Below are 70731 nucleotides of genomic sequence, written 5' to 3' on the forward strand. Positions count from 1 at the left end.
TTTTTGTATTTTTAGTAGAGATGGGGTTTCACCATGTTGGCCAGGCTGACCTCAAACTCCTGACCTCAGGTGATCCACCCGCCTTGGCCTCCCAAAGTGCTGGGATTACAGGCGTGAGATACCACACCCGGCCAGCCTTGGCTCCTCATTTCAACTGCAGAAGTCCTGCTTATATGACTTGGCCTGACCCATGCAGGTGCTGCCACCCACTGCAGCAAGAGTAGGTCACTCCTTTCTAACATCCATCCTTTGAGATCATCCCAACCCTGACTCTGTGGTCAGTGCCCTCAGCAGCAGCATGGCCCCAACTGTACCTGGGGGCTCAGGAGACACTGGGTTGGAATTCCCATGGTGCATGCAAAGGACATCAACAGCTACTCAACACTTGCCAATGGGGACCAGGGAGTGGTGGTTCCTTAGAGCAGAGGGTATGGGTGGGTGCTATGGTCTGAATGTTTGTGTCCCCTCCAAAATGTATGTGTTGAAATCTAATCCCCAATGTGATGGTAGGAGGTGAAGCCTTTGGGAGGTGATTAGGTCATGGAGGTGGAGCCCTCATGAATGAGATTAGTGCCCTTATAACGGAGGCCTCAGAGAGCTGCTATGCCTCTTCCACCATGTGAGGACACAGCTAGAAGGCTCCATTTATGAACCAGAAATTGAGCCCTCACCAGACACTGGATCTGCCAACACCTTGACTTTGGACTTCCAGCCTCCAGAACTGTGAGAAATCAGTTTCTATTATGTATAAGCTACCCAGCTTATGGTGTTTTGTTATAGCAGCCTAAACTATGACAGTGGGGCAGACCCAGTGCTATTTGTGTCCACTCAGGAATGCAGACCAGTCCAAGGTGAGGTGTTCCAGAGCCTGTCTGTGCTGGGTGGACACATCAGAGGCATGAGACTCACCCATGCACACCCTTTTCCAGCATGCATGCCTGTGCTGCAGTGAATTTACTTTCCTTTATGAACCACCTACATTTGCAAAATCACTCCTTCCTAATGAGCCCACGTTTGCTTCCCTCTCATGCCAACCAGAAGCAGTCTAATCCCTTTTCTACACTCTCAGCATCCAAATATTTGAAGATATTCGTGTCCCTTATCCTCGAAGGGAGCCTCGTGCAGGTTAAAGATCCCCTGTTACTTCAATGGTAGCTCAGACATCAGCCTGAAAAGCAGCCCCTTGCTGTGGGCCCTGCACCATTTTCATCACGGAGGTGGCAAGAGATGAAATGACGATTTTGTCAGTGGGCGATTTTCAGACACAGACCCTTAGGAAAGCATGGCTATTATCACACCAGCTCCCAAGTGCCCACAACAGGCCCTCCTCTGTGCACTTCACACCCTTGTACCATCCTGCACCAGCCCCCACTCCCCTCTCCGATTGATTCCCAGTTCACACTAATTAGGCTTTGCTTGGACTGTAATAGGAACGAGAGCTTTGCCATTTTCTTTAAGGAAACCATGTGAAAGGCTGACCTGCTGGTGGTTGCCAGGCAACCTTGATGATCCTACAGGAGAGACAAACTCGAGAGCGACAGGGCAAGAAAGCCTAGTTAGCAGCTATTGAATATGATCTCTGCTGCACCAAGAGGTGCGAGAAAGCTCTAGTCAGATGTCTTTTTAAAGGGAGTGCGCGTGTGTGTGTGCATTCATGTGTGTGTGTGTGTGTGTGTGTTGGAGAGGCATAGTCAAAGGGAGCTGGGAAAGAATAAAGTAGTGTTATTATTTCAGGTAGAATAATAATAACATACTGTGGCAGGAAAATATATCGAAATATTATACTTTATCTGTTTGCCTTTAGTTTTCCCTCCTGCCCCCTCAATTCTAGTTGCCGGGCAGAACTTGCCCTTCCTCACTTTGGAACAAGACAGAAAGCAGAAGCAGACAGTAGGCAAGGCCCTTCCCCTCTTTTGTAAAATGTTAAGCCACAGAACAAGGAATTGTGTGAGGAGTCTTGGAAGGTGGAGCAAGAGAAGTGTGAAGTTGGAGAAGCAGGATTTTCTGGGGACAATAAGGAGACAGAGGTCTCTGAGTCTCCACTGCTCAAAGACCTGGACATGGCCAGGCACAGTGGCTTACACCTGTAATCCCAGCACTTTGGGAGGCCAAGGCGGGTGGATCACCTGAGGTCGGGAGTTCGAGACCAGCCTGACCAACATGGAGAAACCCCATCTCTACCAAAAATACAAAATTAGCCAGGCGTGGTGGTGCATGCATGTAATCCCAGCTACTCGGGAGGCTGAGGCAGGAGAATTGCTTGAACCCGGGAGGCAGGGATTGTGATGAGTCGAGATCATGCCATTGCACTCCAGCCTGGGCAACAGGAGCGAAACTCTGTCGCAAAAGAAAAAAGACCTGAACTGCCCAGCAGTGCTCCTAAGGGGATGGTGACATGTCAGATGGGTCTAAGCACCTAGGCTCCCAACCTCACCAAGTGTTCCTTAACCCACACACAACACAGTCCCCTGGTGAGAAGGAACTATGCAGAGGGCACAGTGCATAGTCCAGGGAAGTCTGTGGAGCTGGGGAGCTACAGAGGGGCCAGCCTGGTAGGTTGGCATCTGAAACAACCCAGAACATTTGCACAGCCCTGATGGCTGGGAGAGGAAACAATGACTTAGATTGCACTTCCTTCACATGGAGGCAAAACAGGGACACAGAATGGATTTCATGTAGAGCAACTCAAGCTTTTTAGGTGAACACTTTGCTAGTCTCTACCAAACTTTCAATGTCACCTCCCAATAATTTCATTTGTGTTAAGAGGTAACATTTATTGCACTTTTACCATATGCCAGCAGTGTTCTAAGAACTCCACTCTAACAACACAGGAGAGTATCTACTTCTCCTGCACGCTTACCATCACAGACTATTTTCAATCTTTAAAAATGTTGCCAATCCAACCATTGTGAAAAATGGCATCTTATTGTTCTTTTAATGTACATAGCACTGAGTAATAATTTTTCACTTGCATTTCTGTATCATTTGCATTTTAACAATGAGAATGAGTTCATGTATTAACTTGTATATAAAATTAAAGTATATCAAAATAATGGATCCATATGCACTTAAGAATACGGTCTTGAAATATGCGAAGCAAAAATCCATAGAAAAACAAAGTGAAATTAATAAATCCACAGTGGAAGATTTTTACCATATACATAAGATATCAATCAAGTAAGCAAAAATAAGTAAAGATTTGATAACACAATTAAACTTAATCATGTACAAAATATATTGCAATTGCATTATATATGTACATATACATATATGTATATGTATACACACACAACGTATACATATAGACACATACATATATACATATATATTGCTATAGTCTGAATGTTTGCATCATCCCCAAATTTACATGTTGAAACTCCAACCCCCAATGTGACGATATTAGGAGGTGAAGTCTTTTGGAAGGCAAAACACTCATTACTGGGACTGGTGTTCTTAAAAAGAGGCCCCAAAAAGCCCCCTTGCCCCTTCCACCATATGAGGACACAGTGAGAAGGCACCATCTATTCACTAGGAAGAGGGCCTTCACCAGACTCTGAATTTGTCAGCACCTTGATCTTGGACTTCCAGGCTCCAGAACTATGAGAAATAGATTTCTGTTGTTTTTAAACTACCTAGTTTATGGTATTTTTAATAATAGCAGCCTGAATGGGCCATGACATAGACACACAAAACCACGCGTAAATCCAATAAAACTACGTGTATACACACAAACAGTATACAGAGAGCACTCTCAAAAAGTTGATTGTACCATCTGCTACAAAGAAAAACTGGATAAATTATAAAAATCAAAAGTCATAAAGAGCTACAATCTCTGAACACAGTGAAATTTTTTTTTTTTTTTTGAGACAGAGTCTCTTCCGTCACCCAGGCTGGAGTGCAGTGGCACCATCTGGGCTCACCGCAACCTCCGCCTCCTGGGTCCAAGCGATTCTCCTGCCTCAGCCTCCCAAGTAGCTGGGACTACAGGCACCCGCCACCATGCCCGGCTAATTTTTTGTAGTTTTAGTAGAGACAGGATTTCACCATGTTAGCCAGGATGGTCTTGATCTCCTGACCTCATGATCTAACCGCCTTGGCCTCCCAAAGTGCTGGGATTACAGGTGTGAGCCACCGCACCCACCAGAAATAATATTTAAGATTAGTAATTGTTTTAAAAGGATAACCAAATTATCACCTGCTTAGAAAAATAAAATATTTTCCTAAATAACTATTAGGTTAAAAGAAAATTTAAAAATAAAATTACACTTTACTTAGAAATGAAAGACAGTCATCTTTTCTAGTTTTCTTAGAGGATAAAAGAAAGAAATGAAAGACAACCAATTGGTTTGAAGATGTAAGCGTAAACCAAAAACTAGGTAAATTATAGGTAGTTAAAAAAATAATCTTGGCACAGGAAAAGCCTTATTAAATATGACACAAACCTCAAAAATCCCAAACAACTGATACATTCAACCACCTAGGAATTTTTTCTTAATGTGGCAAAAACCACCATGGGTAAAGGCAAATGATAAACTAGGAAAAAATATTTACAACTTATATGACAGACAAAAGACTAATTTCCTAATATATAAAGATCTCCAGTAAATCAATAAGAATATAGACTACCAGCCCAAGAGAAAACATGGCCAAAGGATATGAATAGAGAGTTCACAGAAAAGAGAATTTAGGGAAATGGCTCTTGGCTGAGTGTGGTGGCTCATGCCTATAATCCCAGCACAGTGGGAGGCCAAGACGAGAGGATCCCTTGAGCTCAGGAGTTTGAGAACAACCTGGGCAATATGATGAGACCCCATCTCTGTAAAACAATAACAACAAAAACCATAGTGGCACATGCCTGGAGTCCCAACTACCCGGGAGGCTGAGGCAGGAGAATGTCTTGAACTCAGGAGTTTGAGGCTGCAGTGAGCTGTGATCTCACCACTGTACTCCAGCTTGGGAGACAAAGCGAGACCCTGTCTCTCAAAAAAGAAATGGCTCTTAAAACATATGATATGATATTCTATTGCACTCATAATAAAATTAATTGTAAAATAAAACTCACTGAGATAGTGAAAGAAGAGGACACATGGATGATTATATTCATATAAAGTTTGGAATTTTAGCCAAACTAATTGAAGGTGTTAAAGGTTAGATGAGTGGTTATCTTGAGGGCCAGGGAGTGGGAGGATAAGGGAAAACTTCTGGGTGCTGGTAAATTCTATTTTTTTCTTTCTTTTTTTTTTTTTTTTTTTGAGACGGAGCTTCACTCTTGTTGCCCAGGCTGGAGTGCAATGGCACGATCTCCGCTCACTGCAACCTCCGCCTCCCAGGTTCAAGTGATTCTCCTGCCTCAGCCTCCTGAGCAGCTGGGATTACAGGCGCCTGCCACCATGCCGGGCTAGGTAAATTCTATTTCTTGATTTGGGTGCTGTTATAGATTAATTTACTTTGTGAAAATGAATGGAGCTGTACACTTATTGGTCCATATTTCTTTCTTTCTTTTTTTTTTTTTTTTTTTTTTTTTGAGATGGAGTCTCGCTCTGTCACCCAGGCTGGAGTGCAGTGGCATGATTTTGGCTCACGGCTGCAAGCTCCACCTCCCCAGGTTCATGCCATTCTCCCGCCTCAGCCTCCCGAGTAGCTGGGACTACAGGTGCCCGCCACCATGCCCAGCTAATTTTTTGTGTTTTTAGTAGAGATGGGGTTTCACTGTGTTAGCCAGGATGGTCTTGATCTCCTGACCTCGTGATCCGCCCGCCTCAGCCTCCCAAAGTACTGGGATTATAGGCATGAGCCCCGTGCCCGGCTGGTCCATATTTCTTTATGCTACATGTCAATAAAAATTACTTTAATATACTGCATTGAGATATTATTTTTCACTGATTAGGTTGGCAAGGAGCAAATCATCTGGTGGTGCATTTTGTTAATAAGGGGAAAAGGCTTTCCTCATGTATTACTGATGAGAGTGCAGATTAATAAAGCTTCAATAAGGAGATGACATTAACATCTGTAGAAATTACTAATGCACATATCCTCTGGCTGCATTTCCATCTCCAGGAACTTACCCTACAATAATACTTGCACCTTTACAATGACATAATGCATGCCCACGTCATTGAGAGACAAAACAATGGAAAGCTAATTAAACATCCATCAACAGGGAACTAACTAAATAGTGACAGCAGTGGCTCATTCCTGTAATTAATCCCAGCAATTTAGGAGGCCAAGGTGGGAAGATCGCTTGAGCCCAGGAGTTCAAGACCAGACTCAGCAATATAGTGAGACCCCGTGTCTATTTCTGAAAAAAAAAAAAATTGACCTATGGTTTTGTATAGAGTTGGCATTAGAGGAAACTGAAAAACACACACATCAATTATCTCTACTATTCTTGCAACTTTCCATAACTCTAAAATTATTTAAGAATAAAAAGTGAAAGAGATTCGAAGCGGTGGCTCATGCCTGTAATCTCAGCACTTTGGCATGCCAAGGCGGGCAGATCACCTAAGGTCAGGAGTTCGAGACCAGCCTGGCCAACATGGTTAAACCCCGTTTATACTACAAATACAAAACATAGCCCAGCGCGGTGCCATGTGCCTGTAATCCCAGCGACTCGGGAGACTGAGACAGGAGAATCACTTGAACCCAGGAGGCGGAGGTTGCAGTGATCCAAGATCATGCCACTGCACTCCAGCCTGGGCAACAGAGCGAGACTTCATCTAAAAAAATTAAAATAAAATAAAGCAAAAGAAGAGTTAACAGAAGGAAGGTTGGTGACACATTAAAAAAAGAGAGAGAGAGGAAAAGAGTCAGAAAAGCAAAATTAAACAATGCCTTAGGTACCTGTGTCTGGTGAACAATGTCCTACCTCCAGGAAATGACAGCCTACTAGGAGTTTTATCCAATTGTGGAGATGAGTGTTCAGGCTTCTTAATATTGACTTCTTTATGGAAAGCTCCATGTCTTACACAAAATTTGCCAACCAACTATATAAACCATATACAGAGAGAAAATGTATTGAACTAAAAGATCTCTGTGCCTGGTCTCCTTGGAAGTTATATTTCTCATAAATCCATACATTTTCATCAGCTTCTAGGAGTTCAGCTAATGCGTGATCAAATCTGAGGTATGATCTGCTTGCCACCTGCCAAGAAATCAGGATTCTGAACCTACAATCGCTGCAGTAATGACTATGAGGCTCGGGAAGCCTTCGGAGAGTCCCTTGCCCCATTCTTTCAGTATCCGACAAACATTTATCAGTGCATCCTGTGTGCCAGGCATGACTATGTGCTGAGAATATGACATTGAAAAAACATAAAATCCCTGACGTCATGCTGGCTTCAGGCCAGCTAGGAACACAGACAAGTAAACAGGGAAATTAAGCACCATATGACCCATTTTGAGGAAAATCCCACAGTGCTGTAGAAATATATGACAGGAAAACTGAACTCAGACCTAGAGGTGAGGGAGGTCAAAACCATCCCCCACCAAAGGCCTTTCCATTTGAGCCGCAACAGTTCTCCATTCCAAGGGTGGGAAAAAGGAATGGAGCTTGGAACAGGAATAAAAAATCCCAGCCTTTGTGAGATGTAAGGCCCAAAGCACTTTCCTCTAGAGAGCTAGATCCAACAACATTTCTGGGGGAGACATGATGTCAGGGCAGACTGGTTGTCCACAGGCAGGTCCAATAGAGACTGTAATGGTGGGAGGCTTTAGGAGTAGAGAATATACAATTCACCTCTACCAAGAAGAAATTGAAGGGGACGGTGGATAACAGAGCATGTCCTGTGGCTTCCAGATTGATTACCATTTTCCTCCACTACACCTCTAAGCACCGTCCTCCACCACTTAACTGACCTGCTTTGGTCTTTCCAACCCTCGACAGCACCTACATATTAGTCCCAAAGCTTTTGGATGTAGCACTGCTCTCCATGAATATTCCACAGGCAGAAGTTCCCCTGAGCTTTTGCAGGCACAATCTTCAGCATGTTGCCTTGGCCTGGGTATGGACTTAAAACTCAGAAAATTCTTTTTTTTTTTTTTTTGAGGCGGAGTCTCGCTCTGTCGCCCAGGCTGGAGTGCAGTGGCGCGATCTGGGCTCACTGCAAGCTCTGCCTCCCGGGTTCATGCCATTCTCCTGCCTCAGCCTCCCGAGTGGCTGGGACTACAGGCGCCTGCCACCACGCCTGACTAATTTTTTGTGTTTTTAGTAGAGGTGGGGTTTCACCGTGTTAGCCAGGATGGTCTCCATCTCCTGACCTCAGGATCCTCCCGCCTCAGCCTCCCAAAGTGCTGGGATTACAGGCGTGAGCCACCACGCCTGGCCAAGACTCAGAAAATTCTGATTTGAATTGTCACTCTGCTGGTACCTAGCCTTGTGCTTTAGGCACACTTTCTTACCTCTCCAAGCCTCAGATGCTGGATCAGTAAAATTGGGGAAATAGTATGCACCTCATAGAGTGGTTGTGAGAATTCACTGGGATTTATTTAATAAACACTCATTAAACACCTATTATGACAATGTGCCAGGCACAGTAAATGCTCAATAAATGCTAGTTCCTTCCTAAGTTCAAAAGGACTTCCCATCCCTGTTAGGCTTCACTTTCTGGGCCCTACAGTCAGGGTTGGCTTCAAGGCATTTGACTTTTATAGACATACAGGGCCCATGCTTAGAAGGGCCCTACATTTGATTTAATTCTCTATTATTGCCATCTTGAAATTCTTAATATTTTTTAAACAAAGGGCCCCATTTTCATTTTGCACCAGGCCCCACAAATCATGTAGCCTGTTTTTCCCATAACCACTCTGATAGTGGGTTATAAAGTACTTTTATACAGTTATAAGGGACTATTACTATTAAACAAAGCTGGTAGCAATGATATTAGTCAAAATGAATTAAAAATAAATTAATAAAAAATTAATAGCCAAGATGGGGTCACTGAAGTGTCTACCAGACACTTAAGGAAGAAATTATATAAATTCTCTAAAATCTCTCTCAGAAAATACAATCAGCAGGAGTACTTCCTAACTCATCTTTTGAGGCCAACATTACTCTGATACCAAAACCAGACATTATAAGAAAGAAAACTACATACCAATATCTCTTATGAACATAGATGCAAAAATCTTCAACAAATTGTTAACAAACTGAATCCAGCAATATATAATAAGAATTATACACCAAGACCAAATGGGATTTATCTCAGTTATGTAAGGCTAGTTCAACATTCAAAAATCAATTAATATAATCCACTTAATCCACAGGCTAAAGAAGGAAAACCACACAACTTTATCAACAGACGTAGAAAACACATTTGGCAAAATCCAACACCTATTTACATTAGCACCCCCAAAATGAAATATTTTGGTAAAATACTTTGATAAAATCTTTGGTAAAAACTCTCAGAAAAGTAGGAATAGAGGAGAAACTACCTCTACTGGTAAAGAACTTCTACCAAAAAAACCTACAGCTGACATTCTACTTAATGAGAAGCAGAAACTTTCCCACTAACATTAGGAACAAGACAAGGATGTCAAGGATATGTAATCTATGTAAAGAAAACTGCAAAATGCTGAAAACATTAATTTTTAAAAAACTAAATTAATGGAGGCCAGGCACAGTGGTTCATGACTCTAATCCCATCACTTTGGTAGACCGAGATGGGCAGGCTTGAGCTCAGGAGTTCAAGAGCAGCCTGGGCAACATGGCAAAACCCCATCTCTACAAAAAATACAAAAATTAGCTGGGCGTGGTGGCATATGCCTATAGCCTCAGCTACTCGGGAGGCTGAGGTGGGAGGTTGGCTTGAGCCTGGGAGGGAGAGGTTACAGCGAGCCAAGATTGCAGCAGTGCACTGCAGCCTGGGTGACAGAGCCAGACCCTGGCTCAAAACAAACAAACAAAGCAAAACAAAACAACTAAATTGATGGAAAGATATTCCATGTTCATGGATAGGAAGACTCAATATTGCCAAGATTTTAATTCTTTCCAAGTAGATCTATAAATTCAATGCAATACCAATCAAAATCCCAGCAAGTTATTTTGTGCATATCAACAAACTAATTCTAAAATTTATATGAGGCCAGGTGCAGTGGCTCACACCTGTAATCCCAGCACTTTGGGAGGCCAAGGCAGGTGGATCATCTGAGGTCAGGAGTTCGAGACCAGCCTGGCCAACATGGCAAAACCTTGTCTCTACTGAAAATACAGAAATTAGCTGGGCTTGGTGGCAGGCACCTGTAATCCCAGCTACTCAAGAGGCTGAGGCAGGAGAATCGCTTCAACCCAGGAGGTGGAGGTTGCAGTGAGCTGAGATTATGCCATTGCACTCCAGCCTGGGCGACAAGAGCAAAACCCCATCTCAAAAAAATATTAAGTATTAAGTATTATAAGAAAAACTCCAAATCATATTTTTAAAAACCTTCCCCTGAACTGGTAGACAGCCAGGAGACCAAAGAATGGGTTGGAAAAGTCCAGCTTAGTGAGTAGAATGAGTTTATTAGGACTTACATGTGAGACATTCCTGGATGGCAGCAGGGCAGCTTCAGAGATTCATGCTGAATTCCCATCCCTAAGCTGCTTTTAAGCTAATTTTCTGGCTCTTTTCCTACTATGTGTGTGGGATGGGACTATTTTCCTTGGTAGGCTCTCAAACACTCTCCAAGATGTTTGGGTTCTCAGGCATACCTGCTCCTCAGCTGGGCACCATGGCCTTGGCTTATCACCTGGTCTTCAGGATTCAGGCAGCAGACATACACCCTTAAGTAACCTGGCCATAGTGGGGAAACTGTCACACTACATGGAGAAGCCAAAAACCCAGAATGACCAACAGAATCTCAAAGAAGAATAAAGTTGGAGGACTGATACTGCCCAACTTCAAGACTTACTCTAACCCTGCAATAGTCGAGACAGTGTGGTGTGAGAGAAAGAATAAACAAATAGAACAATGGAACAGCATAGAGAGCCCCAAAATAGACCCACATATATTTAGTCAGCTGACCTTTGACAAAGGGGCAAAGGCAATACAGTGGAACAAAGATAGGCTTTTTGACAAATGGTGATGGAAAAAATGGGCATCCACTGCAAAAAAAAAAAAAAAAGTGAATTTAGACACAGATCTTATACCCTTCACAAAAATTAACTCAAAATATATCACAGACCTAAATATAAAATGCAAAACTATAAAACTCCTAGAAGATAACATAGTAGAAAACCTTTATGACCTTGGACATGGTGAGGTCATGGTGATGACTTTTTAGATACAACACCAAAGGCACAATTCATAAAATAATTCACTGTGGCCGGGCACAGTGGCTCACACCTGTAATCCCAGAACTTTGGGAGGCCAGGGCAGGTGGATCACGAGGTCAGGGATTTGAGGCCAGCCCAGCCAACATGGTGAAACTCCGTCTCCACCAAAGATACAAAAAATTAGCTGAGCATGGTGGCGTGTGCCTATAATCCTGGCTACTCAGGAGGCTGAGGCAGAAGAATTGCTTGAACCCGGGAGGCGGAGGTTGCAGTGAGCTGAGATCGCACCATTGCACTCCAGCCTGGGCAACAGGGCGAGACTCCGTCTCAACAAAAAAAAAAAAAGAAAAAGGAAAAGAAATAATTGATAAGCCAGGCTTCATTAAAATTAGACATTTCTCCTCTGTCTAAAACACTGTTAGAAAATGGGAAGACAAGCCACAGGCTGGGAGAAAATATTTTTAAAAGACACATCTGATAATGGACTGTTATTCAAAATAGACCAAGAACTCTTAAAACTCAACAACAAGAAAGCAAACTGATTAAAAAATGGGCCGAAGATCTGAACAGACAATTCACCAAAGCAGACATACAGATGCCCAATACACACATGAAAAGATTCTCCATATCCTATGTCATTGGGAAAGTACCAGTTAACACAGCGAGATACCACTGCATGTCTACGAGAATGACCAAAATCCATAACATGGAAAAAACAAATGCTGGTGAGGACATGGAGCAACATGAACTCTCATTCATTACTGGTGGTAATACAAAATGGTACAGGCACTTTGGAAGATGGTTTGGCAGTTTCTTACAAAACTAAACATATTCTTACCATATATCCAGCAATCATTTTCCTTACTATTTACCCAAAGGAGTTGAAAACTGATGAACAGACAAAAACCGGCACTCAGATGTTTATAGCAGCTTTATTCATAATTGACAAAACTTGGAAGCAACCAAGATGTCCTTCAGTAGGTGAAAGGATAAATAAACTGTGGTAGATCCAGACAAGGGAATATTATTTTGTACCAAATAATCAGGTGCTAAGAGGTGAGATATCAAGCTATGAAAAGACACAGAGAAACTTTAAATGTGTTTTACTAAGTGAAAGAAGCCAATCTGGAAAGGCTGTAGCCTTTTTATGTAGCCTATTGTAAGATTCCAACTGTATGACATTCTAGAAAAAGCAAAAATAGGAAGACAGCAAAAAGATCAGTGGTTGCCAGGAGTTAGGAAGGGAGGGGGGATGAATAGGTGGAGTACAGATTTTTAAGGCCAAGAAACTACTCTGTAGGGTACTATGATGGTGGATATATGCCACTATACATTTGTCCAAATCCATAAAATGTATAACATCGAGAGTGAACCCTAATGCAAACTGTGGACTTTGGGTGATAATGATGTGTCCATGTAGGTTCATCAATGTAACAAATGTATCACTCTGGTGTAGGATGTTGACAATGGGGGAAGGCTGTGCATGTGTTGGAGTAGGGAGTGTAATGGAAACTCTACTTTCTGCTCAAGTTTGCTGTGAACCTAAAACTGTTCTAAGAAAAAAATAAAGTCTATTTAAAAGGAAAAAAACAAATTTACTGTACATCTACTGCTAATTCTGAATTGTTGAATGGGGGCACTGTCAGGATAGTCACAGCAGGAGTCATCATCTCATCTTCTAAGACAGTAATATAGGAAAAAAGAGGAAGCAGAAGGGACAGATCCAACTGTGTGTCCCTGTGTGCATATTTGACATAAATTGCAAACCTCCAGTTCACCCCTTGGCCTCCTGCAGTCAAAAACTCATGAGGGTCACTCAGCCCCAGAGCCTGGAGCAACAAGACATTTTTTACAGAGAGCAAATGTTATTTTAGAATGAAATCCTAGCCAAGGCTGCTGGGGGCTGTAAAAACAAACCCATAAAACCAAGGGTCCTTGGAGCACTTAACAAGATTTCCACCTGATGATAGGAAAACAATTTTATTGAGACTTCCCCCAGGAAATTGGTTTCTCCCAGTCAAGTTGAAAGGCTGAGATCATCTTAGTAATGACAGTGAGGACTAGAAGCAGTCCATCTTCTTTTGACAGTGCTGCATCTCCTGTGCATATTAATTAACTCATCAATTACCTTACCCAGGGTAGGAGAAGCTGAGCCGCTCACAGGCGAGTCTCACAGGGCAGGTCTTCTTGTCCCAGGAATGTCAAGAGCTCGTCTTTATCTTCTCTCAAATGATGTGCTTCAGTGACTAACTGATGACTCCTACAAGCTGTTTTCAGTTGCTGCCTCTGGCATTTTCCTCTGAAAGGCTAGTCTGATGGATAGTATGGTAGACTGCCAAAACAGTGATTTATGTTCATGGTGAAACCAGGACCTTCTTGCTCCCCCTTCCTGGGCAAGTGGCCTTTATCTACATGGTTTAGAACACCCTGGGGAAATATGAAGAGGAAATTGAGTACCTTTTCTTTATCTATAACCTAATTCAAAATTAGTGTGAGCTGTAGTTGTAAATCTCAGATTGATCTGTCCTTAGCTTATTATTTCTTTTTTTTGCCATTTCATTTTACATGATAACAAAAGTATCATGCATTAAGAAGAATTTATAGTTTGCAAAGTGCTCTCTTGTGTATGAGTATATTTGATTCTCACCAAAACCCTATCAGATAGAAAAAGAAGGGTCACCATTCCCCTTTGAGTAAGGAGAACCTACGCGACAGAGGTTAAAGGACTCCCCAGTATCAAACATCAATTTCTACTGTCAAACAAAACAAAGATTGTATTTACTTTTTAGAATAAATTATTAAATATTTCAAAGATATATAAAATACAGAAAATATGAAAAGAGAGCCACATGTCTACTTCTCAGTTTTAACAACTATTAATGTATTTGCTTCAGATGCTTTTTAGCAAAAGATAAAACAATACAAATACAGTTGTCAGTCCAGGCGCAGTAGTTCACATCTGTAATCCCAGCCCTTTGGAGGCTGAGGTGGGCGGATCACTTGAAGTCAGGAATTCGAGACCAGCCTGGCCAACATGAGGAAACCCTGTCGCTACTAAAAATACAAAAATTAGCCGGGTGTTGTGGTGCATGCCTGTAATCCCAGCTATTCAGGAGGCTGAAGCAGGAGAATCGCTTGAATCCAGGAGGCAGAGATTGCAGTGACCTGAGATCGTGCCACTGCACTCCAGCCTGGGTGACAGAGTGAGACTCCATCTCAAAATAAATAAATAAATATAAAAAAATAAAAAATAAAACAATACAAATACAGTTGTCGCCATCCCATTTCTTCCCTTCCCTGCCAGAGGTGATTACTTTCCTGAAGTTGATACATATCCTTCAATCCATGTTATTAAACATTTATTTCAGGCTGGGTGAAGTGGCTCACGTCTATAATCCTACGACTTTGGGAGGCTGAGGGAGGAGGATTGCTTGAGCCCCGCAGTTCCAGACCAGCCTGGGCAACATAGCAAGACCTTGTCTCTACAAAAAAATTAAAAAATTGAGGTGGAGGATCGCTTGATCCTAGGAGGTTGAGGCTGCAATGAGCCATTATCGAGTCACTGCACTCCCTCCTGGATGACAGAGAGACTCTGCCTCAAAACAACAACCACAACAACAAAAAGCCAAACAAAAATAACAACAAATTTACTTCATCTGTATTTACCTATAACAATCTGTATTAGTATCATGCTTTACTTTGTTTTACTTTTGTGTATTCACATGATAGTTTGTGAATCTTTTTATAACTTTTTTTTTCTCACCAAACATAAGTTTCTAGATGTCCAACTGGATACATGTAGAGCTGCAAGTTAATTGATCAATATATTTTTTTCACTGAATTATAGTATGTTATTACATAAATAGACCACAGTTTATTTATCCATTTTCTTATCAATGGATATTTAAGCTGTTTCTACGTCTTACTATTTCCAAGTAGTGCTGCAGTGAACATTCTTGTTCATGGCAAATTATTCGTGGTGACAATGTCTAAAAACTTCTTTAGGGTATGTACCTAGAAAAAGAGTTGTTGGGTCGGTTGAAGGGTATGCACACCTTGAAATTTATTAGATATTGCCAAATTATTCTCCAAAGTGATGGTAGCAATTTATACTTCCAATAGGGATGTCTAAGAATTCCTGTTTCCTCACGTTTTTACTAACAATTGGTGAAAATTCAACACTTGGTGAATTATTAGTCCTGTTAATTTTCCCAACTTGATGGGTGTGATTGGTTGTTATAATTGTTATAATTTGCATTGCTCAGAATGGCCATAATTAAAAAATAAAAAAACAGAAGATGTTGGTGTGGATGTAGTGATCAGGGAATACTTCTACACTGCTGGTGGGAATGTAAATTAGTACAGTCACTATGGAAACCGTGTGGAGATTCCTTAAAGAACTAAAAGTAGAACTACCATTTGATCCAGCAATCCCACTGCTGGGTATCTACCCAGAGGAAAAGAAGTCATTATACAAAAAAGATACTTGCACACGCATGTTTATAGCAGCACAATTCACAATTGCATAATCATGGAACCAACCCAAATGCCCATCAATCAACAAATGGATAAAGAAACTGTGAGATTTATATAAATATATATATATATATATATATATATATATATATATAATGGAATACTACTCAGCCATAAAAAGGAATGAATTAACAGCATTTGCAGTGACCTGGATGAGATTGGAAACTATTATTCTAAGTGAAGTCACTCAGGAATGGAAAACCAAACATCGTATATTCTCACTGATACGTGAGAGCTTAGCTATGAGGATGCAAAGGCATAAGGATACAATGGACTATGGGGACTTGTGGGGGAAGGGTGGGAAGGGGCAAGGGATAAAAGACTACAAATAGGGGGCCAGGTGTGGTGGCTCACGCCTGTAATCCCAACACTTTGGGAGGCCAAGGCAGGAGGATCACCTGAGGTTGGGAGTTCAAGACCAGCCTGACCAACATAGAGAAACCCCATCCCTACTAAAAATACAAAATTAGCCAGGTGTGTTAGAACATGCCTATAATCCCAGCTACTCAGGAGGCTGAGGCAGGAGAATCGCTTGAACCCGGGAGGCAGATGTTGCGGTGAGCCGAGAAGGAGCCGTTGCACTCCAGCCTGGGCAACGAGCAAAACTCTGTCTCAAAAAAAAAAAAAATAGGGTGCAGTGTATACTGATTGGGTGATGGGTGCACCAAAATCTCACAAATCACCACTAAAGAACTTACTCGTGTAACCAAACACCACCTATACTCCAATAACCTATGAAAAAAAGGTTAAAAATAATAATAATTTGCATTGTCCTCATGATTAGTCAAATTGCGCTTCAATCACTAGTTTATTGGCCGCTTGAGTGTCCTTTTCTGTGGATTTCTTGGTCACAACCTTTCAATTTTCAATATTTTTTGTCTTTTTCTTATTAATTTATATAAGTGCTTTAAGTATTCTAGATATTAATTCTTCATTGATCATATGCTTGTAAATATCTTTTCCATCCTAAACTTGATTTTACTTAATTTATGTCTTTTGCCTCTGCTTAAATTTTTAAGTTTAATGTTAATTAAATTTATCTTTTTATTTGTGCTTTTTGTGTCTTGTTTAAGAAATAATTCATTGTCCTGAGGTCATAAAAATATTCTCCTATATATTTTCCTGTTCTAAAAGTTTTTTACATTTTGTCTTTACTCCAAAATGTGAATTTATTTTGGGGTATGGTATGAGGTTAGAAACTTACTTTATTTTCCATGTAAATGTTTCAATTGCCAAACGTCCATAGACCAGTTTTCCACCAGACATGGGTCTGTTTCTGGGCTTTTCATTGTACTGTGTTAGTCTATTTTACTATCTCTATGGCTATTCTACACAGTATTAATTGCTATAGTTTTATGATAAACCTTGTTATTTGGTAGGGAGATCTCTCTACTTCCTTCTCGTGATTCTCTTGGCTATTCTTAGCTGTTTGTCCTCATATAATGTTTAAAATCAATTTGTCAAGTTCACATACACAATAAAAGCCCTGGCTTTCTATTAGAATTGCAATAAATTTATAAATTCATTTAGGACAATTAACATTGTAATGTAATTGCCATCATCCACAAATATGCAATTCCTCTCCATTTATGTAGATCTTCTTTTACGGCCTTCAATAAAATTTTAGAATCTCCTCAATCAGTAGCAAATCATTGTTAGATTTATTCCTAGTTACCTAAGAGTTCTTTTCTTTTTTTTTCTTTTTTTTTTTTTTTTGTGACAGAGCCTCACTCTGTCGCCCAGGCTGGAGTGCAGCTGTGCCACCTCAACCTCCCAAGTAACTGGAACCAAAGGCATTCATCACCATGCCCGGCTAATTTTTTTGTTTGTTTGTTCGTGGTTTTTTTCTTTTTTTTTTTTTCCATGGAAACGGGGTCCCACCATGTTGCCCAGGCTAATCATAAACTCCTGAGCTCAAGCAATCTTCCTGCCTCGGCCTCCTAAACAGCTGGGATTATAGGCATGAGCCACTACCCTCAGCCTTTTTCTTGATATTGTAAGTTAATTTATTAAGTTATCTTTTTAATTAGGTGTTGCTCAGGAACGCTATTGATTTTTTCAAATTGAGAAATAATTCACATAGTATAAAATTCACCTTTTTAAATTATACAGTTTAGTGGTTTTAATATATTCACAAGGTTGGCCAAACACCACTGCTAATTCCAGTACATTTTTATCATCCCGAAAAGAAATCCTGTAACCCGGAGCTGTCACTGCCCGTGTCCTCTTCATCCTAGTCCCTGAAAACCACTTATCTTCTTCCTATAGATTTGACTATTCTGAGAAATAATTTCACATAAATGAAACCATACAGTATGTGGCCTTTTGCATCTGGCTTCTTTCTCTTAGTATAATACTTTCAGATTTCATCCATGTTGCAGCATGTATCAGAACTTCATTCCTTTTCATGGCTGAGTAATATTTCATTATCAGGATAAATATTTGCTTGTCCATGTATTAGCTGAGGGACATTTGAATTGTTTCCACTTTGGGCTATTATAAATAATGTTGCTATGAACATTTGTGTGCAAATTTTTGTATAATATATATTTTCAGTTATCTTGGGTGTGTACCTAAGGGTGGAATAGTTGGGTCATATGGCAACTCTAGTTAACATTTCCAAAGTGGCTACACCATTTTACATTCTCACCAAGCAATAACTGAGGGTTCTAGTTTCTCCACGACTTCACCCACACTTGTTATTGTCCTTTTTAAAAAACTATAGCCATTCCAGTGGGTTTATCTCATTGTGGATTTGATTTGCATTCCCTAATTAATAGTGATGTTGACCATCTTTTCATGTACTTGTTGGCCATTTGTGTATCTTATTTGGAGAACTGTATATTCAAATCCTTTGCACATTTTAATTGGATTGTCTTTGTGTTATTGAGTTGTAAGAGTTCTTTTTTAGTCCTGGATCCTAGACCCTCATCAGATATACGATTTTCAAATATTTTTTCCCATTCTGTAAGTTATCTATTCATTTTTCTTGGTAGTGTCCTCAAAACACGAAAGTTTTTAATTTTTATTAATTCCAATATTTTCTTTGGTTGCTTGAGCTTTAAAAGTTATGTTTAAGAAACCATTGCATAACCCAAGTTTACAAGGACTTACACCTATGTTTTTTTCTAAGAGTTCTGTGATTTTAGCTCTTATATTTAGGTCTTTGATCCATTTTGAGTAAATTTGTGTATATGTGTGAACTACAGGTCCAAGTTTATTCTTTTGCATATGAATATCCAGTTGTCCAGCACTATTTATTGAAGAGACTCTTCTTCTCCCACCAGATTGAATTGGTATCCTTGTTGAAAATCAATTAACTATAGATGTATGAGTTTATCTCAGGACCCTCAATTTTATTCTGTTGATCTATATGTTTACCCTCCTGCCAGTACCACACAGTCTTGATTACTCTAGTTTTGCATTAAGTTTTGAAATTATGAAGTTTGAGTCCTTCAACTTTATTTTTCATTTTAGATAGTGTTTTGGCTACTCTGGGTCTCTTGCATTTCTATATGAATTTTAGGACCAGCATGTCAATTTGTGCAACAACAAAACAAGAAGCAGCAGGAATTTTGATATTGTGTTGGGATTTAGGATTGTATCCACTCTACATGTCAATCTAGGGAGTATTGTCATCTTAACAATAAGTTTGCCAGTACATGAACATGGGATATGTTTCCATTTATTTAGATCTTTTGCTGAGACACTAATGACATCTAAAAGGAAGAAAGAATTTATTTCAGCAATGCTTTGTAGTTTTCAATGTACAAGTCTTGCATGCGCTGCTTTCATTAAATTTATTCCTAAGTATTTTATTCTTTTGATGCTATTACAAATGGAATTGTTTTCTTGATTTCACTTTCAGATTATCCATTGCTAGTGTATAGAACTAGAACTGATTTGTATATTTTGTATGTCCTGCAAACTTGATGAATTTATTAGCTCTAATAGTTTCTTTTGTGGATTCCTTAGTATTTTCTATATACAAAACCATGTCATCTGCAAACAGAGAAATTTTACTTTTTCCTTTCAAATCCTTTTCTTTCTTTTCCTTGACTAACAACCCTGGACAGAACCTCCACTACAATATTGAATAGAAGTGATGAGAATGTACATTCTCTTCTTGTTCCTGATCTAAGGGGAAACTTTTCCTTTCACCATTTGAAATATGTTGTTAGTTATGGATTTTTTGTAGATGCCTTATATCAGGTTTAGGAAGTGCCTTTCTATTCCTACATTGTTGAGGGTTTTTTTTTCTTTTTCTTTTCTTTCTTTTTTCTCAAGACAAGGTCTGACTCTGTCACCCAGGCTGGAGTGCAGTGGTGTGAGCATGGTTCATTGCAGCCTGGACCTCCTGGGTTCAAAAAATCCTCCTGCCTCAGCTTCCAGAGTTGCTGGAACTACAGGCATGTGCCACCACACATGGCTAATTTTTAAAATTTTTTACAGAGGCAGGATCTCGTCATGTTTCCCAGTCTGGTCTTTAACTCCTGGGCTCAAGCAATACTCCCACCTCACCCTCCCAAAGTGCTAGGTTTACAGGTGTGAGTCACCACTTCCTGCCTATTGAGTGTTTTTATCATGAAAATGTGTTAGATTTTGTCAAAAGCTGTTTCTTGTCTGGATTGAGTTGATTGTCTGGATTTTGTCATTTATTCTATTAATACAAAGTGTTATTTTGATTGATTTCCAGATTTTAAAACAACCTTTCATTCCTGGGATAAATCGCTTTTGATCATGATGTATAATCCTTTTGATATATTTATGGATTTAGTTTTCTAATATTTCAGCAAGGACTTTTTCATTTATATTCATAAAGGCTGTTGGTCTGTAGTATTCTCCTCTTGTGATATCTTTGTCTGGTTTTGATATCAGGGTAATACTCAACTCAGAGAAAGAGTTTGGAAATGTTTCCTACTGTTTTATTTTTTGGAAGAGTTCATGAAAGATTGGTGTTAATTCTTTTTGAAATGTTTGGTACAATGCAACAGCGAAAACATCTGGCCTTGTGCGTTTCTTTGTGGGAAGTTTTTTGATTACTGATTCAATCTCTTTACTTGTTATGATCTGTTCAGATTTTCTATTTCTTCTTGAGTCAGTTTCAGTAATTTTTGTGTTTCTAGGAATCTGCCAATTGCATGTAAGTTATCTGTCAGTGTTCGATTATTCATATTCATATTCTCCTATAATGTTATTTACTTTGTAAGATTGGTAGTAATGTTTCCTCTTTCACTCCTGATTCTTAAGTCATTTGAATCTTCTGTTTTTTTCTTCATCAATCTAACTAGAAGGCTTAATTTCAGTGTCATTGATTTTCTCAATTGTGCTATTGATTTTTGAACACTGATACTGTCAAAAAAACTTATTACCTTATAGCATTTATCTGTAGGTTTTCTTACATTTTCTAGTAAAAGCACATTATCTGAAATGACAACTTGGTATCTTCATAGTCACATCCAGTAGCATGTTGATTACAGTTACATTCCTGACTTCAAAGAGAATGTTTCTCATATTCCAATGTTAAGTGTGATACTAACTGTGAATAGATATCTTTTATTAAGGAGAGGCAATTTCCTTTCATTCCAGATTGGCCAAAGGTTTTATCTTAATTCAATATTGAATCTTAGCAAATGCTTTCTAGATTTATTTAGTGCTTTTATTTTTTCTTTTAATCTATTAAAGTCAAGCTAATTTACATGAATAGATTTCTTTCTTTTTTCTCTTTTTCTTTTTCTTTCTTTCTTTTTTTTTTTTTTTTTTTTTTTGAGATGGAGTTTCGCTCTTGTTGACCAGGCTGGAGTGCAATGGCATGATCTCGGCTCACCGCAACCTCCGCCTCCCGGGTTCAAGCAATTCTCCTGCCTCAGCCTCCGAGTACCTGGGATTACAGGTGCCTGCCACCACGCCTGGCTAGTTTTTGGTTTTTAGTAGAGATGGGGTTTCTCCATATTGGTCAGGCTGGTCTCGAACTCCTGACCTCAGGTGATCCACCTGCCTCGACCTCCCAAAGCTGGGATTACAGGCGTGAGCCACCATGCCCGGCCGAATAGATTACTAAATGTTAAAAAGTCTTAGAATCCTGGCCGGGTGCGGTGGCTCACCCCTGTAATCCCAGCACTTTGGGAGGCCAAGGCAGGTGGATCACAAGGTCAGGAGATCGAGACCATCCTGGCTAACGCGGTGAAACCCCATTTCTACTAAAAATACAAAAAAATTAGCCGGGTGTGGTGGCTGGCGCCTGTAGTCCCAGCTACTCTGGAGGCTGAGGCAGGAGAATGGCGTGAACCCAGGAGGCAGAGCTTGCAGTGAGCCGAGATCGCGCCACTGCACTCCAGCCTGGGCGACAGAGCAAGACTCCATCTCAAAAAAAAAAAAAAATTCTTAGAATCCTAGGATAAGACTTATTTGCTTATTATGTGAATTTAGCTTACTAAAAATTTATTTAGGATGATTTACATTTATATTTATAAATAGATTGGCCTATACATTTCTTTCCAATATTTGTTGTGGTTTGTTGTTACTGTTTCTTTCTTTTTTCTTTTTCTTTTTCTTTCTTTTTTTTTTTTTTTTTGCATTGTAACATAAAGATAATCTGTTCCTCAAAGTTATGGTAGAATTTGTGTATAAAACAATCTGAAACGACGATTTGTGTATTTTAGGACAGAGGGTGCTACACTTTTATTAAGATTTACCAATTTAATTGTTATAGGTCTATTAAGCTTGTCTATATCTGCCAGGTGCAGTGGCTCACGCTTATAATTCCAACCCTTTGGGAAGTCGAGGCGGGCAGATTGCTTGAGCCCAGCAGTTCAAGACAAGCCTTGACAACATGGGGAAACTCCATCTCTACTAAACATTAGCCTGGTGTGGTGGCCTGCACCTGCAGTCCCAGCTACTCAGGAGGCTAAGGTGGAAAGATTGCTTGAACCCGGGAGGCAGAGGTTGCAGTGAGCTGAGATAGTGCAACTCTTTCTTTCTTTCTCCCTTCCCTTCCCTTCCCTTCCTTTCCCTTCCCTTTCCTTCCGTTCCCTTCCCTTCCCTTCCCCCTCCCCTCCCCTCCCCTCCCCCCCCTCCCCTCCTCTTCCCTTCCCTCCTTCCCTCCCTCCTCCCTTCCTTCCTTCCTTTCAGAGATTGGGTGGGGGGGGGGGTGGTTCTCACTATGTTCCCCAGGCTGGTCTTGAACTCCTGGCCTCAAGCAGTCCTCCCTTCTAGGCCTCCCAAAGTGCTGGGATTACAGGTGTGAGCCACTGTGCCTCTGGCCTTTGTTGGCTCTTTGTTTTCTATTTTGTTAATCTTTATTGCTAACATTATTATATCTTCTTTTCTACTTTCTTGGAGTTTATGTTGTCTTTTTAGAAATTAACTGAATGATTAGCTTTGTACTTACTTAAAATCTTTCTTTTCTAATATATACATTTAACACTACAAATTTATCTCAAAGTACTATTTTTGCTGTATTCTGCAAGTTTGGGTAAATAGTGTTTTCATTGTTTTTTAGTTTGAACTATTTTTACATTTCCATTTTTAATTTTGTTTTATTCTTAAGTATTTAGAAAGGTGGGGTTTTATTTTGTTTGTTAGTTTTTCCTTAGTCATTTCTTTGTTTTATTTGTGGTTTGTATTTTAGCTTTCAAATATATGGGTTCCTTTGGTTATTTTTTAATTTAATTTTTATTTTTTTTGTTTCCTACACAACACTGATGTACCTTTGCTTATATTTTCAGTGTTGAGTTCTGCTTTTAATATTGATTTCTCATTTTATCTAAATGATATTGATTCTTCAGTATTTTTTGAGATTTTCTTTATGAGGTAGTATTTAACAATTTTTATAAATATTCCACGTGTGCCTGAAAAGGATATGCATTCTTTATTTGTTGAGTGCAGATGCACACACATACACACACAAATAGAGGGATGGGGAATCAATTTACTGATTGTATAGTTAAAATTGTCTGTATTCGTACAGATACTCAAAATATCTTAATGTTTCATCCGTCAGTTTCTGATACAGGTGTACTAAAATATCTCAATATAATTAATTGTAGGTAGTTTTGGTTTATTTCTCTATACAAACCTGCCTTTTTTTCTTTTTCTTTCTTTCTGTCTTTCTTTTTTTTTTTTTTTTTTTTTTGGTAGAGATGGGGTCTCACTATGTTGCCCAGGCTGATTTTGAACTCCTGGTCTCAAGCAATCCTCCCACCTCAACCTTCCAAAGTGTAGGAATTATGGGTACAAGGCATTGCACCCAGCCTTGTTTTTTATATTTTGATGCTGTGTTGTTCAATGTATTCAGGCTCAGAATTGTTATACCTTCCTGGCCAATTACTCTCTTTATCATTAATATCATTATAACATGTTCCTATTTAATGCTTTTCACTTCAAATTCTACATTAACTATTATACAAGGTTGGTTTGGGGTAGTATTGTCTAGAATATTTTTTCTTAACTCTTGATGTTCAAGGTCTGTGTCCATTTGATTATGTATATCTTTCACAATTGGGGTATAGCTGAATTTTTAAATGTCCAAAAATCTCTGTCTTTTGACTGAAACATAGTACATTTAAATTTATTATGATTAGTAATATTAAAATTATTTCTGCCATTGCATTTGTTTTCTATTTACCTTGGGCTTTTTCTTCTCCTTTTCTTTTTCCTTTCCAAACTTCTACTTGATTAATCTCATTTTCTTCATTCTTTTTCTCTACTAATTTGGAAGTTAAACTTATAATTTTTATCATTTTAGCTGTTTTCTTAGCATATTAACATGTACACCTCATTAAGCACAATATAGTTAATATTTGTAAAACATACTGGAATAAAACAAAGAAAATTTAGAACTGAAGCTCTACAAGCCATTTTTAATGTGGTCTATACAATATTGGTTCACCAAAATGTATTGATACTTATTGTCTCATTTTTGACTCCACCTTCCAAATTAGACATCAGTATTATTGTATTTTATAGTCGGTGCTCTTGGGATTTATCAACATATTTTCCCATTTCTATTCTCACTGTTGCTCCTTTTATCTCATTATTTCCTTTTGAGTTCAATTTCATTGCTATCAAAGCCCATCCTTTTGTGTCTTACAATGAAAAAGAGTGTTGAACTTTCTATAGTTTTAGGTCATTTAAAATAGTCTATATTTCAAATTCACTCTGAAGAGTAGTTTAATTAGGTACGGAGTTCTGTGTTGACATTTCACAGCAGCATTTTGAAGATGTCGTCTTGATCTTAATTTTAGCTAGTGAAAACCAATAACAATTCATCTATTGTTTCTTATTAGGAAATATTAAATGAGATACTCGATATCTCATAAGACTGGAATCATACGGCATTTGTCTTTTTGTGACTGGCTTATTTCACTTAGCATAATGTCCACAATGTTCATTCTTATTTTTGCCTGTGTCAGAATTTCCTTCCTTTATAAGGCTGAGTAATATTCCATTATATATGCCTACCACATTTTGCTTATTCATTCAGCCATCAGTAGACACTTGAGCTGCTGCCCTCTTTTTTCTTTCTCTCTTTCTTTCCTTCCTTCCTTTCTTCCTTCCTTCCTTCCTTTCTTCCCTTCTTTCTTTCTATTTATTTATTTATTTATTTATTTATATATTTTATTTATTTATATTTTGTCAGGGTCTCACTCTGTTGCCCAGGCTGGAGCACAGTGACATCATCTTGGCTCACTGCAACCTCTGCCTCCTAGATTCAAGTGATCCTCCCACCTCAGCCTCCTAAGTAGCTGGGACTACAGGCACATCTCTCCACGCCCAGCTAATTTTTATATTTTTTTGGTAGAGGCAGGGTTCCTCCATGTTGCCCAGGCTGGTCTCAAACTCCTGGGCTCAAGCAATCTGCCTGCCTGGGCCTCCCAAAGTGCTGAGATTAGAGGTGTGAGCTGTCGTGCCTGGCCTCCATCTTTTGGCTATTGTGAATGGTGGTATATAAACATGGGTCTACAAATATAGAATCACCTCCTTTCTAACTTTAAAGGCCAGGCGCGGTGGCTCACGCCTGTAATACCAGCACTGTGGGAGGCCAAGGTCGGGGGATCACGAGGTCAGGAGACCAAGACCATCCTGGCTAACATGGTGAAACCCCATCTCCACTAAAAATACAAAAAATTAGCTGGGCGTGGTGGCACGTGCCTGTAGTCCCAGCTACTCAGGAGGCTGAGGCAGGAGAATCGCTTGAACCCAGGAGGTAGAGGTTGCAGCGAGCCGAGATCTCGCCACTGCACTCCAGCCTGGGCAACAGGGCAAGACTCCTCCATCTCACACACATACAAAAAATCCCCTAGGCTGGGTACAGCGGCTCACCACCTGTAATTCCAGCACTTTGGGAGGTTGAGACAGGAGGGTCACTTGAGCCCAAGAGTTCAAGACCAGCCTAGGCAACATACGGAGACTGCCCCTTCCTCTCTGCAAAAAAATTAAAAATGAGCCAGGCATAGAGGCACAGGCCTGTGGTCCCAGCTATGCTGGAGGCTGAGGTGGGAGGATAACTTGAGCCCTGGAGGTTGAAACTGCAGTGGGCAGTGATTGTTCCACTGCATTCCAGCCTGGGTGACAGAGTGAGACTCTGTCTCAGGGAAAAAAAAAAAAAAAAAAAAGAGTCTCCTTATCAGGTGCCAAGCACAGTGGTGTGTGCCTGTAATCCCAGCTACTTGGGAGGCTCAGGCAGAAGGATCACTTGAGCCCAGGAGTTCTGGACTGTAGTACACTATGATCACACCTGTGAATAGGCACTGCACTCCAGCCTGGGCAATGTAGCAAGACCCTCCCCCCATCCCACCCCAGAAAATAAAATCTCCTGATCACTTAGAAGGGGAAGTCTCTACTTTCAATGGAAAATTTTAAGAGAGACTTTAAAATATCTCCTGATCACCTAATGTGCACAGTTTTTCACAGGTGGAGCAAATTATGAATTTATCATTTCTTAAGATGATTATATTATTTAAGAATAGCTCGGCCAGAGGCGGTGGCTCACGCCTGTAATCCCAGCACTTTGGGAGGCCGAGGCAGGCGGATCACGAGGGCAGGAGATCAAGACCATCCTGGCTAACATGGTGAAACCCCGTTACTAAAAATACAAAAAAAAATTAGCCGGGCATGGTGGCGGGCGCCTGTAGTCCCAGCTATTCGGGAGGCTGAGGCAGGAGAATGGCATGAACCCGGGAGGCGGAGCTGGCAGTGAGCCGAGATCGTGCCACTGCACTCCAGCCTGGAGGACAGAGCGAGACTCTGTCTCAAAAAAAAAAAAAAAAAAAAAAAAAAAAAAAAAGAATAGCTCTGTGTAACTTATAGAATTGCCCTGGTTACTTTGGCCATTAAAAGCATCACAGGAACCAAGATATTTATGATTCTCTATTATTGGATTTTAATTTCCTAGAGGTAAGTAGAGTCAAAATTCTAAAAGAACTTCTTTCTGAACTAGTGTCACTATATATTCACTATTGCCAAAATCATGTTTTCTTTTTCAAGAACAGCCTTCTCTGGTCTTCAGACATGACAAAATCCATCAGGTGCTTGGTTGGTCCTTGAAATTAAATTTTAAAGCTCTCTTGGTAATCTGGCAAAGGTTTAGAAATATTTGCTGCACAATTGGGATGAAAGATGAGAGATCCAAAGTTTCTTAGAATGCCCGACATGTGTGGGAAGTGAGTGTGATGACTTCATTCAGTACACTGTTCTCTAATTCCACATTTGAGGTGTGTGGTTGTTGGCACAAGACAGGTGCCTCCTTAGCCATCCATAGCAAGCAAGTCTTTTAGCACCTGTAATCCAGTCTCCTTTCCAGAAAAGCTTCATTCTAAAATGTCAACCCATCTAGAAACTCAGTAATGTCTCCAAGATGCCTGACCCTCACAGAATCTTTTGACCTCTGGTCCATGGTTTGTCAATTCCAAGAAATGAATGCATGAGAATATTGAGGAAACTGGCAGTGTCCAGGTTTATCTTTATTTGGCTAATGGCGATGACAGTAAGGTCAGCTGAGCTGCCAATCTGTCCTCCAATTAAGTTCTAATCTGAAGAAGATTTGTTATCCATGATTAAACTCCCACTGTCCTATGAAAAGGGAGTGTCTAGAAGTCAAATTCAAGATGGATCCACCACTTATCAGCTGTGTGGCTTCTGGCACAGCACCTAAAGAATAAACAAACCTGGAGAAAATGACACCTATCTCACAGAGCTGTGATAATTAAATTTAAGGGGGGTTTTTTGGTAGTAGTTGCTATAAAGTTATGTAAAACATTGTGTTGGAGAGCATTGAAAAATGTGAAGTACTATTAAAAATGTAAAAGAAATATTATTATTGGTTTTATTATTATTTGAGGTGTGGAAGGAAGTGGCCAGAAAGTAGATACCAGGAACAGAAGCAAGCTTATTGAGGAGGAGGACAAGGGCAGCTGGGCTGATGATGTATCTGAGTTGAGTAAAAACCACATGCCACTTATCAGCTCTTTACAGATAAGGTCATACTCTCTCATGGTCACCTAATACCCCAGGCAAGATCTGCAGCAACCTGCACAGGTCTGAGACCCAGGCTCCACACCTGCTCTGATTATGCCCATCTGGAACAGTGCCAGATAACGAATAGATGCCTAATAAATACCATCTACTCCCATATTTGTATCATACTATATTTTAATTATAGAAACTACCTAATCGTGTTTCAGAAAATTTGGAAAACATGATAAAAAGAAAACATTTAAAAGCCACCTGTGATCTCTTTAACAGAAACTTTATCATACTTTGATGTACTTCTGTTCTATTTTTTCTGTATGTGTGCTTTCTAAAGCCCTTACTTTAGTGATATCTGTAAAGACAGTTCTATGTTCTGCTAATTTCCTTCCTTAACATTATGAGTATTTTCTTGGCTCATGTTTCAGCAAAAACATTAATTTTAGAGTTGGTAGAATATTCTATCCATTCAACAGATGATGTGCCAGTCTCCTATTGTTGGATATTATGTTGCTTCCATTTTAAAAAATATTAAACAATGTGACAACGGACACCTTTATGTATCTAGCATTTTCTGTATTGAATATTATTTTATTTATTTGAGACAGAGTTTCCCTCTTGTTGCCCAGGCTGGAGTACAATGGTGCCATCTTGGCTCACTGCAACCTCTGCCTCTCGGGTTCAAGTGATTCTCCTGCCTCAGCCTCCCAAGTAGCTGGGATTACAGGCACGTGCCACCACGCCCTGCTAATTTTGTATTTTTAGTAGAGACGGGGTTTCTCCATGTTGGTCAGGCTGGTCTTGAACTCCCGACCTCAGGTGATCCATCTGTCTCGGCCTTCCAAAGTGCTGTGATTACAGGCATGAGCCACTGCACCAGCCCAAGATTATTTTATTAAGATATCCCAAAGAAAAACTGGTCCAAAGGGTGTGAACGTATTTGTGTTTATGACTTTTTTTTTTTTTTTTGTAGAGACAGGGTCCTGCTGTATTGCCCAGGCTGGTCACTATGACCCTTGATACAACTTGCAAAATTGCTTTCCAGTGAATTTAAGCAACTTGCAACCTCCACAGGTGTGAGCACTTATTTCACCATACCCTCTCCAACACTGGGAAGTAGGTTTTTAAATTTTTTGTTAATTCAGTATGTGGAAAATGGTACTCCACATTTTATAATTTACATTTCTATTTTAAATAAAGCAGAAAAATTCCAATTGTTTGTTTAACTTTGTTAAATTTTCTGTTTAACTGTTCATTTATTTTTTGTTTTTGGGGTGCATGTGTGTGTGTGTGTGTGTGTGAAGAGATAAGTTCTTTGTTGCCCAGGCTGGAGTGCAGTGGCACAATCATAGCTCACTACAGCCTTCAACTCCTTGGCCCAAGTGATCCTCCCACCTCAGCCTTCTGAGTAGCTGGGACTACAGGTGCATACCACCATACCCAGCTAACTCTCTTAACTATTTACTAAATAATTTTGATGACTCATATAAGGGAGACAGTGGGTCTTTCCAGCAGAATGAGCACTGGGAACTCAAGGTGAATTAAACAGTCTGAGCTCTGCTTCTTTATCTATAAAATGGTCAGCTTCTAGAATCAAGTGAGATACATCATGTAAAATACTCAGTGAAAAATTAGAAGTGCTTTATAAAGATAATGAATGGAGCATTAATAGTATTACTTACACTCCCTCTAGGGCCTAGAGCTCTAAGATTCACAAATGGAACGGCTGCAAGAAAAATGTCCTGTGTTAAGGAGACAGTCAGGCCAAAGACCAAACAGATTTTCACCAAGAGATAAATGCAGAATCTTTTCTCTGCCCTAATTTTTCTGAATAGGCTAAAAACAATCCATGTTGGCCAAGATTTGGAGTTGATCTAGTACAAAGTTATCTTGGCTTTCAACCAAAATTTTTCAGACACTTGGCTAAGAGAGCAAGTGCATATAAATAAGAACCTGTTTTTCCTTAGGGGGAAATCTACTGCTAATGGAAAAAGAAAATACCCCACTTCTGGCCGTGCGCAGTGGCTCATGCCTGTAATCCCAGCACTTTTGGGAGGCCGAAGCAGGCGGATCACAAAGTCAGGAGATCAAGACCATCCTGGCTAACACAGTGAAGCCCTATCTATACTAAAAATACAAAAAATTAGCCGGGCGTGGTGGCGGGCGCCTGTAGTCCCAGCTACTCTGGAGGCTGAGGCAGGAGAATCTCGTGAACCCGGGAGGCGGAGCTTGCAATGAGCCGAGATCGCACCACCGCACTCCAGCCTGGGCGACAGAGTGAGACTCCGTCTCAAAAAAAAAAAAAAAAAAAAAAGGATAACCCCGCCTTCCATATTTTTGCATGTACAATATTCAAAATGCACATTTAATGAATGAACTGGTAAATGTGACTGTGTGAGAGAGTATGCTAAGACTCAACTATATGTCCCTGTTAGTGGTGCTTTTTACTTGTATGTTGGTTGGCTCATTGCATTCACAAGAATGTATTTTACAGCTGTATTCAGACTGCCAACCAGAAAATGCAAAACAGTGTTATGTTTACATAATAATGGGTGAGTCTGAGAGTAATTAAAATGTTTTCTTCTGTTATTTTTCCACGTATTTATGAATAAGATATTATTCCTTACATTTAAAAATGTAAAGAAAGTTCCATGCGATCAAATATCTGAGTGATAAATGAAAAATATGATTTTTTAAAATGTTTCTCAAATACCTGCATATTTTGAAATATGAAAATGAAAAATAAAAACAAAAAATAAAAACTCACCAGTCTGACTAGGAGGAAATATCCTGCTGCCTGTGTTGGCTGGATGTGGGCAGCACAGATATTTGTGTGTCCGTCCAGGGTTGGGCCTGCAGGGAACCAACCGGAGACAAAAAACAATTTTACTTTCCTTTTTTTTTTTTTTTTTTTTTTGAGATGGGGGTCTCACTGTGTTGCCTAGGCTGGTCTTGAACTCCTGGGCTCAAATGATCTTCCCACCTCCACCTCTTAAAATGCCTGGATTACAGATGTGAGCCACTGCTCTTGGCCACACTTTCCTCTTTACTATAGGAAAAAAACGTAAAAGGATAAGATTGATGATAAATGGGCTTGGTGATATTGACAAAAAGGGGAAGAGGGGCTACTTTTGCCTGGACCCCAGCCCTGTGTACACTGGTCAGGGCTTCTCCCTGCATGCAGAATGCCAGCCCCTATTCAAGAGACATGGAAAGGCCATGACAAGGATATTGTTTTAGAGAGAGGGAGAGAGAGGTGGAAAACCCAGATTTCTCTGTGAACTCTTCCAATCTTTTTGACAAGTACTTCAAATTTTTAAAATACTGTGGGAGCCTCACAAACATTTTTGTGTCCTGTCTGGTTCGTTGGTCGCCAGTTTGCGCCCCCTAGATGCGCACTGGATCGGTAGTGGGTTTGTCATTTTCTGAAGCTCTCACGGCTGCTTTGAAGCCTCAGTTTGTCCTGTGTGCAGGCGAGGACCCGGGCAGGTGGGTGAGTCCCGGTTGGGCGCTGCCTGGGTGTGCTCTGCTCCAGCATGCGTCGGTCGAGAGTGAGTGAGAACACATCTGTGAGCGGTCAGGTGAACCGGGTCTGACCTGCCCAGGTAAGGTGGTGGAAGAATAGGAAATGGCCCTGTGAAAAAGAAAATTTCTGCTAATTGCTCTCCAGACGCCTGCAGTCTCCCCCAGCCTCTTCTCTGGGACCGGGCAGCCACCCACCTGCTATGACCAGCCCGGGGAGGGGACGGGACTGGCTCTGGTGTCTCTTCTGGTCCGGGCACAACTGGATTCAGCACTAATGACGGACTCTACCCTAGCGGAGCGCTGGACCCTGGCAGGAGTAGCAGGCTGCCAGCTGCTGGCCCGCAGACCGGCACCCCCTCCCCCAAAGCGGTTGCCATGGCCACAGGGGACATTTGATGTGAAGCGCGGCTCCCCCCTCTCCACTCGCTTTCTCCGCTCGCCTTCAGGATGACGTCATGAACATCCGTGGCCCTGACAGGCCACCCGTGGGTTGGTCTCGGCTTTAAAGCAGCTGTTCTCCTCTGGCCCGGCAGCCGCGGCGACTGTGTTTGCACCCGGCGGACCATGCCAGGACTACGGACCCGGACAGGACTGATGGCCTCAGAGAGGCAAGTATTCAAGGGGCACTTCACAAACAGCTTCCTCAAACCCCACCCCCTCCCCCGCACTGCGCTGCTGCTTGCACTGCGGCTCCTGGGGGGAAGCAAAGTGCCGGCAGCTGGGTGGTGAGGGGCTTTCTTCCAGAAAGAAACGGAGAGCAAGTGGTCTTCCTCCCTAGCCGCGGCGACCCATGCCAGGTAAAAATCCCAGCCGAGGTCCCCGGTCCCGTCCCCTCCTCCAGGTCAAGGGCTCGGGACTGGAGAAGCAGCCAACTGGAGCTGATATTCGGGAAGCTAAGCCTGAGGTTGCTCTGGAGGGCCGGGGAAGCGAGCGGCCAGGCTTGGCACCCGCCAAACGTGCCTTGCCAAAATGAAGACGAAGGAAGGCGACTCCGGAGCCCAGCAGGTGAGCGCTCCTACGGGATGCTGGGCGGGCTAGAGGTGTGGGGGCGTCTGGTTCCAGTACCTGCTCGGGGCGACGCGGAAACCCGGCTTGCAGTTTGTTTCTCTCGATCCCGCGCCCAGTAGGAGAAAGACGGCCCCACAGCCTCGCGGGAGCCGGCTCTCGCAACCCAGCAGCCCCAAGCCCGCCGCCGCTCCTCCCGCGCTTCTCGCCCCTGATTCTAGATGCAGCTGACTTGTTGCATGCAGAAGAGCAGCTGGGTTCGGCGTTCCAAGCCTCTCCTCTTTGCTTTGCCTGCCACCAGATCTGAGCGCCAGGCTGGCCAGCACCCAGAGAGCGCAGAGCCGCAGGAAAAAATGTGAAAAGTACCAGGAGACCACTGGGTAATCGCCCCAGTGCAAAGGGCCTTTCTTCCTACCCACCGCAATTGCAGCAAATAACTCCAGGGAGGGGAATCAGAGGCGCCGGGGATTGCGCCCTGGGGGAGCCCTATCTGCTGAAAGAGAGCACCTAATGCCGTTACTTCCCAGTGTAGCCTTTCCACTCGGCGGACCAAGCGCCTCTCCTTCGAGTCGCTACCCGCTTGGAGTCGGCTCAGAATCCGGCTGCTAAATAAAGGTCCCTGGAGCCCCTCCCCCAGCGAATCCGAGCCTGCAGCTTCAGCACCAGAGGCTGGACAGCGCCCCGGCCCTAGGGTGCCCATGGTCGGTGCCTGCGCACGGCTCGGCCTCCCAGCCCACGCCACTTGCGCTCGCGGCCCCTCAGACCCCACGCGGAGGAGGTCAGGAGGTGACACAGGTTCGCGGAAGAAAGCAGGACTCATCTTCCTCATTTCTCCAGGGATTTAGGTGTGGGATTCTAGGAGAGCATTCTCTCTCGCCCTGGCCACGACCAGTGGAAAAACTTGGCGCCAAATTTAGGCAATGGTGCGGGGAGCAGAGGCACGATTGCAGGCGGTGAGCAAAGGGGCAAGCGGGACAGAGGATCTACTGTGAGCCCCAGGCTCTGGTGTTCCGTGAAAAATCGCCACATTTAAATCCTGCGCTCCCCCGCGCTCCCTCTCGCTCTCTCCCCCTTCCTTTTTCCCTTCCTTCCTTCCTCCCCGCGCTCTCTGTATGCCTTAATAGGAGTGAGTGAAAGGGAAAGAGTTGGGTGGAGGGAGAAGATATTGAAGCCGAGGTAAGAAGCACATTTTATCTAGGTCTCAACACTCAAGCGTGGATGAAATCTGTTCAAAAAGAACATCAAGGTACGCGTTTTTTTACCCAAAGGAGCCCAAAGTGACCTTTGTATGAGGAGCAAAGATTATTGTTTGGCCAAGAAGGGGAAAGATAGCGGAGGGAGAGACGCTATCACAACAGGGCTAACGGAGGTGGAGAAGGAAGGGAACGGACAGGATTTGGGCACTAGCATGGTTACCAGGCAACCAGTCGCAGCACTTGCCTCCTGTTGCCTTGGTTACGGTGGGTGGCGGGGCTTTGGCCACTGATAATCAGTGAGCACCTTGATTATTTAAAATATCTCCTGGGGAGCCCCTGCTTTGTCTGGGCTAGGTGAGAGGCACATCGATCCCGCGTAAGGCCCCGTCTGGGGAAATCCTGGAAGATGTCTGTTTTTTGTTTGTTTGTTTTTATTTTAAGTCAAGGCGCATAGCAAAGCAACTTACCTTTCCACCACTACAGTCCTCCCCTCCCCCCTCCACCCCGCTGGCTTTATTTCTCCAGGATTTACAATTTGGGCTTTTATATTTTTCATTTAGTCCTTTATACTGAAGGAGCTGAGTTCCTATCCCCACCCTCTCTTTTTCCCCTTTAAAATGAGAAAAAAAATTTTTTTGCTTTTCATGGATGTACAGGAGGGAGACAAGGAAATTGTCCAGGGGTGTCTACTGTAGAGAGAAACTTTCTCCCTGGTTTGATAGTCATCCCTGCCCCACTAAACCACTCCCCTCAGGGGAGAGAGGGCTGAATTCTGGACTACCCCCACTTCTCACCTTGCCCCATAGACCACATAGAAAGCACAGGTAGAGGGAAACGTGTCTCCCTTAGCAAATGGACACTAGCATCACTCTCATTTGATTCCTCAAGATTCTCTTCTCTTCTTCCTCCCCAGCATTACCTTCATAATTAGCAAATACAGCACCTAAAGCTTCTAACCCTCTGAGTTTTTCTGTTTCCCTTGATTGACAAACATTGACTCCACTTTAACCTGTCAGCCTTGCCCTGCCTATGTTCATTAGAAACATCTGGGTAGGAAATTATTTTACTCATAATTTTCCAAAGGCAGCTGTAACATTCTCAGAATGATTTGAGAGGAAATTGCTAGCAAGTTACCAGAACAGCCTGTGCTCTGTGCACTGTTTCATCTCAAATATGTCTAAGTGCCATGAACGTTCTCTTTCCCGAAAAACAGCAACAACAATAACAACAACAAAAAGAAGTTTGTTTTAAACTGAGATATTACTTGACAACACGGGGATGGAGAACATTTCTGTTTCAGGCAGGAACTGTGATATCTTTATCTGTGATGCCCTGAAGCATAAACACAAAGGTCTTTTCTTTTCTCCTCTTGTTCTCTTCTTTTCTGTCCATTTCCTTCATTTATTATTAATATAAAAATTTTTAATCATTATAATTTCAGCATAAGTTTAAAAGGTCAAAAATTCGCTCGGTGAACTGACTTGATAGTTTTGGGGGTATTTACATTAAAATGCTTTTAAAATGCTTTTCTCTCACATGTTACTATGGAAGCTTCCCTTTAGACCAGACCAGACAGCTGGTCTGCTTTTTGTACTTTTCTTCCCAAAGAAGTGCTTTCCTTTATGAATTGTCTGGGGCAGCTATCATTGATCACATCAATAATGTCCCATAGCAACAGTTGTTTTTTTTTTAAATTATTATTCACTTTCTGTTTATTTTCTTTATGGACAAACAGTCTACTTTCAAGAAGACAACTGAGCTCTTATTGGCTGGAAAGGAAGAAGCATTCTTTCATTGGTTGGTGTGTATTGCCTTGTCAACCAATAAGAGGATGCCATTTATCCTTTTCTGACTAGCTGAGTGAGCAGGGTACACAGAAGGATTGAATCTGCCTTAGTTCCATCCAGTAGCAAAGGACAGAACTCAGAGTCCTGGACTCAGGATCTGGAATTGACTTTGGCTAATCCATATTGCACTGACTTGCAAGGATGACATTTTTTACCTATCTATTCGCAGCTTACTTCAACATACCTGCCTTATACATTGTCCTATGGCTTTTTTCCCCCTTCATTTTAGGAGATACTGTGATCATCTTTCCAAGTCAGTGCAGGTTGTTGTTACCAGCACACTGAGGGTCCAGAGAATTTTGTGATTTCCCCTAAAAATAGATAATTGGTCCTCATTATTAGAGATTTGGTGAAAACTTTTGTAGATGAAGATGGAAAGCTAGAAGTTGGAAGAACTGCATTGCGTGTGACGCAGAATGGATATCTCAGCTTTTGGATTCACTCTGCTCAGCTCTCAGCTTTGGTGTTTTGTGTTTGGTGTTTGGTGTCCCGTCCTCTTCACTTTGATTTTTATTTGTCTGTTTTTCCGCTTTCATTCTTCAGAGCTGCGCTTTCGGCCTGAATTTTCAGTGACAAATAGAAAAGCTGAATGGATGGAGACAATGACTCTCTAATTCAGTGTAAGAGCTGACTCATCGCTTCCCAGGAAGACTTGTTGCAGGTAGGTGATGGTGATCCTGGAACTGGAGATTATCCCAGTCCTTTGTTGCACTGGCAATGGGCAGGTCTGTTTATTTTTCTCTTTTTTCCTGCACCAAATAGTCCTACTCAGGGATGCTAGCATTGGTCCCCACTTCCCTAAAAGAGGGGAAGTCAAAGTTCTTTCCCTTTCAGGACAGAAACTCTCTGATAACAGCCTGGAAGAAGCCTTAATGTGAGTACAGACCACTTCAGTCAGTCTTTTTTTGGTTCTTGGCAGGAGGGGATACTGGGAGTGGATAGATGCCTGATCATCACGGTGCTATCAAGAGCCACATTCTTTATTGGCCCCATCTGTGCCAGAGTTCAGCGGTACCATGAGCCCTAGTGCTAGACTATAAGCCCTTCAATATTAGGAGCTATGTCTTGTACCCCTTTGATTCCCTCAAACTCAGTTGTGCTTAAAGTAGGGCTGAACAAATGTTTGAAGTAAATCCTACTGGCTAGTATTAAGACAAATAGCTTATCTTCTTCTTTATGAGAATGGTAGCTCCAGACCTGGACCCTCCCCCTCCAAATCAAAAGCTTCATATTCCCTAGCCCTCTTCACAAAAGATAAATTAAGGCTCAGTTAATTGTTACCATGGTAACATAGAGTGGCCACATTGAGGATCCCCATCATCCATTACTGTCATGAGGTAAAAGAGAGGAGGGGTTTGGGATCATTGTCATGGAGGAAACCATGGAAACAAGCGTTGCTAAGGGAACAGCTCTAAATTCAGAGGAAAGAAATTAGAAGTGGGGAGTGGAAGTTGGTGGGCTCAAGGGCAGGTCATTTTTTCAAAATATATTTCTTTGAGACTATAGCAGCCTCTTTTATTGCTTGCATCTTCTCCCAATTCAGATAGAGCCCAGAATTAAAGAATTTTGAAAACTAGGGCCACAATCACTTCAAATTCATCTTCATTGGATCTGTAAGGAAAAAGCCAATGAAAATGGATTTACCCTGTTCACACCTCACAATCCTACTCTGTCTCTGAACTCTGCTTCTTTGCCAACCAGTTTCATTTATCACTGGCCAGGCTGCGCGTGAGGCACTGGGAAGAATAATGAGTGAGAGTCCCTGCTCTCATAGTGAGCTTCTAGCAGGGCAGTGGTTTGGGTGGTGGCTTTAGGGCCAGGGTTGCTCATGTAAGCTAGATCAGTCAGTCCTGCAAGCTGACATCCAGAGAGATGCTGTGGTTCTCTCCAAACTCTCTTTGTGGTGCATTTTAGCTTGTCTATTACTTCTCGAAGTTTATTTGCCAGGTCCCTAAGAAAGGCCTGTTTTTCCTAGAAATACCTAGGGTGCTAAGCTCTCCTATTAACCAAGGGGTTACCTTAGTTAGCATTGTTCTCTAGTGGTACACTCAGGTCCTTTTCTCTAAAACAATCCAAGGATGAAGGACTAACCCTCCTCTCAAGAGTGGCAAAGAGGCACAGGGCTATTTTTTTTTTTTTTTGTAAAAGAAATTAAAGACCACACATCCATCTCTGTTTCTTGATAGATTAAAGGATGGGGCAAGGAGGTCTCAGTTTTCTGCAGCTGGGAATTTCAGAGCCAGCACCTCACTGGGGGGTGGACTGAAGAGGGTCATAAACAGCCTCTGGGGGAGGAACGCCTCTCCCTTACATCTTCCACAAAAGAACTTCTTGGTTTTTCTCAGACCCATGGCAGAGCTGTGCCCTGTCTCAGGCTGACAGCTGGAAGGGGCTGGGACTCAGAGCTGGGTACTGCCAGTCTTCTCTGTGACTCCCCCCACTCCTCCTGCTCCTGAGCGTCTCCATCACCAGGCAAGCCCCCACCCCCATTCTGGATAGAGAGAATAAACCCAAGGATGGAAGGGTGGGCTAAAGAGGAAGTGCTCACAATTAAAAAGAGAAAGAATTAAAAGCAGCACCAATAGGGAAGGGTAATTATCCTTCAGTTGCTGCAGAAATACAATTAGGGCCATGCTCTCTGAGCCGCCAGGATATTGTGGCTTTTGCTAATTAAGGAGCGGATGTGCCCTGCCAGTGCAATTAGAGGCTGGCCCAGGCAGCAGGGGCTTTGCCTCTCCTCCACCAGTGCCACACTGCAAGGGAAATTAACCAGGGAGCCCAGCGTTGTGCCTGCAGGCAGGGGATGACTGGGCCAGGATTCCACCAGCCTCCTGTCCACAACCATTTCCCCTTTTCCTCTTCCTGCTCTGCTTACCCCAGCACCACCACTCTGACTTCATTCTGAAGCTTCCAGGGCTCAGTAACCACAGGAAGAATTTTCACCATGGGCCATGCCCATAGGCTTCCAGAAGGGGGAGGCACCAGTAGAGTGGGGTCACCATTTCCAAGCTCTAGTTTCTCTTCTCCATGGTGGTTCAGTGCTTTATGATTAGTAAAGGAAAGAGAAATGAGCCACTTGCCTGCTTCCCTTTAAAAATAATTCCCGTTTGTAAAGGAAATGCTCAAATTGGGTGCAGTGGCTCACGTCTATAATCCCAGCACTTTGAGAGGCTGAGGCAGGAGGATCACTTGAGCCCAGGAGTTCAAGACCAGCCTGGGCAATATACTGAGACCTTGTCTTTACTAAAAAAAAAAAAAAAATTAGCTGTAGTCCCAGCTACTAGGGAGGCTGAGGTGGAAGAATCACTTGAACACTCGAGTCTGGAAGGTCGAAGCTGGAGTGAGCTGTGATTGCACCACTGCACTACAGCCTGGGTGACAGAGCAAGACCCTGTCTCACCAAAACAAAACAAAACAACTGTGTCCATTATAGAAAGTAGAACACTCCAGAAAAAAGGGAAAAGTAAGAAAAAAATAATTTCTCCAGGGAATTCTGAGGTGAGGAGAGGTGTTCAAAGATGAACTTGGTAATAGGAGCAGAGACAACGCCTCGCCTGAAGGAGCATCCAGACCGCTGACCTGGTGGCGAGGGGAGGGGGGTGGTCCTGGAACGCCTTGCAGAACTGGCCTGGATACAGAGCGGACCGGCTGGCCCCATCTGGAAGACTAGTGATTTTGTTGTTGTCTTACTGCGCTCAACAACAAATCCCAGTCTACCTAATGGTGCCAGCCATCGCAGCGGGGTGCAGGAAACGGGGGCAGCCCCCCTTTTTGGCTATCCTTCCACGTGTTCTTTTTTGTATCTTTTGTGTTTCCTACAAAACATCTCAGGTCACCACCCTGAACACCCATCGGCAGACTCTTCCAGAAACATGGACAAACTATGGTGTGAGCAGGGAAGTGGGGCAGGGTCTCTGTTTTCAGGGAGCAGTGGACTGCTTCCATACCACTGCCTGAAAGGCAGGGGGAGAAAAACCCTCCTTAATTACTAATTCCCCCAACAATCACTTTGGGGCACCTATAATGGAGGCACCTTGTGACTCCACACCCCGGGGCTCAGGGCCTCATTGTCTGTGGCCCGACAGCCACAGTGTATGCGGGCACCAAGAGGTATGCGCTGGAGACCGAGGTTCCCGGATGTTCAGTGTACCTGGCAGCAGGGGGGACACACCTGAGCTCGGAGCTTGTCTGGTGCCTGCTCCACAGCTGAGGGAGTGGACTTGTGTGTATGGAATTTCTTGGTCCCAGTACCTGCCTCTGTGCTGCTACATCCAGAGGTGTGGCCAAGGGAAAAAAGCCCAGTGCTTGGGGGCCATCCCCCACTGTGGCAGGAATACAATTAGAATTAGTGATCAGAAAAAGCATTTCCCAGCCTTTTATTTATTTATTTATTTATTTTTTGAGACAGAGTCTCACTCTGTCCCAGGCTGGAGTGCAGTGGTACAGTCCTGACTCACTGCAACCTCCACCTCCTGGGTTCAAGTGATTCTTGTGCCTCAGCCTCCCGACTAGCTGGGATTACAGGTGAATGCCACCAACTCAGCTAATTTTTTGTATTTTTAGTAGAGAGAGGGGTTTGCTATGTTGGTCAGGCTGGTCTCGAACTCGTGACCTCAGGTGATCTGCCCACCTCGGTCTCCCAAAGTGCTGGGAGTATAGGCATCAGCCACCTTGCCTGGCCTCCCAGCCTTTCTGTCTGGGATCCCTCTGCCTGGGATCCCTCTGCCTGGGGGGTACCTTGCCCTAAGGTGAGCACCAAGTTACAGTGATGACACTTTCAGTGGAGATTAATTTTCAAGCAACAAATCCAAATGCTCTCCCTATTCCTAAGTATATTCCCACCCTCCTCCATCCATACAGCAGAGGAGACTAAAGCATATTACAAACTAAAGTTGGGGGTTGGGGATTGTACTCATTTAGGGAATGCTAAAAATGCAACCATTAGCTGAGCTCATTCTACCTCTTCCGGTTGCTAGCTGTGTGACCTCTGGCAAGGCACTTGACCTCTCTGAACCAAGTCAGCCCTTCACTTCTACCCAGAGACTGTGGCTGCCTCTGCTTCTGCTGCTCCCTCTCCTACAAACTGGCTCTCTTCTTCTGCACTTCCAGTCTTTTAAATTTCCCTTTACTCCTAACCCTGCCTGAAGCCAGTGGGAAGCCAGTCCTATTAGAAATCTCATTTACACTTCAGAAGTCTGCAAATTGGTGTCACTCAGCAGGGGTCTGTCCTTCACAGTGGGAGAGAAGCCCAGATTGGGCAGGAAGGGCAGAGCTGGAGAACAGGAGAGGAGGGGAGTTGAGTCTCTCCTGGGCAGCCCTCAGCCTCTGGGGCTGGTTTAGAGATGGAATGGGGAGAGACTGTGTCTCAGTGAAACAAGCATCTGGGGAGGGAAGTGGGGTGCATTCCTGATTTGAGGGATGGATATGACAGCCTTTGTTAAGTGGTGGGGGGAGTCCTGGCTCTGAAGTCAAACATGTCCCAGTTTCAATCCTGGCTCCACTGCTTACGAGCTGTGTGACTTTGAGTCAGTCACTTAACATCTCTGAGTCTCAGATTCCTCAACTGTGAAACAGAATTGATCACATCTACCTTGCTAGGTTATTATGATAAGTAGGCAAGTGAAGTGTCATAATATAAAATAGCATAGGTATATACCCAGTATTGGTCTCTTCTGCCTTTTCTTTCATAGTTTTCATGGTTGTCCTCTTCACCAGCCTTGTGCACCCACAAGTCTGCGATCCTGAAATAGGAAAAAATGGAAACCACCATCTTTCTATTAGTCTCCCCTATCATGTAGGAGTTTAATCCTATTTAAATATGTATCCTTCCCCTTCCAGATCAGTATCTTGCCCATTTCAGGGGGCTCAATATATATTGAAAGAATGAATATAGACAAAGTCCCTCCCCACTTTAAAAATGCTGAAATCAGGGCCTGCAGAGGTTGTGACTTATCTCTTGGTCACTCAGCAAAATAGACAATTTACTACTGTTTTTATTTATTTATTTATTGAAATGGGGTCTGGCTTTGTCACCCAGTCTGGAGTGCAGTGGTGTGATCTCGGTTCAATGCAGCCCCAACCTCCTGGGCTCAAGCAATTCTCCTCCCTCAGCCTCCCGATCAGATGAGACTACAGACACCCACCACCACACCTGGCTAATTATAGTATTTTTTGTAGAGACGGAGTCTCCCTGTGTTGCTCAGGCTGGTCTTAAACTCCTGGGCTCAGGTGATCCTACCACCTTGGCTTCCCCAAATGCTGAAATTACAGCGTAAGTCACAGCGCCCGGCCCTAACTTACTACTTTTTAAGGTAACTTTATTGGAGTCTCAACACAAAAACCTCGGCGATACAAGGGTCAGGGCATCTGGCCCCTCGCCTTAACTGCATCAACCGGGTTTACGAAACAGCCTGATTTCCAGCCCCACCCATCGCAACTGCAGCTGTCAGGTTTCCCGGCTCACGTTTCCCTGGATGAGCAGAGAGGCAGCGTCCTCTGCTGGAAGCTTTAGGTAACTCCACTTTTGCGGCAATTGTCAGTCTCAGCAACAAACTACTAACACCTGGGGAGATTTAAAAACCTTCCTGTTCAGGCCCCACCCCAGACCAGTTAAATCAGAATCTTGGGGTGGGGTGTGACCCAAGCGTCTGTGGTGTTTTTTTGTTGTTGTTTTTGTTTTGTTGTTTTTGTGTGTGTGTGAGATGGAGTCTCGCTCTCTCGCCCAGGCTGGAGTGCAGTGGCGCGATCTCGGGTTCACGCCATTCTACCGCCTCAGCCTCCTGAACAGCTGGGACTACAGGCGCCCGCCACCACGCCCGGCCAAATTTTTTTGTATTTTTAGTAGAGAAAGGGTTTCACTGTGCTAGCCAGATGGTCTCGATCTCCTGACCTCGTGATCCGCCCACCTCGGCCTCCCAAAGTGCTGGGATTACAGGCGTGAGCCACCGTGCCCCGCCTCGTCTGTGTTTTTTCAAGTTCAGCATGTTGAGTCAAGGCTGGGGACCACTGAATGAAGGATTAATTTTATATGTGAGGGAACTCTAGTCTAGAATGGAGCAAGCAACGGCAGAGAATAAAACCCCCCTCGATCAAATACCTCCAGTCTTCCATTAAAAAATTAGCCGTGTGACACTTAGCCTGGGCCTGAGAATCCCGGACATTCTCAGGAGTTGGGGGAGGGTACAAAGGTACCTTAATTGTCTTGGTGCCAGGCTGTGTCCTGGTAGATCCAAAGTCCAGCCGCTGCTGGATCAAGAGAGCTAAGAGGCGGGGAGCTGCGTGCATAAAACAAGTACATTATTCACATTTAGCACTGGGAGTGTTGTCAGCTTCATACTCTCCAACACAATGGATCCTAAACTTCGGCATGCCTCAGGATTAGCTATTTCATCAGCTTGTTAAAATGCTGGGCCCCACCCCCTAATTTTCTTAATCCTACCCCTTGACTTTCTGGGCCTCACCCCCTGACTTTCTGGGCCCCACAGCCTGATTTTCTGATTCAGTAGGTCCAACAAACTCCCAGGTAAATGCCCATGCTGCTGGGCTAGGACGACACGTGGAGAACAATTGCTCTAAAAATTGAGCAGATCAACACTCTCTTTCAAGTCTGCACCTGGCCCAGCACCATGGGGAGCCCCACAGTACCCCCAAAAAGTCCTCAAAATGAGTACACAGGGCAGGCAGAGTGGCACTCTGACTGTAGCATAATGATTTGTAAATGCAAAACAGGTCAAGTCCTGTCTCAAGTGTTTTCAGATTGAAAATGTGGAGGGAGAAATGATGGGGTCCTTGAAGTCAGAGCTTGGATCATGGGTTTTTCCCCACCAGGCCCCAGGCTAAACAAGCTCTGTTATAAAGGAGGCCTCGTCTTTGTGGAAGGAGGCGTTTTGTTTTTTTTTTTCTTCTTCAAAATGGAGTCTTGCTCTGTCATCCAGGCCGAAGTGCAGTGGCGCCATCTCGGCTCACTGCAACCTCTGCCTCCCGGGTTCAAATGATTCTCCTTCCTCAGCCTTCTGAGTAGCTAGGATTACAGGCAAGTGTCACCATGCCCGTCTAATTTTTGTATTTTTAGTAGAGATGGAGTTTCACCATGTTGGTCAGGGTGGTCTTAAACTTCTGACCTTGTGATCCACCAGCCTCTGCTTCCCAAAGTGTTGGGATTACAGGCGTGAGCCACCGCACCTGGCCTAGGAGGGAATATTTTTACTCAATCCAGGGGCAGCCTCTGGGTAGAAGGGAAGGGCTGACTTGGTTCAGCAAGGTCAGGAGCCTTGCCAAAAGTCACACAGCTAGCAGAAGTTGGAGGGTGAGTTTAGTGGTTTCCCTAAGAAAGAAGGGGTATGGGTATTACCATCCAAAGTCAAGATGACAGTGTGAGACCACCCTTACTGAATACCTGGGACATCAAGTTTTTTTACTTAGCCATTTTTTTATGATAAATGTAAGTATAGATGGTCCCTGACCTACAATGGCTCAATTTAACATTTTTCAACTTTACAATAGTGCAAAAGCAATACACATTTAGTAGAAACCTTACTTCAAGTGTCCATACATTCTGTTTTTTATTTTCAGTACAGTCGTGAATAAATTATGTGACATGTTCAGTACTTTATTATAACATTTGTGTTAGATGATTTTGCCCAACTGTAGGCCAATGTAAATGTTGTAAGTACAGCTAAGGAATGTCAGGCTAAACTATAGACGTTTGGTAGGTTAGATGTATTAAGTGCATTTTCAACTTGTGAATTATAGTGGGTTTATCCGGACATGGCCTCATTGTTAAGTCACAGAGCATCTGTAAATATGGACATCTTAAAAATATGTCATTAAATGAAAGCAATGGAGTCTAAATATCATAATGATTTGATACAAATATTATTCATTTTCATTTATTTATTTTTTGTAGAGGTGGGGTCTCACTATGTTGCCCAGGCTGGAGGGTAACACAATCATAGTGCACTGTGACCTCAAACTCCTGCCCTTCTCAAGTGATCCTCCCACCTCAGCCTCCAAAGTAGCTGGGACTACAGGCATGTGCCACCTTGCCTAGCTTCTTTATTTATTTATTGAGACAGAGTCTTGCACTGTTGCCCAGGCTGGAGGGCAGTGGTGCGATCTTGGCTCACTGCAACCTCTATCTCCGGGGTGCCCGAGATTCTCATGCCTCAGCCTCCTGAGTAGCTGGGATTATAGGTGCCCACGACCATACCTAGGTAATTTTTGTGTTTTAGTAGAGACAGGATTTCACCATGTTGGCCAGGCTGGTCTCAAACTTGAGACCTCAGGTGATTCACCCGCCTTGGCCTCCCAAAGTGTTGGAATTACAGGCGTGAGCCACAGCGCCCGGCCTTCATTTTTAAAGTACATGAAAAAACTATTTATGACAATGTTGAGTTTTACCTAAGCACTGTGCTCCTAGAGAACAGCAATGATTAACCCCTTACCCCCTAACCCCACCTCAACCCCGTCTCTTGGGTTCTGGAAATGGCTCACTGCAATGACTGAGATAAAACTCATGGATTCCCCTCTATGGCGATTCCCCACTCACTATACCCTGTTACTAGACCGGATACAGACAGCCCTAATTCCCATTTGCCTCATAAGTGATTTGCTGAAATGCTTGGCCCATTGATCAGCTGGAAAAAAATGCTCATTAATAAAACTTTGGTTAAGCTTTTGTCCTTCCCCAAGGCCTCTGAATTTTGGCCCACCCTCAGCCTAAACCAGCATGAAATCCCTCTGTAACAGCCCCCTTGAGAACAGGCTGGCCTCAGGATAAAGCAATCTCTGATCTACTGCCCCATCCTGTCACTCTCGTTCATCCCACTTGCCTACACCAGGTTCTTTCTAGACTGGTTTACTCCTTCCTATAAAAGAAAATCCCTTTTTGCCTACCCCTTGAGAGTTTGTAGATTTATGGCCTGAGTGTTCTCCCTGTTTAGAGAGTCTTACCACCCTCACCCCACCCCAAAATCATCCTTTTAAATAAAATCTCTCTTTATCAAATCTGGATCTGTTTTTTTATTTGACATAATATGCAACATTCTTTTTTTCTTCCTATTCAGCTTCTGCTACGGAGTTTTATCCAAGCATAATATATTTTCATGCTTGTTAATATTTTATGAAGCACCCTGTTGTACATTTCTGTCACACAATTATGCAGATAAATTTGAACTTGTTAACTCTAAAAAATTTTCTGTGACCATGAGGTTCTAAGAGTTAATTTTTTTTCCGTCTAGATTGAAATGTTGTTGTAATTATTAGTAGTACATATGATTAAAATACATACATAGCATTTCATTATATGAGAGAATCTTTAAACATAAAAGTTAAAATCTTCATTAAAAGGTCATGGAAAATATATCTTTGAAGGAGATGGATTGAGCCAGTTATTTTTCCATAAATTTGTGAGTCCAGAGATGAATATCACTTTTTGTAAGAATGAGACAGAGGTGAGTCTGTTGTTTTGATTTTATAGTTGTAAGCCTGATAAACATTGTTTACATTAAAACCATAGAGAAATGGGAAGGGTTTTAGTCTGGCAATTCTCCCACTTCTTTTAAATTCCTGATAATTATCTATACTCAAGTATTTATTTATTTATTTATTTATTTATTTATTTATTTATTGGAGACAGGGTCTGTCTGGCTCTGTCACCCAGGCTGGAGTGCAGTGGCTCAATCATAGCTCACTGTAACCTCTAACTCCTGGACTCAAGGGATCCTCCCACTTCAGCCTCCCCAGTAGTTGGGACTGTAGGCACACACCTCCACATTTATTTATTTTTGTAAAGACAGGATCTTGCTATGTTGCCCATGCTGGTCTCAAACTCCTGGCCTCAAGCAGTCCTCCAGCCTTGGTCTCAAGAAAATGTTTTTAATGACCTAACAACATGATTAGATCCTCCTTGGATCTTGGTGAAAGCAAAGAATGAGAAACCACCTGACTTGTAGAAGGATTTCTTGCCCCGTCCTCGACAATAATTAATACATTATTTAGAATTGCCCTATTGTTTCTCCTGGAGACTTTTATTTCCCAAGGTAATGCAGCAGAGCAAGATTTAGAACAGGTGCAGTGTGAATTGCCTTTGAAAAGTGGGAGACAGCTGGTTACACAGGAGGAGAGGGAAGCTGAACCCCAAAGACCCCAGGCATATTCTGAGGCCCAGCACCATGGAAGTTGAGGATCTGGATACTGACTCTCTTAAAACTCTCCTTGGCTGGGTGTGGTGGCTCACGCCTGTAATCCCAGCACTTTGGGAGGCCAAGGTGGGTGGATCACGAGGTCAGGAGTTCGAGACCAGCCTGACCAACCAACATGGTGAAACCCTATCTCTACTAAAAATACAAAAATTAGCTGGGCATGGTGGCGCGTGCCTGTAATCCCAGCTGTTCCCGAGGCTGAGGCAGGAAAATCACTTGAACCCGGGAGGCAGATGTTGCAGTGAGCCGAGATTGTGCCACTGCATTCCAGCCTGGGTGACAGAGTGAGACTCCATCTCAAAAACAAAAAAACAAACAAAACAAAACTCTCCTTGCCCCAGATTTATCTCCCACAGTCCCCATGCCTGAAGACCACTGTCCTATAACCCCTTCCCCTCTGCTCTCTGCTCAACGCTGCCTCCTAAGTAGCATTTGAATCTGTCATTTCAAATGCTACTTAGGTGGGGAGCTCTTTATCCTCCACACCACTCTGGACATCATGATCTTCCAAATTTCCACGAACACTCCCCCACTCCTTTCTCCAGTCCTCATCCATTCCTCTCTATGCTGCAGCCAGAACATGTTTTCTCAAATGCAAATTCACTGGTAAACCATCTATGGCTTAAATCCATCTGCCTCCCCAAAGCCTTCAGGGGCCTGGGTAAAAGGATTGATCTCTCTTGTCACCTCATCCCTTGTCCTGCTTCCCTCAAATTTGTACTCCCATCAGAAAGAGCTCCTAGCTTATTTCTCATCACAGGTACCTTTCCAAATCACTTCTGCTTGCAAAATGGGAACTAAGAGAAGTCAGACTGCTTAGGTAAGGATCTTTGGACTCTAGGTGTTTCTCCTTAATTTAAGTGTCAATTTCCTTAACTGTAAAACTGAAATAATAGTAAGGTCATTGTACAAATTAACTGAGTATTTTGCCTGGCACATCATTCGTGCTCGCATAATACATGTGAACTGTTTATTATTGTTCTTGTTATTACTCATGTTACACTGAATTTTCTTTCTTTCTTTCTTTTTGAGAAGGAGTTTTGTTCTTGGTGCCCAGGCTGGATGGAGTGCAATGGCGCGATCTCGGCTCACTGCAACCTCCGCCTTCTGGGCTCAAGCGATTCTCCTGCCTCAGCCTCCCGAGTAGCTGGGATTACAGGCGCCCGTCAACGCCCGGCTAATTTTTGTATTTTTGGCAGAGATGGGGTTTCATCATGTTGGTCAGGCTGGTCTCAAACTCCTGACCTCAGGTGATCACCTGCCTCGGCCTCCCAAAGTGCTGGGATTACAGTCGTGAGCCACCGCGCCCCGGCCTCATGTTGCACTGAATTTTCTGCTAACCTTGCTGTTTCCCTGCTGTTAGATAAACAACTCAGGATGCTTATGTGTTTATTCTGTGCATCCCACTGCCAAGCCCACGTAGGAACTTAATACTTAGGAGTCAAGTGTTGCAAAAGAATAAATGAAAAAGCAGCGCTGACGGAGGAAACCTGACTTTCAAAGTCTCTCTTTAGTGCCTACTGTGTATATTATTTCCTTGAATCCCAGAACACCCGAGGAGGTAAGGGCCGATGTTCCCAATCTGCAGATGTGGGTGTACTCAGTAAGTCATTCGGCCTTTGGTGGTACCAGGCTTACAGGAGCCCACATCCCGACCCAGGTAGAGGAGTGGATTGGAGCCGGGGAACACTGATGGGGCCGGGCAGGGACGACAGGAGGTCAGTCTCCCTTCCCTTCTCTTTAAAATTTCCCGCCAGTATGGCCAGCTCGCAGCACGAGTTACGCCCTCTTCAGGAGTCCCTCCCCTTCTGCTCTCGTCCGCCTCCCCGCTGCCAGGCAGGCTCGACCAATCAGAAGAGGTCTTGGGCGGGCGCTGCCGTCCAGCGAGCCAATAGGCGGGAAGTCGGAGCCGGGCTTGCCCGGGCATGTGAAAGCTGCCGGCTTTCCGGACGCCACGTGCGAACCGGAAGAGACACGCGGGGCTTCAGGTGAGATCCAGGACCCTGCGCCGGGGCGGCGGGGTCGGGCGGGCTGAGGCCGCGTGTCCCGGGTCGCAGGTCCCCGCGCGTTGTTTCCGCCCCGGCCTGCGGCGGGGACGCCTGAACTGGGCTGACCCTGCCCTACCGGCCCGCAGAAAAGCAGGCCGGGCGCCGCCTGTCTCCAGCCCTCGCTCTGCTCGGGGGTCCGGGGCCAGAGGGGACGGCGCTGGTCGTTGGGACTCGGCCCAGCTGCCGCGGCCAGCAAGTGACCAACGCCCGAGTCCTTCCCGGTGAGATCAGGCCTCCCACGCGTCACGCCTGGGAGAACGCCAGCCGGCGGGGAGGTCGTGCCAGGATAGCAGACTTTAGTTGTTGTCGTTGTTCCGTGGACTTTTTAGCAGCACAGGGGACCTTATCGAGCCAGGTTTTTTCAGATTTGGGCGATTATCAGAATTGTGGCTTGAGGGTAGGAGTCGTCCGCGCTCTTTTTAAAAATCTAGATTCTCAGGCCCCTTTCCCCAAAATAGCAATTAGAACGGTGTGGGAGTGGGCCTGAAAATCAGCCTTTTATCAGATGTCATCTGGTAATTAACTACATTTGGGAAGCCCTTATCTAATTCACAGCCCTCGGTTGATGGTGAAGAGACGTGACTTGCCCCAGATCATCTAGCTACTTAGTGCCAGAGGAGGGTCTAGAACTGCCCTCTGCCCTCCTGATCAGCCAGCAGGTTGGTGGCTCTCATGCCACCGAGGATTCTGACTTCTTGGTTCCTATGGGGCCTTTGCTCCCTTGACTCTGCAGCTGGGACCCTTTCTTTAGGCCAGAACCCCCTCCCTGCCTGAAGGCCGGGTGTCTGACCCCCAGAGCGCTGGGTCCAGGCTAGAGAAAGGCTTGTGTTTGTCCTTGTTGAAAGGGTTGTTTTATCTGAGCGAACTTCTCTCCAGCTTCACTGAGCTACATTTGGGCCCCCAAAGAGGTGTGTCCTTGATGACTGTTGGTTTTGACGTGTCAGCATGTAGCAGGAGGAGCCGCGGACAAAACCCCACAGAGGTAGTGAAGGAATTGGCTTTTAATCAGCTGGAAGCATCGGCAGACTAGCATCTCAAAATCCGAGCTTGTTGAGTGCACAGTTTCTGTCCCTTTTAAGGACTCACAACACTAAAGATTTTACATGAAAGGGCCATGATTGATTGAGCAGTCTAGGGGGTATGTGACAGGGACTGCATGCACCGGTAGTCAGAGTGAAACAGAACAGAACAAGAAATTTCGCAGTGTCCTTCCATACAATGTCTGAAATCTATGGATAACATCGGTTGCTAGGTCATGGGTTGAATTTTAACTATCAGGCTAAGGTCAGGCAGGCCCAGGCCTGGTTTTGGGTCTGGTTTTGGGTCTGGTTTTGGGTCTGGTGCGTGGCGCCGGGCTGCCTGCCTTTGGTTTGCTTCCTTGTTTCTTCTTAAAACAGGTACTGAGTATAAAATAATATAGAACAATATGAGGGGGAGGTCTCTTTCTCTCTTCTCTTAAGCAAGGTCAGGGTGTTTGGAAAAGGACTGCTTTCCTCTCTTGAAATAGGAGGCTACAGAGACCTTTTCTCAGATAACTTAATTTCTGGCTTCTTTAAAACCTTGCCAGTAGGATCAGGAAAGCCACCCACCCTACTCCTAGCCTCAGCCCCTCACAGAGAAAGGAGGGGACTATCCACCAGCCCGCTTTCCCAGATTAGTTATTAGCAGGGTGGGCATTGGGCTTCTTAGGCTTTTTTCTCCCATTGCTGGGCTGAGGCAGATTAAGGTTCTGAATTTGTCAGTTCTAAGATGTGACTGTCAATATGAGGAAGTTGGTTACAGTTAAGACCTTTTTAAAAGAGAGACCTTTTCTCCTGGAAAGGATGGGATGAGCAAGCAGGGTGGATGAGTCAGGATGGGTCAGGTCTGGATGAGTCAAGTCAGGATACGGTGCCCTGCCCTAGAGTGTGGGGATTCTTTATGCAAATGCTGGCATCATCAAACCTGGCATTTCACCTCACCCCCCACCCCCTTCCCATTTCTCTTAATCTCTGCTGCTACTGCTCAGGTTTTCATCTTCTCCAGACCTCTTTCTACACCCTTCTGAAGAGGACCTGCCACATGCTAGGTCCTAGGCTGGCTGTTGGGGAAGGGACAGAGACAATCAAGGCTCTAACCTGCCTTCTTACAGCTCTGAGGTAGACTGTGTGTACCAATGGACTTTGAAGGGTGTAATAATTCTCAAATTGTGCTATAAGAGCTCAGCACAGAGGGATGAATTTCTTTGCTCCCCAGCTAGACTTAGTGTCCTGAGTCAGGGCTACTGTGGGGTATTTCAGTGACCTCCATAGGTGCCTCTGGGGCTCCCCCACTCACTTGCCCAGTAGAGACCAATTCAGGGGACACCAGATTGGGGTAGGGGTGGCTTGTGGAAGGGCCACCAGAGTAGGAAACAGAAGATGAAATGGTGCAAAGGAGAGAGGAGCGAGGAGCAGTGACTCCAGCATGACCCGCCTTATGCTCTACACCCCAGTGACTTGAGGCTGCTGGTGGGCCCTCTTGCTCCACCCTGGGTTAGTCCTTTTTCAGGCCTTTGCCCCTAACATGGCCACTGATTCTTCTCCCTTCTACCTGGAAGGTTACTGTTGTACATGCACACAGATTTAGCCTCTTCCAGGAAGCCTCCAGAGAATTGTCCTCCAGCCTGTTTTGCCTCCCTAGCACCTCTGCTTCAGCCCTTAACACACTTTATGCTTGGTTTCTGTCTCCACCATGAAACTAAACTTCTTGGAGTCCAGGATCCACCTGTGCAGCCGCCCAGCATCTGGCACAGTGGAGACCCGAGAGAGCCTCAGTATGGCATTGGCCTGTGCAACCCAGTGGGACAGAGGTTCTTCCAGAAGGGCTTCTGGGTGGTGGCAGAACAGTAGCTGAGTCTGAAAGAGCAGGAGGGCTGTGAGTGGGAAGGGAGGCTGTGGCTTGGGAAAGGGCAGTGAGTCCAGGCGGAGGCTGCCCTGGCCTGAGAAGAGCTGGTTACCAACCACGGGTTAGAGTCTAACCTCTCTGGGAGAAGGAGCAGTGGTTATTGAGCCCCTACTGTTGAGAATACAGGAAGACCCCAACATACATTGTGTCGTTTCCTCTTCACACAGTAGAGGGGGTGGTAGGATCATTTTACATGCCTGAAAACTGAAACTTAGCAGTTTAGGTAATTTACAAAGAGCTGAGTTAGGCTGAGTATGGTGGCCCACGCCTGTAATCCCAGCACTTTGGGAGGCCAAGGCAGGCAGATCACCTGAGGTCAGGAGTTTGAGACCAGCCTGTCCAACATGGCAAAACGCCACCTCTATTAAAAATACAAAAATTAGCCAGGCGTGGTGGTGCATCCCTGTAATCCAGCTACACAGGAGGCTAAGGCAGGAGAATCGCTTGAAGCCGGGAGGCGGAGGTTGCAGTGAGCTGAGATCACGGCACTGCACTCTAGCCTGGGTAACAAGAATGAAACTCCGCCTCAAAAAAAAAAAAAAAAAAAAGCCAAGTTAAACCCTGCTCTGCCTGACTTCAAAGCCCTAGTTTGTTTGATCTGTTAAAAATGTACTGACTGACTTGGCATAACAAATGAGACAGGCTTTCCAAGCTATGGCCTCAGCTGTTGGGAAGATGCTGGGTTTTGCAAACTCACATGAACATCAGACATTTCCTGTAGCAGCAATGAGCGACAGCACCTCTTATCCTAGCATTCAGTGACGAGGGCTTAAAGTCCGCTGCGTGGGAGCCCACCACAGAAATCTGCAAGCACTTCAGATCAGGACTTTTAAATGTTTCTAGATGCTGTGGCGATTAATGAATTACAACGTCAGGTAAAGAAATTACACTTAAAGGCTGGACACGGTGGCTCATACCTATAATCCCAGTACTTTGGGAGGCCGAAGTGGGCGGATCACTTGAGCCCAGTTTAAGACCAGCAGGGCAACATGATGAAACCCCATCTCTACTAAAAATACAAAAAAAGTAGCCAGGTGTGGTTGTGTGCACCTGTAGTCCCAGCTACCCAGGAGGCTGAGGTGGGAGGATCACTTGAGCCCTGCAGTGAGCTGTGATCACGCCACTGCACTTCAGCCTGGGTGACAGAGTGAGAACTTGTCTCAAAATAAATAAATAAATTAAATAAATAAATAAATAAATTACAGTTGGTTAACATATTACAAAAAAATACAACTATTCAGTTACTGCGGGCTTCCTATGAAATTTTTTCTCCAGGTTCTGCTGAGGATCTGTGCCTTCATATTTCAAAAAAGTATTTCTTAAAAAAGGCTATACAGTTTCTGTAACCTTTATTTTCCTATAACCATACCTCTGTCAAAGTCTGATGCTTCTTAGCTAAAAATCACAGCAGAAGAAAAGTCCACTGCTAACAATATTGGACTCCGCCGTGGTTTGAGGTTGAGGGTGTGGATTCTGGGTTCCTACCAGCCTTTGGCTTTTACTAATGGGGCAGGTTTCTTCACCTCTGTGCCTCAGTTTCTTACCTGTAAAATGAAGATGATAATACTTTGTTCAGGTCATCGAGCAGATTGAGTGATTCCGTGTGGTATTTACAACAGTGATTCACCTGTGTTTACAGTATGAATGCTTTTATTAGTGAAATGGGTCCTCAACTCAATCTGGGAGCCACGAGCTACGGTGCAGGGCTCTCGGGCATCCCCACCGTGGTGCACTGCAGGGAGGGAGGGTGGGTGGGCTGCCTGGCACACTCTCACCCAGCCCCTCTGCCTGTGTGTTCTCTCTTCAGGCTGCTGCCCCGTTGGAAGATTACTCCCCAGGCTTCCCTTGCCCCAAGCAGTGAGCTGACTGGAATGGTACCCCGGGAGGCCCCTGAGTCTGCTCAGTGCCTGTGCCCTTCCCTCACCATCCCAAATGCCAAGGATGTGCTTCGGAAGAGGCACAAGAGAAGGAGCCGACAGCACCAGCGGTTCATGGCCCGGAAGGCCTTGCTGCAGGAGCAGGGGCTGCTGAGCATGCCTCCAGAACCAGGGTCCTCCCCACTGCCCACCCCTTTCGGGGCAGCGACAGCCACTGAAGCTGCCAGCAGTGGGAAGCAGTGTCTGAGGGCTGGATCTGGCGGTGCCCCATGCAGCAGAAGGCCTGCTCCCAGGAAAGCCTCAGGGCCCTTGCCCAGCAAGTGTGTGGCTATCGACTGTGAGATGGTGGGCACGGGACCCCGAGGGCGGGTGAGCGAGCTGGCCCGCTGTTCCATTGTGAGCTACCATGGCGATGTCCTCTATGACAAGTACATCAGGCCTGAGATGCCCATCGCTGACTACCGTACCCGCTGGAGTGGCATCACTCGGCAGCACATGCGCAAGGCTGTCCCCTTCCAGGTGGCCCAGAAAGAGGTAAGGGCAGGGATAGGGACTTGTTTGGGAGGTGTGGTGGGCTGGAAAGAGCCACCCTGGGTTTGAATCACCACTTTGCTTCACTGGGGGCAAGAAACCTTGGGAAAGTCACCTAACTGCTCCAAACAGTAGGTTCCTTCTCCATAGAACAGGGGAAATAAAAATAAAATCCTGACCTTGCCTCCAGATAAGGATTGCTGGCCTGTTGCACAGGGCAATGTAGAAAGGCTACACCAACTGTAAGGTGATAAATAGCTTACGTTTTAGAGTTTGCTTTCTGTTATAAAAGTTGTACGCATTGATATAAAATTTGTAAAGCCCACAGTGGCATCACGTTCAGGTATGGATGTTATGGCATATTTCCTTATGTTAGTTTCTTAGTGCTTAGAAAAAATTAATTAGTGGTTGGGACCACACTGATGCACCAGGAATTCCCAAACATGCTTGACCTTAGAAACACCTAAGGCCTTTTTAACAATCTAGGATCCTTATCCCCAGTTCCCTCCATAGAGTTCCTGATCCATTAGGCTTGGGAAGGGCTCTGACCCATGTTCCAAAAAATCATCACACTGTGCAGACTTGCACCATAAAGCCACAGGGCTTAAGGGGAAATGGAGAAAGGGAACAGTATTAAAAAGGCCATCAGTGACACCCCAAAAATAAGATAGAAACCTAATAAAAAGGTAGTCCAGTTTTACGCATCTTGTTTCTTTTTTTTTTTTTTTTTCTTATTCCACACATCTTAAATGGTTAAGAAATGCACAATACACCAATAAGTATGGTACTTTACCTTGAAAAAGACCTGAACTTGCTTGTGGAAACAGGAGTCAGAAAGGTTGCAGCTTGAGTTTCTGTGAAGTGGTTGAAGGAGAGTTCTTTGAAGTCAGACAGGAAGTGTGACACCAGCTGTGGATGGGTGTGGCTCATCACACAGGTGAACCAGGGTTGCTGGGAGATGTTTGGGCTGTGTGCATATTGTGTATGCCCTCTTGGCTTAGTTCAGTTGGATGCAGTTTTCTGCGTTCATTCAGTGTTTCTCAAGGATGAAATTATGCATAAGCAAAGGTGAAATTTGCATTGTTCTCAAAATGTGTCATACATCAATTGCATTGAGAAATCTGCATTTTCTAAACAAGCCTTGTAACAGAACCACTTTTTAACACTTCTGGGTTATTCTTGGGATTAGGCAAGGTTGGGAAATACTGGTGTACACTATCTCGTGTCCTACTTTTTCACATAACATTGTGGCCCGAGCATTCCTTTGAAATGATTGGAGGTTATTTTATGTATCAAGCAGGCCAATCAGTAAGAGTAGCAACAAGAGGGGAGGTGTGTGGTGAACCCTCCAGCTCCTTGGTCCCTTCCATTGACCTGGTTGGTGGTGGTCCCAAGAGCAGGACCACTTTTTGTCTGCCCAGACTGAGCCACTGTGGGGTGTGCTTCATCTCTTTCCACTTCATGGCTGACTTGGGGGGAGGGGCAGTGTGGTGAGTGACCAGCATGGTGGCATGTCCCTACTATAAAGTCTCAATGCACCTTATCCATCTGCCATGAAAGCTGGGTTTAGAGATAAACATATGTTGCCAGCAGAGGTAGGCTGTGGAGGCCCGCAGCTGGTGATAAGGAGAGCCCAAGCCCAGCTAAGAGGGCTAGAGGGGGTTGCTGGCCCATGGCCCTGGGCGTGGCCTCCCTGGTGTATGAGGAGGGCCACCCAGCAGGGAAGGGAGGTACACATTGTGCAGGCAGCCAGAGCTGAGCAAGAGAGCAGGTTAAGAGGGTGAGGAGGAGTTGGTACACAGCAGGGCAAGGGGGCAGAGTCCTGAAGACAGGGATTATGGCCCTTAATGCTCATAAGAGCTGCTGCTATGGTGTGTCTACCAGTGACAGGCACGGTTCTGTTGACTTCACCCAGCTGGTCTTTATTGATCACCTCCTGTGATAAGTAAATAATCAATAAATGTAATGCTTTCTACTACAGGAAAAAGGCATTTTTAAAAAAAGAATAAATGTGACGCTTTCCTTGGAGCATCACTAAGAAGTCCATCTTGGTCCCTGCACTCACAGACCTTACAGTGCGGTGGGGGAGAGTTGGGTGGAGTGGGAGGCCTGGTGACGTCTTCCAGGCTGAGAGGAGAGCCAACGCCAGCAATAGAGTTGCTTGTATCTGGTAACAGGAAGACTTCCATCCATGACCTCGTTTAGTCCTTAGAGCCACCCCACGGAATGCTGCTGGCAGTGTTCCCCTTTGACAGGTGCAGAAGACATAGGTATGCCCCTGGGTATAGACAGTAGAAGGGTCTGGGTTCAGACTTGGGGCAGCATGGTTGACTGTGGAGCTCGTGATCTCCCCACTCGGTGCTGCCTCCCTCCACAGGGATCCATGCACCTATTGGCCAGGGATTCTCAGGGCGTGTCTCCTGCCAACCTGACGGGGTGTGGGGTGACCTCCCTGACTCCTCTTTCTGCTCACAGATCCTTAAGCTCCTGAAGGGCAAGGTGGTGGTGGGGCACGCGCTGCACAACGACTTCCAGGCGCTCAAGTATGTCCACCCTCGGAGCCAGACCCGGGATACCACCTATGTCCCAAACTTCCTCAGCGAGCCCGGCCTCCACACCCGGGCCCGGGTCTCTCTAAAGGACCTAGCCCTGCAGCTGCTGCACAAGAAGATCCAGGTGCGTGGTGGGAGAGTGACTGGAAGGGAGGGAGGCCCGCCTGGCCTCCATGCCACCTGAGCCACAGACAAGGCTTTGGGCTGTGTCTCCAGCCTCCTTGTCATTCTCTTCCCTAGTCCAGGTCCAGGGACCTTGCTTAAATGGGTCTCCCTCCTGTACACGCAGCTCCAGGTGTTTCTCTCCATGATCCTTCTTCCCCAGTGTGTACTGCGATTCTCCCAGAACACATTCTCCTAGGCCGATCTCTTCCAGATCTGTCCCCTGCCTAACTCTTGGTTCTTGCATCCCTGAAGCATGGTCTCCCATCCCCTACTACCAGACATAGAGCCTTAGATCAGGAGGAGCCAGTACCTCTTGCTCCTGTTGGGCTTCACATTTATTATTCATCTGATCTGCAAGCCTTTGAAGCAAGAGATTTTTAGCATGCCTTATATTTGAGGAAAACAGGCTTGGAGAAGCTGCATGGCTTATGGTGTACAGTTGAGGTTCCATCCCTTTTCTGTGAACCTCCATTCTGAGCATATGTATTCTTGGGCCTGCACAAAGAGCCCTGGGAAACTGGCCTTGCTTCTTGGGGTAACAGGCCTCTCACTAGGCCTGCAGGCAGTGATGTGTTGGCTCTCGTCAGTAGGTGGGCCAGCACGGGCACTCATCAGTAGAAGATGCCACGACAGCCATGGAGCTCTACCGGCTGGTGGAGGTGCAGTGGGAACAGCAGGAGGCCCGCAGCCTCTGGACCTGCCCCGAGGACAGAGAACCTGACAGCAGCACAGACATGGAACAGTACATGGAGGACCAGTACTGGCCCGATGACCTGGCCCACGGCAGCAGAGGAGGAGCCAGGGAGGCACAGGACAGAAGGAATTGAGAAGGGGGCGGGGCTCCCTGGCTGGGCTTCCGGTGTGGCCGGTAGGAAGTGGGGGCCAGGAGAGCAGCGGGCACTCCTTCCTGGGCAGGGTGGGGCAGGATGCAGTGAGCCAGCCCCAGGGCCAGAGGAGTTGGGGTCATCTGTTACCTTGACACCCTCTGCTCACAGCATAGCCCTCTCTCTCTCCAGGGCTGTTGGTTCTTTCTCCTGACTCCTGTGGTTTTGCTAATGGCACTTTACAGACTCCATGGAGATGTCAGGTGGACCATCTTCTAGGGCCCAGCAGGAGTAGGGAATGTGCCAACAGACTGCCCAGGTTGCAGTGGCCTTCCCCACCCCCCAGATCTCCTGAGTCATCATGCTGTGCTAATGAAAGGGATCATATCATCCTCTCTGGGGATGGTGGGTGGGGGTGTCAATATCCTGGAGCTCCCTTACCCCAACTCAGTGACTTGGGGTAAAGTTCTCTTCCTTTTGTTGCCTACCTCTTCCTCCACTCATTTGGGTTCAGAATAAACATGCCCTGAAGTTAAAGAGGAGTTAAGTCCTAAAGGAGGCATTTCTTCCCCACCTCCCTGACCTGGAACTCTGGCTACAGCCATTGTAGGAACTCCGTGCCTGGCCTGTCAGCTCCCTGCTAGGCTACAGTGGAATAGCAGAGCCCACAGGCTTCTCGTGGGGAGTTGGCTCCTTAACATTCTTGGCAACAGAAAGCCCCAGGCACAGCTCAGGGAGGAGGGAAGGCAGGTAAGCTTTGGACGAGAACTGGCATATTTATTTTGACCCAAATCAGGGATTTCCCCAGTCCGCCCAGTACTGGGCTCTTAAGCAAAAGTCTGAGAAACAAGACAGTGGTTTGAATTCTGGGGCCTTTGTGTAGGATTGTGCCTGACCTTTATTTATTTATTAAGAGCAGGGCCACTCGTCTAGGGGAGTGGAGTCTGCGTGTCTCCTGGGGCTGGGGCAGGGCATTGGCAGTTATGCAGTGGCCCTGAACCTGGTCTGGTGCCCCCGAACCTGGTCTGGTGCCCCCTCAGCTCTTTGACAATCACTGTGGCTGTTGGGTTTTCTCCTATTTCTAAAAATTTTCTCTTCTTTCCTAAGTGACAGTTTTGAAGTATTGGATAACCAAGAGCTCAGGTCACACAGACCTTGGAGCCCCATCTTTGCTTGCAGCTTAGCTTTGAGATACTAAGCAAGCGAGGGACTTCGCTCTTGAGCCTGTTTTTTCCTCATCTGTAAAATGGGGATAGTGGTACAGCCTACCTCATAGGGTTGTAATGAGCACTAAATGTGAAGTGCTTGGCACAGTGCCTGGCACATGGTGAGCCACAGCTACTGTGAGCTTCTGTTTATCCCCCTTTTTTTTTTAAGCCCAAAAAAGGGCCACAACATTGTTTATTCTTTGAGAATTTGTTGTAACTTCTTCAGGATAACACCTGAGTCCACAGGCTGAGCAGCTGTGGCCCAGACAGAACTGCTCCGGCTTGGCTGTTCCAGCAGGTGGGGCGCTGGCCTCGGTGAGGGCACAGCAGCAAGGTTCACGGATATCCGTGTGTCTTGTCTGTGGCCACCAGGCACAGGTTTGGCTTCCGGTCAGTGTCCCGACACTGTGCGGGAGGTGACAACAGAGCAAAGCAGCACAGGGGTCAGGGAGGTAGAGACACTGCTGAAATCACACTACCCCACCCTCAGCTGAAGCCCCACGTTCCACAAACTTGGGGTCATAGATTGTCCAGTCACTGGCTCCCTCCCTGTCAGCACAGCACAGAGGAAGGGGCTAACTGAATCTTTTACCACTTCTGGCCTGGCTCCAGAACTTTGTTCTAGATTCCTTAAAAGTCGGTAGCTGATGTCAAACTCAATTGAGCAGTAGCTTTGATCCCTTGGTCTGGGGGTCGAAGGAAGATGGCGCTGTTATCAGCGGGGAAATGTACTATTTAAGATCAGCTTTGTTGTAAAACCATTTGTTCTAGAATAAAACTCAATTGGAAAAGTGGGTGAAGTGGCCCTTCCTGTGAATTCTCAAGCTGGGATTGGAGGGTGGCTCACTGGGGGTTTGGGAGGGGGGCTGGGGCACTAAGCCTTGCTGGGTGCTTTGGCCTTCCGAGAAGGCAGTTTTCAAGAGGATGCAGTGGGCTCCAGCAAGAAACTAGCAGAGCTACAGAATTTAGATAATTTATTTCTTATTGCCCTATTACAGAGCACAAGTTTTGTGTTTTGTTTTTTGTTTGAGACAGGGTCTTACTCCCGTTGCCTGGGCTAGAGTGCAGGGTGCAATCATGGCTCACTGCAGCCTCGACTTCCCAGGCTCAGGAGATCCTCCCACGTTGGCCTCCCAAGTAGCTGGGATGACAGGCATGCGCCACCCTGCCCAGCTAATTTTTTTGGTATTTTTAGTAGAGACGGGGTTTCACCATGTTAGCCAGGCTGGTCTCAAACTCCTGGACTCAAGGAATCCACTCACCTCGGTCTCCCAAAGTGCTGGGATTACAAACAGGAGCCATCGCACCTGGCCATATTTGTTTTAACTTTTTTGTTTCTCCCTGAAGCTATGTACTCACTTAAAAAAAGTTTTTAATTGTAGTAGAATACACATAGAAAATTTACTATGTTAACTACTTTTAGTGTACAGTTCAATAGTGTTATGTCTGTATCCACATTGCTGTGCAACAGATCTCGAACTCTTTCATCTTGTGAAACTGAAACTTTCCATTTCCCCCTTTTTTCTTTTATTTCTTTTTTTTCTTGAGACAGAGTTTCACTCTTGTTGCCCAGGCTGGAGTGCAATGGCGTGATCTTGGCTTACCACAACCTCCACTTGCCGGGTTCAAGCAATTCTCCTGCCTCAGCCTCTCGAGTAGCTGGGATTACAGGCATGCGCCACCACGGCCGGCTAATTTTGTATTTTTAGTAGAGACAGGGGTTCTCCATGTTGGTCAGGCTGGTCTCGAACTCCCGACCTCAGGTGATCCCCCTGCCTCAGCCTCCCAAAGTGCTGGGATTACAAGTGTGAGCCACCACGCCCAGCAATTTCCCCCTTTTTTCAACCCCTGGCAACTACCATTCTACTTTCTACTTCTATGAATTTGACTAGATAGCTCATACAGGTGGAATCATACAGTATTTGTCACTTTGTGACTAGCTTATTTCACTTAGCACAGTGTCGTCATCCATGTTGTGGCATGTGTCAGAATTTTATTTTTTAAGAGACTCTTGCCCAGGCTGGACTCAAACTCCTGGGCTCAAGTTATCCTCTTGTCTCGGCCTCCTAAGTAGCTGGGACTACAGGCATGTGCCCCCATGCCTGGCAACTATTTTTTTTATTTTTATTTTTTAGAGACGGGGTCTCATCATGTTGCCCGGGCTGGTCTTGAATTCCTGGCCTCAAGTGATCCTCCTGCTTTGGCCTCCCAGCATGCTGGGATTACAGGAGTGAGCCACTGCACCTGGCTAGAATTTTCTTTTTAAGGCTGAATGATCCTTTGTATGTATATACCATGCTTTGTTTATCCATTCATCTGTCAGTCAACAATACTTAGGTTACTTCCCCCTTGGCTGTTGTGAATAATGCAGCTATGAACATGCTGAAAGTGTTCCCAAGTGTACAAATACCTCTCCAAGACCCTCCTTTCAATTCATTTGAATATATACCCAGCAGGGGAATTGCTGGATTATATGGTAATTTTTTTTTTTTTTTTTTTTTTGAGACAGAGTCTCACTCTTGTCATCCAGGCTGGAGTGCAATGGCACGATCTTGGCTCACTGCAACATCTGCCTCCCGGGTGCAAGCTATTCCCCTGTCTCAGCCTTCCAAGTAGATGGGATTACAGGCGCATGCCACCACGCCCTGCTAATTTGTGTACTTTTACTAGAGACGGGGTTTCGCCATGTTGGCCAGGCTGGTCTGGAACTCCTGACCTCAGGTGATCCACCCGCCTCGGCCTTCCGAAGTGCTGGGATTACAGGCGTGAGCCACCGCGCCTGGCCTATAGTTCGTTTTTTTTGAGGAACTGCTGTACTGTTTTCTGTAGTAGCTGTACCATTTTACATTCCCACCAACAGTGAACAAGGGTTTCAGTTTCTCCACGTCCTTGCCAACATTTTTTTCTGTTTTTCCATAGCAGCCATCCTAATGGGTATGAGATGATGTGGTTTGGATTTGCATTTCCCTAATCATTAGTAATATTGAGCATCTTCTTACATGCTTTTTGGTATACAGTTCCTTTTTAACTAATTTTCTTAACATGTGTTTTATAATATGTATCTATTAGCATAGCTTTACATGTATTAAACCACATGAAATTGCTAATATTCTAGTTTTTTGCTTTTTGTTTTTGTTTTTGAGACAGGGTTTCACTTGTCACCCAAGCTGGAGTACAGTGGTACAGTCTTGGCTCACTGCAACCTCAACCTCCCAGGCTGAAGTGATCCTCCAGCCTAAGCCTCCCAAGTATAATAGCTGGGACTACAGGTGCCTGTCACCATACCTGGCTGATTTTTTATATTTTTAGTAGAGACGAGGTCTTCTATGTTGCCCAGGCTGGTCTTGAACCCTTGGGCTCATGGGATCTGCCCACCTTGGCCTCCCAAAGTGCTGGGATTACAGGCGTGAGCCACCGTGCCCGGCCACACTGTTTCTTATGGTTCAACCTTTAGTATATACAGTTGACCCTTGAACAACATAGGGATTGGGTGTTGACTCCCCACACAGTCAAAAATGTGCATGTAACATGATTCCCCAAAAATTCAACTAATAGCCTACTTTTGATTGGAAGCCTTACTGATAACAGGTAGCCAAATAACACATATTTTATATGTTATATGTATTATATACTGTATTCTTATAATCAAGTGAAAGAAAAAATGATAAGGAAGATAAAATATATTTACTGTATTTATCGGTATTGTAAGGTTTTTACTGTATTTACATATGAGATGAACCATCTGTCTGAAATGGCAGCAACCACAGCTGTAGACTTCAATCTGTGGTACATATCAAGCAATTCAGCTTTTTCTTGTAATGTCACGACTTGTTTTCTGCTTCTTGGGAGCACTTCCAGCATCAGTAGTGGCACTTCATATGGGTCCCGTGGTGGGATTCAAGGTTTACAGTATTGCACTAAGCATGATGAAAAATACCACAAAAACTGCAAGAAATCACTTTTTCCATCTTACTGGGATACCAGATGTCCTGGATATGAACTGCTGAAGCGGGGATGGTTAGTGTCACACACGTTTTAAGCAGATACTTGCAGCGCTTGAGCTCACTACAGTAACAACAGGAAGTGGCTACATTAACAGCACACTGTGTACTATAGTTAATTTTATGCAGTTACGGTTTCAGACTGCATCCCGACATTGGTTTACATTTCTCTTGACTGAGAATGGTGCCACGTGTGGTCTGTAAGTAGGTAAGTTGTGTTAAGTTTTACCTTTTAATAATAGATGTGCATATTTTATGGTAGTAAGTGATAAAATAGACTAGTATTTACATGTATTTTATACATTCATGACATAACTAGCTTCTTAATTTCTTTGATATTTCTAGGCTGTGCAATTCATCTGAGTTTTTTCAGATTGTTGAAAAATCTCTCCCAAAATTTCCAATATATTTATTGAAAAAAAATCTGCATGTAAGTGGACCTGTGCAGTTCAAGCCCATGTTGTTCAAGGGCCAACCACAATTTAGGAATACACATACACATTTTAGGCGTACATGCCCAGCAGGACTGGAGATGGCTGGGCTGGGAGAGCGTGTCCCTTGTGGGGAGAGGGGCCTCTCGCCCTCCAGTGTGAGTTATCTCAGCCTGAGGCCAGGGCTGTGGATCCAGAGAGGGCCACAGAGTGGCCGACTTGTACCTGTTATGGTCATTACAGGTGGTCAGCTGTAGCTGGATGTGTGCCTTGAAAGGCTGACAAGTTTGCCCAGAGTGACTCACCTACTGTCACCTGATCCAACAAGATTTGTGGGCGTAGCCTGCCGATGGGTGACGCCAGTTAAAGGTAGAGCGTCGGCACCGGGAAACCCTGGCTGGGGTCGGGCTTCTCTCTGGGTGCTGGGCCACCGGTGCCTGGCGTCCAACATCAGAGCACACAATACACTTGAAAAACAGTTCAGCTGGACCCAGGCAGGGTTCTAGGTGCTGGGGCCCCAGCTTTGAACTACACAGATGGCAGGGGGAACAGTAAATGAACAAGTAAAATACAGTTTCAGAGGGTGCTAATTCCTATGGGAAAAGGCCAGAGAAGGGGATAGGAAGTAAACTTTTAGTTTTTAAAGATAAGGTCTCCCTATGCTGTCCAGGCTGGAGTGTATTGGCACTGTCATAGCCTCAAACTCCTGGGTGCAATTGATCCTCCCAGCTTAGTCTCTGGAGAAGCTAGCACTACAGGTGTGATTCACCACAATGGATTATTTTTTAATTTTAGAGATGAGATCTCCCTGTGTTGCTCAGGCTGGTCTCGTATTCCTGGCCTCAAGCAAATCCGCCTCAGCCTAGAGTAACTGGGATTATAGACACTAGCCATCGCCCTGGCAGGAAGTGCGGTTTTAAATAGAGAGGTCAGGGACAGCTTCATGGAAAGACGTCATGGAATGGGAGCAATGTGACCCCCCAGGCCACACTGGAAGACCTTTCAAGAGTAAGGGGACAGCAAATGCCTGGGCCTTGAGACAGGAGCATGACCAGAATGTTGGAGGAAGACAGAAAGAGCCAGTGTGGTTGGAAGTGTGGGAGGTGGGAATGGTAAGGGCATGGGAGAGGGGCTTACCTTTGTAGCACTGCCTGTCTCTTCCACCTGAAGCAGAGACCTGATCTTACTGGTCCCTCTGGCCATCAGACCTAGTCCTTGGGAGATGCAGGGGGTTTCAGAACAACCTGCTGATGGTTTGGCAGAAGTCACCATGTGCATAAACCAAAGCCCTGGATGTGGGTTTAAACCTAAAAGAAAGGCCTTAAATTGGATAGTGATGCAAGATGAGGTTGGGAAGGCTGGTGGACTGATGGAAGAGGGTCTGGAAACTGCCTGGAGTTGAGATTTAATTGTTTTTTTTTTTTTTTGGACACCAGGAAATCACAAAATTTCTTGAGCAGAGAAGTGCCTCTGTGATGAACAGTACAAGAGATTAGATTTTGGGAAATGTAACATGGTAGGACTCAAAGGACCCTTTTGAGCAGGGCATGAAGATGGAGGTAGGAGACCCGGGAGCGACTCCTGCGGCCACACAGGCCAGGCAGGTGAGGACTAGGGTAGGGCTTCCACAGGAAAGGGGAAACGGTAAGAATTAGAGGCAGCTCAGGTGAGACAGAGCAGGCGCAGAACCATGGGGAAAATATTGGAGGAGTGGGATGTGTTCTGACTAAGACCCGAGGAGGTGAGCAGAGGTGGAGGTGTGAGGGGTTGCAGCAAACATGTTCCTGTCTGAGGAGCACCACGGGGCACTGGGGGGTCCTATGGGGATTGTAGAATCAAAGCTATGATTGGATCTTTAGGGGGTTACTTTTTAAGTGCATGTTTCCATAAAGTAACAGGAATGTTACTTCATTTCCTCCTAAATCAGGGTAACCTTTATGCATTTGAAAAGCATAAAGTCCCCACACAGTCTGGATTAAAGCAAAAGTTGCTTATTCAGGATGGGAATCAAAAACTCACACCTCAAATTTGCATCCAGTGAACAGTAAGCAGGAGCAGTGCTTTCTCATGAAGACGTATTTCAGTCTTTGGTTTTATTTTTGAGGTTTGTTAAAGTTGGGCATCCAAATCCCACTTGGTGACAATACTACAGACTTGGGGAAGTTACTTTTCAAACCACAAATCTTCATGACACTGGGAGGCAGTCAGATTGGAGGGATCAGTGTGGATTCTGCACAGATCTGGGGTAGGAGGCAAGCGTGGGGAACGCTCAGCTTATTGTTGGATCTCACCACAGTGAAAGACAAGCACTTTCCTCATTGAAAGTTGATTTTCTTTTTGCCCCAGTTGTAACTCATTTGACATTCACTAAATACCGAGCCCTCCCTATCTGGCAGGCACTGTTCTAAGAGCTCAAAGTCCTAGCCTGGGAGAGTGTGGACCCAAGGAAGTGTGGCCGGGCTGGTGGGGCCTCCCCAAAGGCCTGCTTCTCCTTCACCCTCACAGAGTCAGCCCCACTGGAGGCAGAGCTCACTGAGGCATCTGGAACCCACGGAGGCCTGTAAGGGCTCCCTCGCTGCTCCTTGCCTTCCCTGGGTTGGAAGTGGGGGCTAGCCACTGCCACCACAAGTTTCTCCTGCCCGTTCCAATAAAAGCCTGTATGTCCCAAGAGCCAGCTTCCCTGCCCCCATAAGAGACCACTGAGTATCAGACTGGTAGCAGGCTCCAGAAGTTAGTTGTGGGACATTCCCTGAGCTCCAGTCCTGGGGATGTTTATTCTCTGGGCGGAGGGTGAGAAAGGAAACAAAGATGTTGCAATCCACTCCACGAATGTCAAATGCGTCATCTGAGGAGGGGGAGGGCTGGGGCAAAGGAGGGGCACCCTGACATGGAGCCTGCCAGCTCCGTCAGCCCTGACTCGGCCCGGAGCTGAGCTCCCCACCTGCCGGTAGCCCAGGAGATGGAGCAGCCCAGCCCACGTGCCCGGCCTTCCGCCCCTGACTTCACTTGATAACAAACTAGAAACTGAAACAGGGTCGGGATGCCGGCTTGGAGTTAGAGATGAGTCACTGCTGAGAGCAGCTGCAGTAGCTGAGCAGTGGCAGCAGAGAGGCAGACGTGAGCTGAGGGCGCAGAGGCAGGCAGGTGAGAGTGGGAGCTGGAGCAGCAGCTGGGGAGGCAGCGGGAGGGGCCTTCCCGGTCCCCAGGCTGCGGGGCAGGCCAGAGGCCCTGGGACACACAGGCAGGGTAAGGCAGGGGAGGGGGAGGCAAGAGGCCAGCTTCCACTGTGGCCAGGTGGTGTTGGAAACAAAGGGCAGGGCGGAGGGTAAGGCCAGCTGGGGTTCGCTGAGGACACCTGGAGGCTTGGTTTGCCCAAGCGTGAGACTGCCCCCCATACCCCTCTCTCCAGCATCTCTGAGGGTCCCCAAGGAACATGGCTGGGAGCCGTGAGGTGGTGGCCATGGACTGCGAGATGGTGGGGCTGGGGCCCCACCGGGAGAGTGGCCTGGCTCGTTGCAGCCTCGTGAACGTCCACGGTGCTGTGCTGTACGACAAGTTCATCCGGCCTGAGGGAGAGATCACCGATTACAGAACCCGGGTCAGCGGGGTCACCCCTCAGCACATGGTGGGGGCCACACCATTTGCCGTGGCCAGGCTAGAGGTGAGTGAAGGCCAGGCCAGCAGGGGCTTCGGAAATAACCCCTCTCCCACTTCCCTGGCCCCTCTCCCCTGGTGCCCATCTGTGACCTGTGACCCCACTTGTAAGATTTCCCACACTGCTGTTGGGAGAAAGCCGGTGATGTCTCCATCACATCCTGGAGAAGGCTTCCTGTCTTCAGAGAACCATAGACTCACATCTGGAAGCCGCCTTTGGTGCATCTATCTGGATCTGGTCCAACTTGCCAGTCTTAAAATGGGGAAACTGAGTTCCCCCACACAGTGACTTGGGGTCTACATTCCCCATTCTTCCCTCTACCCCAGGCTGCCACTGGTGAGACCTGTGGGGAAATGAGAGGATTCTTGGCTGAGGCCCTGGCAACAGGCTTTGGCCCTCCCAGTCCTGGAGAACAGGCTGAGCCTCGGGCTGAGGACCTTGCTCTCAGGCTAGCATTCTGACCCAGAGTAGGCTGTCTGCTCAGTTTGAATCCTGAGTTCGTGGTCCAGGGATTTCCTGCACTCTTGCTCTTAGCTGATTGTGAGGTCATCTCCCCGTCTCACTTTCTGTTTCTCTGAATTACTAAGTGGAAAGCAAAACTTAAAGGTGTCGACACGGTTAGCCACCCCTGGGAAATCTCAGAAGGGCAGGCGAGCTCGTCAGTTTCTAGACACCATGGTAGGGTTTGAGGGAGTCCAAGAAGAACACAGGTTCCTCTCAGCAGCACACACCCAATCCGTGCCAGGCTCCAGGTGCTGGGGATGAAATGACAACAATAGCTACTATTGACTGAGCACTCACTATGCACTGGCCGCTCCCCTAAGCACTGGCCATTCCTGAGCTCATTCACTCCTCACAAACAGCCCTGCCAGGCAGGTCCTCAGGAACTGTTAACGCAGAGTTAAGAGGGTCAGTTTCAATCTCAGTTCCCATTACTTAACAGCTAAGGTACCTTGGACAAGTTACTCAACCTCTTTGTACCCAGTAAAAGAAAAGAAGGATAATAGTAGTAGCAACTTTGTTGGGTTATTGCGAGGATTGAGAAAGGGTCTAGATAGAGTACCTAAATAGGTACTCAAAAAAATGTTAGCTATTGGCTGGGTGCAGTGGCTCACATCTATAATCCAAGCACGGTGGGAGGCGGAGGCAGATGGGTGGCTTGAGCTCAGGAGTTCAAGACCATCCTGGGCAACACAGAGAAACCCCATCTCTACAGAAAAAAGTACAAAAGTTAGCTGGGCATGGTGGCACATGCCCATGGTCACAGCTACTCCAGCAGCTGGGATCGCTTGAGCTCAGAAGGTCAAGGCTACAGTGAGCCAAGATGGCACCACTGCACTCCAGCCTGGGCAACAGAGCCAGAAAAAAAAAAAAGTTAACTATTATGATTGTTTTTTTGTTTGTCTGTTTTATTATTATTATTATTATTTTAACCGGAGTCTCGCTCTGTCACCCAGGCTGGAGTGCAGTGACATGATCTTGGCTCTCTGCAACCTCTGCCTCCAGGATTCAAGTGGTTCTCTGGCCTCAGCCTCCCAAGTAACTGGGACTACAGGCACCCGCCACCATGCCCGGCTAATTTTTTTTTGCATTTTTGGTAGAGATGGGGCTTCACCATGTTGGCCAGGCTGGTCTCGCTCGAACTCCTGACCTCAGGTGATCCGCCCACCTCGACCTCCCAAAGTCCCAGGCATGAGCCACCGCATCTGGCCATGGTTGTTTACCTTATTATCCCCATATTACAGATGAGGAAACTGGGGCTCGCTTGATTATTAGTTTGTTAGGGCTGCCATAACAAAGCACCACACACTGGTGGCTTAAACAACAGGAATGTCCTGTCTCGGGGTTCTGGAGGCTGCAGTCTGAGATCCAGGTGTCGCCCAGGTTGGTTCCTTTTGAGGGTTGTGAGTGGGAATCTGTTCCCTGCCCCTCTCCCAGATTCTAGGGGTTGTTGTCAAAGCTTTGGGGTACCTCGGCTTATAGATGCCTCACTCAGATCTCTGCCTTCATGTTCACATGGCATTTTCTCTGTGTGTGTCCAAACTTCCTCTTTTTATTTTTTATTTTTGAGATGGAGTCTTGCTCTGTCGCCCAGGCTGGAGTGCAGTGGCAGGATCTGGGCTCACTGCAACCTCTGCCTCCCAGGCTCAAGTGATTCTCCTGCCTCAGCCTTCTGAGTAGCTGGGACTACAGGCACGAGCCACCACACCCAGCTAATTTTTGTATTTTTAGTAGAGATGGGGTTTTACCATGTTGGCCAGGCTAGACTCAAGCGATCCGCCTGCCTTGGCCTCCCAAAGTGCTGGGATGACAGGCATGAGCCACTGCACCTGGTTAGCTTCCTCTTTTTTTTTTTTTTTTTTTTTTTTGAGACAGTGTCACTCTGTTGTCTAGGCTGGACTGCAGTGGCACGATCTCGGCTCACTGCAATCTCCACCTCTTGGGTTCAAGCGATTTTCCCGCCTCAGCCTCCCAAGTTGTAGTATAGGCATCCGCCAGCACTCCTGGCTAATTTTTTATTTTTAGTAGAGACGGGGTTTCGCCCTGTTGCCCAGGCTGGTCTTGAACTCCTGACCTCAGGTGATCTGCCCTCCTTGGCCTCCCAAATTGCTGGGATTACAGGTGTGAATCACTGTGCCCAGCCAACTTCCTCTTTTTCAAAGGACACCAGTCATATTGGATTATGAGCCCACCCTACTACTCCGGTGTGACTTCATCCTACCTTAACTAATTCTATCTGCAATGACCTTATTTCCAAATAAATCACGTTCTGAGGTATTGGGGGTTAGGAGTTTAACATATGAATCTGAGAGAGCGGGACACAGTTCAACCCATAAACTGAGTAACTTACGCTGTTAAGATAGATGGAATATGGGACAACTGCTCAGGACTCCAAACTCAGGCTTACAGTCTCTAGAACTATGCTGTCCAGTGGGGTCCCCAGCAGCTATATGCTGCTAGTAGACTGAATTCAGACCTGGAGTGTAGCTGGTTTGAACTGAGATGTGCTGTAAGTGTAAAGTCCACACTGGATTTTTTGTTGTTGGTGTTGTTTTGAGACGAAGTCTCGCTCTATCGCCCAGGCTGGAGTGTGGTGGCGCGATCTCGGCTCACTACAACTTCCATCTCCCAGGTTCAAGGGAGTCTCCCGCCTTGACCTCCCAAGTAGCCTCCCAAGTAGCTGTGCACCACCACGCCTGGCTAATTTTTGTATTTTCAGTAGAGACGGGGTTTCACCATGTTGCCAGGCTGGTCTCGAAAGCCTCACCTCAAGTGATCCACCCACCTCAGCCTCCCAAAGTGCTGGGATTACAGCCATGAGCCACTGCATCTGGCTGAAGCCTTGTATTTAAAAAAGAGACAGGCCAGATGCAGTTGTTCATGGCTGTAATCCCAACACTTTGGGAGGCCAATGCAGAAGGATGGCTTGAGCCCAGGAGTTTGAGACCAGCCTGGGCAAGATGGTGAGATCTCCTCTACAAAAAAAA

General features: G+C 45.1%; 2 protein-coding genes, 1 long non-coding RNA gene and 2 other non-coding genes across 15 annotated transcripts in view; 4 read left to right on the forward strand and 1 right to left on the reverse strand.

The window, feature by feature from the left end:
- Nucleotides 1-12167: 12167 nt before the first annotated feature.
- On the reverse strand, nucleotides 12168-32140 carry LOC104002419 (uncharacterized). Of its 2 annotated transcripts, none has more exons than XR_674718.5 (4): nucleotides 31973-32140; nucleotides 31596-31886; nucleotides 31020-31105; nucleotides 12168-13675 (listed from the first exon to the last, which is right to left on the reverse strand). It is a non-coding gene; the product is annotated as an uncharacterized LOC104002419 (long non-coding RNA). The 2 variants fall into 2 exon arrangements; XR_010151495.1 differs by having other exon boundaries at nucleotides 31592-31886.
- Nucleotides 32141-35746: 3606 nt separating this feature from the next.
- MIR1179 (microRNA mir-1179) lies at nucleotides 35747-35836 on the forward strand. The gene has a single exon (NR_035564.1). It is a non-coding gene; the product is annotated as a microRNA mir-1179 (primary transcript).
- Nucleotides 35837-36370: 534 nt separating this feature from the next.
- AEN (apoptosis enhancing nuclease) lies at nucleotides 36371-59950 on the forward strand. 3 transcript variants are annotated; one of them, XM_016927377.3, is made up of 4 exons: nucleotides 36371-36486; nucleotides 53807-54410; nucleotides 56883-57083; nucleotides 57715-59950. In XM_016927377.3, the coding sequence occupies exons 2-4, from the start codon at nucleotides 53871-53873 to the stop codon at nucleotides 57949-57951; spliced, it is 978 nt and encodes a 325-aa protein (XP_016782866.2). In that variant the 5' UTR covers nucleotides 36371-36486; nucleotides 53807-53870; the 3' UTR covers nucleotides 57952-59950. The 3 variants fall into 3 exon arrangements, with proteins under 3 accessions (XP_016782866.2, XP_510574.5, XP_009428067.2); XM_510574.6 differs by lacking the exon at nucleotides 36371-36486 and adding an exon at nucleotides 48798-49014; XM_009429792.4 differs by lacking the exon at nucleotides 36371-36486 and adding an exon at nucleotides 48958-49295.
- On the forward strand, nucleotides 39455-39563 carry MIR7-2 (microRNA mir-7-2). Its single transcript, NR_035984.1, has one exon. It is a non-coding gene; the product is annotated as a microRNA mir-7-2 (primary transcript).
- Nucleotides 59951-63295: 3345 nt separating the features above from the next.
- ISG20 (interferon stimulated exonuclease gene 20) overlaps nucleotides 63296-70731 on the forward strand; it is a 19907-nt gene continuing 12471 nt past the window's right edge. The window contains exons 1-3 of one of the 8 annotated variants that reach the window (XM_063794324.1): nucleotides 63297-63365; nucleotides 63832-63957; nucleotides 66998-67249. In XM_063794324.1, coding sequence (XP_063650394.1) covers nucleotides 67022-67249 — 228 coding nt within the window. In that variant the 5' untranslated portion in view covers nucleotides 63297-63365; nucleotides 63832-63957; nucleotides 66998-67021. Of the gene's footprint in view, nucleotides 63366-63831; nucleotides 63958-66419; nucleotides 66835-66997; nucleotides 67250-70731 lie in introns of those variants that run through there. The other 7 variants (XM_016927381.3, XM_063794326.1, XM_054667142.2 and 4 more) reach the window with 7 other exon arrangements.

This window comes from Pan troglodytes, chromosome 16, assembly GCF_028858775.2.
Source record: "Pan troglodytes isolate AG18354 chromosome 16, NHGRI_mPanTro3-v2.0_pri, whole genome shotgun sequence".
Lineage (NCBI taxonomy): Eukaryota > Metazoa > Chordata > Mammalia > Primates > Hominidae > Pan > Pan troglodytes.

What these genes read in the sequence shown, in the direction of transcription:
- AEN (XM_016927377.3), top strand. Translation starts at nt 53,871, where the DNA reads ATGGTACCCCGGGAGGCCCCTGAGTCTGCTCAGTGCCTGTGCCCTTCC. An exon ending in TCCAGGTGGCCCAGAAAGAG is followed by an intron (nt 54,411 to 56,882) that starts GTAAGGGCAGGG and finishes TTCTGCTCACAG; the next exon opens with ATCCTTAAGCTCCTGAAGGG. An exon ending in TGCTGCACAAGAAGATCCAG is followed by an intron (nt 57,084 to 57,714) that starts GTGCGTGGTGGG and finishes TCTCGTCAGTAG; the next exon opens with GTGGGCCAGCACGGGCACTC.